Raw genomic sequence first — 71,686 nt, forward strand, 5'->3', positions numbered from 1 at the left:
GGGTGTGGGTGGAATCGCGAACAGAGGTGCGACCGCTCAGCTTTCGCAGTGAATATTGAACCGTTCCTAGGTGCACGGTGGAAACCGTAATCCCGAGAGCTAGGCTTTCTCTGTACTGACCATAAATTGACAAAGCAGTGAGGGAAAGGGAGACTCTGTCTCACAGGAGGCGCTGACTGATGAATGTAGGGCCCTGTTGCGGCTGCAAAAATCCACATACTGCAATCACCGCGGTCAATATTGCTTTATGCCAGAATATCGGTGTGCGTGTGTGAGCGCGAGTGTGTGTGTGTGTGTGTGTGTGTGTGTATGAGAAAGAGACAGAGACAGAATTTACCGAGAAGCAAGATATTTACATATTTGCATATTTGCGTAAAGCCTCTCCCTGCCTGTTGCATAGATTACTCATCATTTGCGAGGGAGGAAATAGAGACAGTGCTGGTAGACACCAGATCCCTCTTTTCCTAGAGACTAGAATCAGCATCACAGTGGAGGAGCAGCTGACACCGGGGCTCCAGATGGGACACCCCACGAAGGACGAAGCATTCCGTATGACGTATCTAGCCGCGGTGCAGAGCCCGACACTAGCAAAGAGGAAACGTGGAAGAAACCCAAGCAGAGGGACGCGCTGTACGATGACTTGGACCGCGTCCTACAAACGTCGTGAAAGACAAATTCTGAGAGCAATGAAGGGAAATTAAAGGAGTTTAGAGACGTGATTGCTAAGCGCCGTCCGCGATGCTGGACCAGACAAAGGGGGAAATGCCACAAGAAGCAGAGTTGGAGTGATGGACGGAAGCGGCACACGGACTACAGTTTAGAAAAAAGTATCAAAGCTACGTTTTCGGAGGTTGATAGCTTTCCTGCAGCTCTGTAAGGAAGCATCCAGGGGGCTGGGAAATTACTACTACTGTGTGGAGGTGTAAATGACCATAATGTCTGTAAGCCACTCTCCAGGGTTTGGGTCTGTGTTCACAGATGTACGTATGTAGTAGAACAAAGAAAAGGCAGAGAGGGTGGGAGGGGTGGGGCCAGGAGGACAGGAAGGGAAGGGGCAGGTGGTGATAGTCAACAAGGGAGTGCGTGTGTTTCCTAGGGCGGTTGTAACAAAGGACCACTAATTGGGTGGCTTGTACCCAAGTGAGTCTCTCACAACTCTGGAGGGCGCAAGTCCAAAATCAAGGTGTTGGCAAGCCCATGCTCCCTCTGAAGGCTCCAGGGGAGGATCTTTCCAGGCTCTTCCAGCTTCTGGTGCCTCCGTGGCTTGTGGTTGCTTCACTCCAGTTCTGCCTTTATCTGTTTATTTTATTTATTTACTTGAGAGAGAGACAGAGAGAGAGAGAACACAAGGAGAGGGAGAAGCAGGCTCCCCGCTGAGCAGGTGCCCAATGTGGGGCTCCATCCCAGGACCCTGAGATCATGACCTGAGCGAAGGCAGACACTTCACTGAGCCTCCCAGGTGTCCCTGCCTTTGTCTGTAGTGGCTTTCTTTCACTCTGTGTTTCTGCGTGCTTCAGATTTCTCTTTCCTCTTCCTATAGGGACACCAGTCATTGTACTCGGGGGCCCACCCTAAGTCCAGGATGATGTCATCTCAAGATTCTTAACTAATCACTTTCGCAAAGACCCTATTTCCAAATAGGGACATTTATTTGCATGTACAATTTGCATAGGAGCATGAATTTTGGGGCGTGCTCTTAAAGATCCGGTACAGGGTAGGTCAGTGTAGACCTCAATGAGAAAGTAAGATGGAAAAAAAGCTTAAAGAGGTGAGGGAGTGAGCCAGAAGCATTCAGGGTTAAATGCGTTGCAGGAAGAGGGGGCAGCTGGGACAAGGTCCCTGAGATAGGGCTGGCCTGGTGTCACTGAAGAGCAAAGTGGCTAGTCAATTCCTCTCTGCATCTGCCTACTTTCTGGTTTTTTTTTTTTTTTTTTTTTTTTTTTTTTCTTTCCCTTCTGTTGAGTGAGGATTGACTGCCTGTAAGTGGCGTCTGGAGAGGCTGGGGTCCGACCCCAACACCCACTGAGATGGGTATTAATAGCAGTTTTCCTCTGTGGGGTGGAGAACCAGCAGATCAGGACAAGGGGCCCCAGCTGAGAATGGCTTTGAAAGTGGCCCCACGCTGCTGCAGAATAAAGCCACAGGCCCAGCTTGCCCTCCTCTGCGGGCTGCTCTTTTTCTCCTGCTGGGAAAGTATGTGCATAGCTCAGTTGTGAAATTAAGTGCCATCCACTGAGTTATTTTAAAGCAGCAAAGGAGAAAAGCCTCCAGATCCTAGACACGGATTCCATTCCATGCTTCTGGGACTCAGAACGCCCTTCAGGCCAGTGCCCCTCAGCCCCACCCCCGCCACACGTTTCCGTGTTTTATTACACAGATGAACACAAATTTATTAAATTAGTGAAACAGAAAACGCAGTGTGTTTTGCAGGCAACACGGGGGTGAAGTCTGTGGTCCGGGATAACAGTTAGGCAACAACTGCCCTCAACATCCCTTTCTTTTAGTTTTACCTTTCATTTCCTTTTTTTTTTTCTTTTTTGACATTTTGAAATATATATATTTTTCTTATTTGGAAAGAAAAATAAACTTACCTAAAATTCAAAAATTACAAACTCAATCAGGAAAAAAATAAGGGTTAAAGTTGGGCAGACCAAGCCGAGGGGGCTGCCCCCCCCCCCCCCGCCTCATGCACGAGCTTCTCTCGGCTCATCTGGAACCCGAGAGCGGGGGAGTCCAGGTGGCGTCCCTCTGATTTTCCATGCTGGGCTTACTGTCTCGGGTCCTAGCTGCTTGGAAGGAGAGCAGAAAAGGGCTGAGACAGTAGCAGGCTTCCAGCTGATCATGGGACAAAGGAACGCGCTGGCCGGTCTGCACCATTCATACGGATCTCTCTGATGGCCTCAAGTCCAGAGCAGGTGGAAGCAAAGGAACAACATGGGGAGGCTCCTAGCTGGGTCCCGGAGTGTGGGTCTCTGTCTTCCTCGTGTGATTCCTACGTGGTGACCCCGTCCACACCCTGGGCACGGTGTCATCCCCAGCCTTGTCCTGATGCTAATTAGTTCACTGATTAGGTGACCCAGACTACGCTGGCCACCATGGGTTTGGCTAGCCTTGCTGAAGAGGTGGCCAGTGCTGGTTGGGACCCCAGGCTCTCCACCCCTATGACCAAAGCTCTGTAGGACCTGCTGGGGCGTTCTTGGAAAACGCCTGCATTCACAAGAAAAGGCGTGGGTCAAGTTGCGAACAACAGGGACAGCGTAGAGGCGGTCTCTAGGGAGGAGGTGACCGCTCCTGTCATCCTCCTCCACGGTCCCCAGAGGAAGCCTCTGCCAGAGTTTTCTTCTGCTTCCTGGAAGCAGAAGGCTGCTTGGCTCCTGGGAGGCAGAGGCCGAATTTCTCAGAGCAAACCCCCAGCTCCGTCACTGTCGCAGAAGCAGGGATGACATGCAGTTCATGGGCTCCAGCTGCACTGCACGTATCTCTCGGTCTTGAATTTGAAGACATACACGCTTGCAAGCAGGCGAGGAAGGAGGGTGGGCACGGGTGCTGCCTGTGCTGGCTTCGGGGGCACCTGCCTCTTCCCGATGGGGTGGCCTCAGGCAAGCTGCTTGGCTCTCCCCAGCCCCTGTCTTCTTGTTTGCAGAGAGGGGGTGACCGTGACGACTTGGGTAACTTCAGTAGTATAAAACCCGGCTCCTGGGAAGTGCTCAGTGACCCCTGATATTGACACATTTACAGTTCCCGACATGGGCACTAACCTCGCCTCTGCCACATCTCCCAACCATTCAGGTCACCCACTTATCTGCTCCGTGAACCTACCCTTGGTCCCCCCAAACCACAGTGATGTCTACCTCTTCCCTTGTCAGTTCTGCTCATCTCACTGCCTCCCGATGAGCTCCTGATGGGACCTGTTGCCTGGCCTCTGCGGGTGTCCTGTGCATGGATTCTGCCTCCTCAAGAGTGGGAGGGGGTGGAGGTAGTGTTCAGTGCGGGTTTCAGAGCACAGGCTGGGCAAGAGCACAGGCTGCAATCACACCCCCTGGGTTCCAGTCGCGGCCACTTATTATCACTGTGACTTTATTTCCTTGTCCGTAAAATGGGTCCAGCAACAGCTCCCTGTATGGTTGTTGAAAAGGATCACATGAGATCATACGCACGGACCTCTCGGGACTGTGCTTGACTTGTAAGCACTGGGCAAGGGTGCGTTACTGTTATCATTCCCACCTACAAAATTTTTGGTAAATTGTTATTCTGGACTCTCTGTTTCCCATCTGCAATGCAGTGGTCATGAAACCTGTCCTCCTCAGCTGCGGGGGTTACGTGTATTTGCTGGACTTGGTCCCGTAAGACTCAGTTATGGTAGCAGGGGCTGCTGTCCTCCTGGGGGCCAGAGCCCTGACCTGGACCCCTTCCTTGGAAAATGCTGGTGGAAGCTGGCCAAAGATTCAGCAAAAGAAAGAAGAAGACTACTAACTAAATCTGAGTTTCAGATCAATAGCAAATAGTTTCTTAGGATAAGCATGTCTCGAATATTGCATGAAATGTACTTTTGCTAAAATATGGTCCAGTGTTACCTGTACCCCTGGGGGCAAATAATACATTATATGTTAATAAAAATAATTTTAAAAATCTATTGGATTTGAAAAAAAAATAAGATCCAGGGTAGATCTGCAATTCAGATTTGATGGGGCGTTCTGCTTTTTATACCACAACCTCACAAACTGGTGTGAGACTCAGAAGGTAACTGTGGTCCCAGGCAGTGGGGGACAGAGCAGAGGTGCCCAGGAAATCCCAGCTTGCTCTCTCTTCTGCTTTCTACCCCTGTGGCCGCTGGCCCTGCCGACAGCTTCCCGCCCCTCGTGCCCTGAGCGCCCCTGGGCCATCCCGCCTTGGCTGCTGGGTGTGGTTGGCCTGGCCTCGCCCACGTTTCAGGTGTGCGGCTGACCTTGGCTCCCCTAGCCCCTCCCACAGCAGGTAAGGACCAGTCCTCACTATAATCCCACATTCCCATCACATCGCTACCGGTTCCGAGCCCTGCTGGGGCACCCACACACCCAGGGCCCTGATTGCGGCGGGTCCGCGGCGCCTGTCTGGTTATCAAACCACGGACCCCCTTCTCCCCCGCATCAGCATCCCTTTCCCGAGTGAAAAACAAAATCCGTCCCAGGTTCAGTTGGGAGCAGCACCGAGAACAGCCTTCCCTCTTCTCAGCACAAAAAGCAGCCCTATTGGAGGTCATTCCCTCGGGATCTTCCCTTCTTAGAACAGCTTTTTCGTGTATTTGCACAAAATCCCTGCAGAAGAGCATCTCCAGTTACAGTTCTGGTGGACACGGTGCTGGCCGGGAGCACCTCTGGAAGCAAACGGGCTTCAGTCTGCTCACCTGCAGGTCACTCCGTAGGACCTCGTGCACTGCAGTCTTAACCAGAGGTGACCTCTCCATCCCTTTGCTTTTCCCAATCTGCTCCTCTTGGGGTCTTCTAATCTCAGTACCTGGAAAATCCATGATTCCAGGTCCTTAGATCCAAACTCTTGAGTTCCAGACTCTCCCCTTTCTCTCCCCTTGGACCCGTCTGTCCAGAGTCAGGCCACGTCTCCTCCCTTCTGTCCTGGCAGGCAGCACTGTCTCTCCCTCCCTGATCCCAGCTTGCACCTTGATGTCCCCCATCTGTCCCCTACACAGTGGGCAGAGTGAACTTTTTAAAGATGTCACCCCTTTGCTCAAAACCCTATAGCATCTTCCTTTTCATGCAGCATAAAATCTGTAAGTCTGGATCTTGGTTTTCAAGGATGTAGGTGGCCCAGCCCCGACGTGTCCCCGACCTCTTTCCTGGCTCTCCTGCCCACTCTGTTTCAGACACTCTGGTCTCCTTGCTGTGCCTGCCCTATACCTGGGCTGCCCCCATATCTGGCTTCATACTTGCTGGTCCTCCTGGATGAGATGTGCTTTCTCCCTGGCACAGGGATAACTGCTCACTCCCTTTCTTCACGATGTCTTTGCTCAAACAAGCCCTCACCCAACAGGGCTCTTCTTTGTCTCATTTTTCCCTCTTGGCCTGCGTGGTCTCTTGACCTGCCATGTGCGTTTGTCCATTGATCGTCTCCCTTGGGGACTCTGTGCTGCCCACTGCCCCATCCCAATCATGCAGGAAGGCTTACTCGACATCGTGAGCACCGAGCAGGCGGAGGGTGCGGAGGGTGCGGAGGGTGCGGAGGGTGCGGAGGGTGCGGAGGGTGCGGAGGGTGCGGAATGAATGCGGCATGTGCCAGTGGAGAGGGTGGGGGCCCGTGTGCTCCAGGAATGAGTACATTCTCAGGGCAGCTCAGGCTGTGGCAGGGAAGTCACGTGATAGTGAACCAAACTTCTAGAAGTTTCTGTCCATGTTCCCCTTTGTGTGCTTGTTGAGCTCATTTTAATTCTGTGTGTTTTATTTATTTGTTTTTGTTTTTTTAAGGATTTTATTTATTTATTGGAGAGTGAGAGAGGGTGAGAGTGAGAGACAGAGAGAGAGCAGGAGCAGGGAGGAGGAGCAGAGGGGCAGGGAGAAGCAGACTCCCCACTGAGCAGGGAGCCTGATGTCGGACTTGATCCCAGCACCCTGGGATCCTGATCTGAGCCAAGAGAGATGCTTAACCGACTGAGCCACCCTGGCACCCCAATTCTGTGCTTCTTAGATCTGGTAATTCCTCCTTTTCCTTTTTTTAATTTTAATTTTTATTTTTTTTACTGCCCTGAATATCTGTAAGTCACAGGGCACTCTCAGGTGTTTGAAAAGACAGTGACAGAAACACGGCCTTGCCCTCCAACAATGGACCCAATGAAAGGCTTGGCTCGATGGCCCGGGCCATCAGGAGGTTCCTCTAGTCAGTCTGGCCCTTGCAAGCCCTCCAGCTACTCTCAGAGGTTGAAGGAACTCATGTTCTGTCCCCTTAGCAGTTAGAAAACTGAGGTTTGCAGAGCTAAATGCCGACCCTGATCTCAGAGCCCTTGAGTGTTAGAGATCACACAAACCAATCGTGTCTTCCTTGTTTTTCTCCCCTCTAAGATTGTATTTATTTATTTATTTATTGGCCAGAGAGAGAGAGAGAGCGCGAGCGAGCGCCAGCATGGGTGTGCACCCACCGGTGGGGGAGGGGTGTGCACCCACCGGTGGGGGAGGGGCAGAGGGAGAGCAGGAAGCAGGCTCCCCGCTGAGCAGGGAGCTCGACTCGGGGCTCCATCCCAAGACCCCGGGATCATGACCCGAGCCAGAGTCAGACGCTTAATGGATGGAGCCACCCAGGAGCCCCTCTCCCTTCTTTTTAATTTAAAGAACAAATCAAATAAAGAGAAGTTTAAGATAAAAACGAGGAGAGAAAAGCTGCCCGGGACCCCTCACCTCCGACGGGCGTTTTCATTCGCCCACCAGGCCGCATCACGCGCCATCGTGTCACAGGTGCGACTCCTCACTGCCGGAAGGGTTTCATCGCATCGCCACTTGGTCTCTCAATAATCATTTTTTTAAAAAGGTTTTATTTATTTATTTGAGAAAGGGAGTGAGAGCCCGCACAAGCAGAGGGAGGGGCAGAGGGAGAAACAGGCTCCCCGTTAAGCAGAGACCCCAAAGCGGGACCTGATCCCGGGACCCTAGAACCATGACCCGAGCTGAAGGCAGATGCTTCCCCGTCTGAGCCACCAGGCGCCCTCTCAATAATCATTTTTAATGGCTGTGCAGTAGCCCCCCAAATACGAATTCCTGATAACATGCCTTCAGGTCATTTCCATTCATTTTTAAGCTAAAACGTTGCAGTGAAAAATGTTGAGTTCTCTTGTTTCCTTTTCTTCTGAAGCCAGGTGTTAGAGCTCAGTGAGGGGTCGACGTGGCGTCCCACGTGGAAGTTGGAGTCCTAACCCTCAGTCTCTCCGGAGGGGACCTTATCTGGAAATAGGGTCTTTGCAGGTGTCATCCGGCCGAGACCAGGTCACGACGGCGGGTGCTGATCTGACGGGACTGGTGTTCGGGAGAGCAAGAGAGCGCAGCGCGGGGACAGAGACCCACGAGAGGAAGCCATGTGGGGACAGGCGTGGAGCTGGGCGGTGCTTCTGCCGGCCGGGACCGCCAGGGGATGCCAGCCATCTTGGGGAACTGGGGTAGGCACGAAATGGTCATTCCCTGCAGGCTTGGGACACCTCGGTTCCGGACTTCCGGCTCCAGGCTGGGAGACTATCCATTCTTACCCCTTTAGCAACTGCAGGGAATGGAGACATACCCCAGTTCTGGAATTCTGTCCAGTAGCCCACATACGCCCAGATCTGGCTCACAGGTCGTGCTGAACTTGGGTGACCGCCTGAGCTGGTACAGGTCCGGCCATCTTGGCGGTGGAGCCTCTGACGGGCTGCCCTGGCATTCCTCCAGCAACATCCCGTGGGAGGATGGAATCTGAAGACTTTGTCCCTCAAGGTCAGCCGTGCAGCGGGCCAGGGGACCGCGGGGGCCAGCTTCCCAGTCCTGGTCCGCGTTTGGCTCCCTGTCCTCAGCCTGCCCTGCCCACGCGTGGAGACACAGGTGCAGGCTCTGGGACGGCTCGCTTCTGCCCCCGTTACCACTGGGTGTCACTGTCCCTGACATCACAGCCCCAGCAGCCCCGCACGTGTGCCGCTGAGGGCTTAGTCGGGAGCGGGGGGTCTGCCCCTCTCGGCTGGACCTGCCTCTGCCCGGGCAGTACCGACATCATCATCTCAGTGTCCACTGGTAATGTGGGGCCTGAACGGATGTCAGTGGTAACAAATCATCTTCTCCCACTGGCTTGCAGTTTGCTGTGCTTGCAAATGTTCTCGGTGGCATGAAGAGGTGACCCTTCCCCCATTTGGTCAGTTGTTCTCCCTGCACTGAATTTTGAGCTGAGCTGAAGGTACCAGCTAGGCTTAGGCAGAGATGAACTCCGCTCTCAGCGCAGGTTACCAGAGAGGCAGGAATAAGGAGGCTGTGGTCAAGGATCTCACAGGAACCACGTCTGTGCCTCTTTCCAGAAAAGACATGGCCATGCCCTTGGTCCGGGATCACCGTCTCCTTTCAACCACCTGAAAAATGGCGTTTAGGAGCTTATGTCTCACTTGCATGATGTCGGACAGGAATGTAGGACAGGCATCCTGGGTATGCGTGGGGGGGGGGGGTGTCTCGGCTCTGGGGTGGGGGCGGGGAGAGGCTCATGATGGCGGGAGAGCGTGGGTGCTGGCGAGCAGTTCCCGAGAGCCAGCAGGCACCCTGTTGTCAACGCCAATTTCACAGCAGGAGGGAATGTCCCAGGAGTCTGTCCACAGCTTTGTAAATGAAGAAACCGAGGCAGAGTCGTATTATGCAAGGGTGAGAGCCAGAAGGGGCTGGGGACCCGAGTTTCCCAAATTCTGCACTTGGGGCTCTGTCCCTGCCCCATATATGAACCAAAAAAACCCCAAAAAACAAAAAACAAAAAAAGCCAAACCCCACCTGTCTATGGGAATGGTGACAGTAGATGTTATTACCGACACTGTCCCCAGTCACTGAGTGTACGAGTCCAGCGGCCCACAGTGACCCAATGGTGGGGTGGCCCTACGGTGGTTTCCCTGGAGTCCAATCATGTGGACGGTGACTGTCCTGGGGGCCGCCCAGTGTGGCTTCTTGAGGCCACGGTGGGAGCTTTCGCAGAGGCTCGGCCGCCACAGGCCTGTTGCCTGCAGGGTGGGAGGCAGGTTTGGGTAGAACCTGGGAAAAGGCCTTTGTGTTCAGGTGCTCCAGCTGGGAGAGAGGCGGCTCGCAGGGTGGAAGGAACAGAAGCTGAGATATGGGCCAGAGTGGACTCAGAGGAAGGGAGGGGCTCGAGGGGTCCCCCACACTGGGCCGCCAGTCCGGGGAACGGAGGGCTGAGCGCCATCATCCCACCGCATCCTCACGGTGGACAGGTTCCAACCATCCGGGCTCTGACCCTCTTGGTGCCAAGATTGTGTTTGCTCCTGTCTGCAGCTTCGCACAAAGGACGGTAAGAGCTGAGCCATGGGTTGGCAGGTACAAGAGAGTCCCGAGCCCCCACAGAGCCCCCCCCCCCCGCCTGCTCAGCCTCTGCGGGGAGGCCCAGCTGCTGTCTCCTTCCTCAGGCTCGGTGCTGCCTCACGGAACGCCCGCCGCAAACCTCCCTTTCGCACCCAGGCCTGTCTAGTGGGATGAAACGACCGTCTCTGCCCCCCCTAGATGGGTGGGGGAAGCTGTGCCCCTCCCAGCGTCTCTTCCGCCGGCCCCTCTCTGCCCACCCAGCCTTCGCTCAGGCCCACGCTTCCCGGCAGGTGCTGGGAGAGCTGTCTTTCCGACAGGGCTTAAGGAAGATAAGACTCCTGTGCACATTTCTTGCAGAAGCAGCCCAGCCCTGCAGAAAGGGTGGGGGGCACAGGGCCTGGGATTCGTGGACTCACAAGCCAGAGACACATTGAGGCTGTGGCTTCACCCACTGCACCCTGTGTCCCCGCTCTCCACGCGCAGCCAGAATCCTGGTGACGGGAAGAGGGCCAGCTTGTGCTTGGGGGTTCCCAGCAATGTCAGGATCGCCCAGCACGCCCTATCCCGAAACCTCTAGCAGCAGCCAGGTGGCCTGAGGGGCAGATCTGAAGGAGATTAAGGGCTTGTGGCTCTTTCCTTTTGGGGTGTGACAGGTGGATGTTTTTGGTGGACGTGAGCCCTTGCATATGGCCCCTCCCGGAGGGGTGTCAGATTTAGCCCATGATATTTGGGTACTGTTGTGTTTAGGGCAGGGCTGTTAGAGGGTCAGGGTGGTGTTTACAGGGGAGTGTGAACCTTTTACCCCTTCGCTGAAGGGCAAGAAGAGAGAGCAGGTGCGCCGCGGCAGGAAGCGACACCTCCGGGCTGGCCGGGGAGGGCTTTGCCAGGCCGTTGCTATGCCTTTGATGTCGGCTGCCTCCTCCTCTCTCCTGACCACCGGACAGCCGGCCGGCTTAGAGGGAGGTGCAGGCACGCATCCGGTTCCAGGAAAGCAGCGGCTGGCCAAAGTCACCCCATGGAATCTGAGCAGGGACCTGGGGGGCTCCCGAGACCCTTCCGAGGGACACTTGCTCTGAGACCTGGGATTCAGTCTGAGGTTTTGTCTCCAGACTTCAGTGGACCTTTCCAGGCTCCCTCGGCGAATTCCAGCCAAGGGGCAACTTAAGCGAGGGTCCCATGTTGGGACAGGTTTATTCATTCGCCACAAGCCAGAGTGACGACAACTGAGGACTGCATTTCTGTGGGAAGGGGAAATGTCAGATGCATTTGAAGAGTTAAGGAACCGGACTGAAAACGGGAAATACGAAAGTCTTTAGAAGTGTCTTAACTTTTTAAAAATTTAAAAGCATCTTTAAAATAGCATTCCGCTTTTTTTTCCCTATAAAGAGATTAAATGTTTATTTCAGAAAATCTAGAAGTGGCAGGAAAGTTTAAAGGTAGAGCTAAGAATCATCTTGAATCCCGCCAGGAACTGACAACCAAACCTTGCTAACTTTGGGACGTAGTCTTGACAAACAGACGCTCAGACACCGAGACAGACACTTATACCTTCACACACGCCTGAGACCACGCTACAAACACAACATACACCCTTTGTTTCCACTTAAAATGCCATCATCAGCATTCTTCCCAGTGTCTTCAAAAACAGGAAAATTTTAACAGCTATCTACCATTCTTTGGAAAAGCTAAGCCATTTACCTAACTCCTTATCGATAATGTCTAAATTTAATTTTAATTCATTAAATTGTGCAACTTTGCCTTTTGGAAATAGAGTAAGAAATGTGTGGGACCGCACCTCTGTTTTCCCCCCTCTCTAAAGTGGGCTAACGCTGGTCTTAGTTCAGGTGACTGGTGTGGCCTTTAACTAGTATTTAGGAAAGGTCCTGCAAATCACACATGAAGGATTGCTACTTAAGTCAAAGGTTTTGTGCAATTGTCCGTAATTATTATAATTTGCTCATTATGGGCAATTAGCACGTTGTAGGACAACAGAGAGGGATTTATTTGGAAGGCGATGTGCAGCTGTGTCTTGCGTGAGCTGATGATGGAGGTTCAGAGGCCCGTGATTTTCTTCCTGACTGGAGAGACAGGATCAGGCAGAAGACGTCTGTACTGAGGGCCTGCCGTGGCTACTGATGCGTGAGGTGTCCCAAGGGTGGGGTGCCACACAGGCGGGAGGGTGCCGTGGGCCTTTTACCCATGCGGAGTGCCAGCTTTTCATTTCTGTTCACTTTCCTGATTTTAATCTCCTACAATACGTAGATAATTCACAAGGATTTTCATCTCAAGTCTTGTAGAGGCCACAGGATGGCTCCTGTAGAATTTCCACAGATCTCCTAATGGCCCAGAAACCACGTCACCTGTCTTTGGACTCTTCAGAAGTTCTCAGATATCTTTATCCCCACAAAGTGGGAGGGAGAGGTAGCGTAAAGCATTTAGTGACCAATGAATCGAGCATACATTTGCCACAATCTGTAAAAATGTTTAAAATTCATCTTCAGAGGGATTATGACCATATGTTCTGACCCTCAAATCAGGATGTGTGGTCTGACCGAGGTCTGCTTTCCCGATCTGTGAGGACAGTCAAAAGACAAGGAGACGGAATGTTTGCAATGGGCTGTGACCTGGAAAGTCCAGGCTGTCTGGTCACCTTGCATAAGGGGGCAGTATCTGCAGTCTCTGGTGGAAATTCTCAGTGCCTTAGCCTGCTTTCCAGAATGGTTAGTCTCTTGCACATTACCCGATGGCAGTTTCAGAACTAAGACCCTTAAGGGCAGGAATGATGATTTGACATGCTTCATTCCTAACGCTGTTTCCCCTTTTCCCCTATGAGTCTGGCTTCAATGGCTTGACCTTAGGGTGTGTGTGTGTGTGTGTGTGTGTGTGTGTGAGAAAGAGAGAGAGAGAGAGGGAGGAAGGGAGAGGGAGTGATAGAGACAGAGACAGAGAGATGGAGAAAGACGGAGAGAGAGGCATGGGGTGGTGCATAAGGGCTGTTTAGACTAGTCTGAGTCAGTCTCTAGTTCTGAATTATCTGGGGAACAGATTTAAACCCGAGGTAACTGGGGGAGATCAGACCATTGACTGATCCAGATTTAGGCTGGGACACATGGCTACAGAAGATAAACAAGGATACACCCCACATAGACTATTTCTATGGGCATTTAGTCGTGGCCCCTTCCAAGGGCTAGGGTGACACCTTAGATTCATTGTCAAAGTTTGAAAGGAAACTGGGATGGTTTCATGCCCTTCAGAAAACAAAGAAGAAAGTGGTTGGAGGGCACAGCACATCGTTTTCCAATGGAGATAAAACAGTAGACCTATTGTCCCCACAGCACAAATTTGACTGATTCTTTTTTTTTTTTTAAAGATTTTATTTATTTATTTGACAGAGAGAGAGATCACAGTAGGAGAGAGGAAGGGAAGAGATCACAGAGAGAGAGGAAGGGAAGCAGGCCCCCTGCTGAGCAGAGAGCCCGATGTGGGACTCGATCCCAGGACCCTGAGATCATGACCTGAGCCGAAGGCAGCGGCTTAACCCACTGAGCCACCCAGGAGCCCCAACCCAAGTGCTTCTATAAATTTTGAGCTGAATGATTTTAGTGTGGCCCTACTCAGGTCATGAAATAATGATTTTTTTTTTTTTTTTTTGGTTTCTCATGTTTAAGCTTTGTGAATATAAGCCAGCATGTCTTCATTTCATAAAATAACTCAGATTGAGATGTTGAGTGTTCCATAGTTCCTTTATCTCTTGAAACAGTGGGTTAATAGAAAATGTAAATCTCGGGGTGCCTGGGTGGCTCAGTGGGTTAAGCCTCTGCCTTTACCTCTGGTCATGATCTCAGGGTCCTGGGATCAAGCCCCACATTAGGCTCTCTGCTCAGCAGGGAGCCTGCTTCCCCCTCACTTTCTGCCTGCCTCTCTGCCTACTTGTGATCTCTCTGTCAAATAAACAAATAAAATAAAATAAATTTCCTCTTAAAAAAAAAAAAGAAAATGTAAATCTCACAGGAAATTTCTCTTCTCATTTGCTAGGTCAGGTGTCTTCAAAGTGGGTGCACCCAGGACATTGTAAGATAACCCACTGGAGGAGTTCAGGAAGAAAATTCTAGAATGCCAATCACCTTATAGATTTTTTTGACCATGTTTTGTCACATACACAATACAATGTGCATGAACATCATTAAAGGTAAGCACAATGATTCTGTTACTGATAAAATGTTAGACCAGGGGTCTGCAAACTTGAACCCACAGATCAAAACCAGCCTATAGGGGTGTTTGGATGACCCATCGCTAACAATGCTTTTTACATTTTTAACTGATTGGGGAAAAAACAAAAAACCACTATTTTTGTGACTCATGAAAATCATATGAAATTTAAATGTTAGCATCCATAAACAGTTTTATTGGAACATATTTATGCCTATTCACTTACATATTATCTCTGGCTGCTTTTGCACACCCCAGTGGCAGAGCTGAGTTGCTGCAAAATGGCCCATAAAACCAAAAATACTTACTGTCTGGTCCTTGCAGAAAGAAGTTGACTAACCCCCGCCCTCAGAACATTGACTTCAGTTCCTGGGACAGTATTTTTGTATCAACTCACCTTTGTGGAAAGAGAGTATTTTTAAGCTGAACAAACATAACTTCCCTAAATAACTTTCAACATTTGTCTTGGATGATCTCTGCAGGGAATGTTGCCCGAGTCAGGTGGGAAGTGGTAAAGAAAGGACTGGGAAAAGCTGAGAAAGCTTTTCAAGAAAGTCTTGAACTCAGATTTTTGAGCGGTCCAAGAGCTACACAAAGAGTTGACTTGATGGGATAGGAACACGTTCAAGGGCAAGCCATCCTTGTCCCCTTCAACTTGTCATTATCTTTGTTTGGATGTTGGTGCTGGAGTCACCCAGTAGTTAGGAAGTCATCACCATCATTATATCAGTAATCATGCTGCCGGTACTATACTGACCAAGCAAGCTCCCTTCCCTTTGGAGCCCACAGCCCTCCATGTGTGTTTATTTCTGCCCATAACTTTCCTGCGGGTGTTTCTAGTGGATAAGATTTCTTATGATCATTTCACTTCCCTTTGGGCACATGAAAGAAAAACAGACAAATCTTCATCAATGTGGAAGAATCTTTCAGCAAAGCCCAGGTTGTTCACAGGTCTTTTTCAAATGATTGGGTCTAGTTGTTACACCTCAGCCTATCCCAAAGTTGAACTTTGCTTGTCTGACACTTGTTTGATCAACCACTCTGCTCTTTTTTGTTGGACAGGTTCCAGGAGCCACGGTTATTTCAAAGGTTTGCTGAGTATGACTGGCTTCTACCATGGGGTAAAAAGCTCATCTTAACAGGATTTTTTTTTTTTTTTTTTGTGGATGCCCAAAAGGGCCCCAGGACAGAAAGTGCATATGGGTTTAGAAAACTGGTAAGTCTACAAAAATGGGATCCAGGAATCTTGAGAGAGACCAGAGGTCCTGGGGAAGGAAGCAGCCACTGGGGAAGAAAATTTTTTCTATAGCATCTAAGATTCTTCTGGCTGATCTAAGAATTAATTTAACATGAGACAGATCGACAAGAGAAGATCAAATTTAGTTACATACGTATGGGGAATCCACACATACCTGAGAGACGACAAAGACAGTAAGGCAAAATGAGTTATGTCTCATTTTGGACTAAGATATTTCATTTTGGACTAAGGGGAAGGGGGCAGGAGCCTGGAGCTTCAGTGGGAAGGAAGGTAATTCACAGGAAGAATGGAAAAAGTAAATGTTTGGTAAACAAATATTTGCTGGACCACCCAGGAACAATGGGAACTAGAGAGGACTTTGATCAACCGGGACTTGCTCGGTTTCTTTCTGTCTACCACACCTCGTTCATATTATACAAAAGTTATCTATTGTGATAGGTCCCTTCCTGGAGCAAGTCCTCTATCTAAATTCTTTTAGGTGGTTTGGGAGGACCAAAAAAAAAAAAACCCCAAAACAAACAAAAAACCCCTCCAAAACCAACCTTGTGACTCTTCTCTTTCTTAAAAATAATCAACCTAAAATAATCCACATGCCAAAGAGACACATTTTGGGGTGGCAACTTTTCTTCTGATACCCAGCTTACTCCAAATGCTGGAAGGAAACAAAAGCCACAACTGGATTCTGAGTCCATGTCATTTACCGACAGATGCTCCCAGCAGATAGTTGAAAGCCTCCAACTGCTGAGTGAGAAAGGAAATGGCTTTGATTGGGCAACCCTAACCTACAGAGGGTGGAAAACTTTATTCCAGGAGAAAGAATGTCCTCAGTGACATTCGCTAAATTCCAGCAGCTCAGAAGCCCTCCGTAGCTCTGAGTGAATTGTGCTTACTAATATTACAGAGAGACGTAAGCACAAGGATGTACAAAGTAAACTTTCCAGAAAAGCAAAAACCACAACAGTGGGCAGGGGGCTCACTTCTCCTTTGTTTGCGTCTTGGTAACTGCTCATGAGATTTCTGTGGACACCGGTGTGGCCTTGTCCCGGTATCCAAGAAACACATATGTTAGTAATGAAGTTGGAAGTTTCAGTTTTCTTAGAAAACATTTGTGGTGACCCAGTGGGGTGATGGGAGGGCTAGACCCCTCTGTCCCTCCGTGCTGGCTCTCTCAGGATGACAAATGAGGGAGTAGCAGATGCACCGAATGGAGCGCCCTGGCTCCCAGCTGGGGAGACAGGACAGGGCACTGCGACCACTTCACAAGGCCAAAGAAAATGGGCTAATATTTCTCCTTTCAATAAGTATTTTAAAGGGTTAAGTGATAATATTAGAGGAATAAAATTGAAAACTCCAAAAATCCAGCACTCTAATACGACTATCTCAATTTTTTTTAAAATTTCTTTTCAGTGTAACAGTATTCATTGCTTTTGCACCACACCCAGTGCTCCATGCAATCCGTGCCCTCCTTAATACCCACTACCTGGTTCCCCCGACCTCCCCCCCCCCGCCCCTTCAAACCCCTCAGATTGTTTTTCAGAGTCCATAGTGTCTCATGGTTCACCTCCCCTTCCAATTTCCCTCAACTCCCTCCTCCTCTCCATCTCCCCTTGTCCTCCATGTTATGACTATCTCAATTTTTTGAACATTGACTTACACATATTCTAAAACACTCTCAGTAACGATGCACACACACTTCTTTGGGTCAACCTCAAATTAAGCGGGACACATGCCCCTTTCTGTAACTAGTGGCACAAAAGCCATGCTCTTTCCTATCCCCAGAATTTTCCTGCTGTGTATTTCTAGGGACAGGTTCGGGACAGAAGATGATGTGGACTCCCCTGTCTATAGACAGTACCAGTGCAGATGACAAAGGAGCCACGGCCACAGCCCCCAAACAGCAGCAGCTTCTTTCATCCAACGTGTTAACCCGAGGCACGAAGCTGCCCACCCGCTTCCTTGCTCTTTATCTTGCTTTTTCTTACGCCTGCCGGTGGTCTTCTGAGGGATCATCTAAATTGTCTCCTCATGGCTTTGCCCTCTGAGCCGCCTTCCATTCCCCTGTCTTCATCTCTGCCAGACACACTCTTAGGCTGAACAGAATGAGCTAGAAACAGAAGGTGCCTCTAGGAAGGATGGTGATGGATGTGTGAGTGTGGGATGCGTGTGCACAAGCATGTCAGTGAGTGTGTTTATGAGCGTGAGTGTATGTGTGTGAGTGCATGTATGACCCTGTGCACATATGAGTGTTCACGTGTGTGAGTGTGAGCCTGTGTGTCTGAGTCCGTGTATGAGTGTGTATGTGTGTGCAAGTGGGAGCTGCACGTGTGTATGAGCCGGTGTACATAGCGTGTGTGTGAGTGTGATCAGGAGCCTGGGTTATATGAAGTGTGTGTGTGTGTGCAAGTGAGTGTGTATGTGCTGTGGTTGCGGCAGGCGTGTCCCGTGAACCCTGGCCCATGAAGCATCACCGTGACCCACTTGGGGCTTCTCTGGTTAACAGCCCTGTGGTGGATGCCCATTCTCGTGGGTGAACAACTTTGCTGGCGGATTTGTTTTTCACTGTGTGTCATGTTGCCTCGCGAGACACACCTTATAAAGGGAATGGGTTTGCTTCGCCTGAAGCTGAATGGGGAAACGGGAGGTTTCAGGACCTGGACAGAGGGTTTCCAGGTGGGCCACACTGGGCTCTTGCATCCCTCCACCCAGCGGCCGAGGGAGTCTGTCTATCCCCAGGAAAAGCCCACTGAACTGTTGAGAGAAAATCTTATGGGGACACTTGCCTGAGTGGCTCAGTCGGTTGGGCGTCCGACTCTTGGTTTTGGATGAGGTCATGACCTCAGGGTCGTGGGATGGAGCCCCATGTTGAGCTTCCTGGTCAGCGGGGAGTCTGCTTCTTGGTCTCCTTCTGACCTTCCCCCAACACGCAGACTCTCCCTAAAATACATAAATAGAATCTTTATTTAAAAAAAGGGAAGATCTGTCATTCTCGTGGGGAGAGAATCCCCCTCATGCAGGCCGCCAGGCCGCGCACACCATCTTGCCCTCCGCTCCATCACGCCCTGTGGTGGCTGATCTAATGGGTCACTTGGCCGGTCCACGGGGTGCTTGAACATTGCTAACACGCTATCTGCGTGTGTCTGTGAGAGTGTTTCTGGGTGAGGTGAACATTTGAACGGGTAGATTTGCCGCGTAGGAGGGCCATGGCCAATCCGTTGAGGGCCGGAATGGAGCGAAACATGGAGGCGGGGGCCTTGCTCTCTCCCACTGCCCTGGGACATAGAGCTTCTCCTGCCTTCAGACTCAGGCTCATTCTGGAACTCCTGTTTGCCAGCTCCCGGCATGGAGACTTCTCAGCTCCCCAACGGTGAGAGGCAACTCCTGATAACAAGTTTATGTGCATCTCCTCTCGGTTGGGTTTCTCTGGAGAGCTCTAACATGCACTCTCTCTTCCTCTCCCACACCTTGAGTCTTTTTGCTCCTTTGGCTCTGCCTCCACTGTGTCCCCTACGACCAGGCCCTATGTCTCTCCCTGATGGCTGCAGAGGAGTCCCAGGTGACCAGCCCATGACCGTTCTCAGCTCTTTCCAGCCCATCCTCCAAGGGCTACCAGAGTGAAATGGAAATGCATCCGGCATTCTGATCAGAACATCTCTTCTCATTCCACAGCGTGCCCCCCGGCCTTCCCAGTGTCCTAGCCCACTGCTCTCCTGTTTGTAGGATGGCTTTCTTTTCCTTGGTGGTGCTTCTATCAGTGGTGGTTACATAGCCATGCCTGTGAGTGTTTAGTTTCTCTCGAAGTCCAGACTGTAAGCTCCATGAGATCGTAGTGTCTTGTCTTGTTGACCACTATGGCCCCCGGACCCCTCCAGCCTGCCCCAGGGAGAGCACCCTGAGAGGTACAGAGAGACTGATGAAATCTCCTGCATGCGAGTGGTAAGGGGGTTCCTGGACCGGGCAGGACCCCACACGAAGTGGCCTTGGGAAACCATGAGAGCTGGGGTTTGGGGGGACTGGGGAGGAAGGTGCTGGTGGCAGTGTAGAGGGGGCCAAAGCCTGGAGGGCCTTGTGCAGCATTCTCCGGAGGCTGGCTCCATCCTGGAAGGGAGGGGACAAGGGTTCAGACCAGGGGTGGGCTCTGGCTGGGGGCTGCCGAGCAGGAAGCCACGCGGTGATGTGGGTACTAACACAATGTGGGCCATGCCCTTAGCAGGAGGCCCTGGCTTCAAGGCCATGGAGCAGGACCAAGGTCAGCACCCGAGACAGGGTCAGGCTTTGTCAACTGCTGTCCAGGAAGAGGATGTGCGTCAGGAGTCGGGAATTGGAGCCAGCCCATGGCGGCGTCCTGTCCCAGCTCGGGCCTCGGGACCCCTGATGGGGAGCTGCTGGGTCTGGATACTCAGGAGGAGTATTTTTATTTTGGGGGTGTGGGGGTTAACCCCTCGGCGCCCTTCTCTCTTCTTGGCTTCCAGCTCTGTCTGTGGCGCTGGGTGAGGTTCCTGGCTCCAGGGGCTGCCTTTTCAATAGATTCATCTTGGCCGGCCAAGATGACCGAGCAAGGCCTGGAGGTGCTGGAGAATGGGGGACGGTTGTCACCTGTGTACCAAGAGGTCAAATTTGCCCAAGCAAGTTGCTCCCCATTTTCTGATCTCTAGATGCCAACAAGTGAATGTACAGGAGGTGGGGGCAGGGGAGGGACTGGGGGCCAAAGGCCAAGATCAGATCTACTTCTTCCTCTGCATCTTTCCTCAGGCTTCTCCCCTGCCAGGATCACTGTCTTTTTTTTTTTTTTTAATTTAGCTAATATATAATACATGATTAGTTTTCGATGTAGTGTTCTGTGATTCATTGGTTGCGTGTAACACCCAGTGCACATCACAGCATGCGCCCTCCTTAATGCCCATCACCCAGTTACCCCACCCCCACCTACCTGCCTTTCTGCAACCCTCAGTTGGTTTCCCCAGAGTCCAGAGTCTCTCATGGTTTGTCTTATATCCGCCCCCCTTCATTTTTCCTTCCTTCTCCTAATGTCCTCCACGTTATTCCTTATGCTCCACAAATAAGTGAAACCATATGATAATTGACTCTCTCTGCTGGACTTATTTCACTCAGCATCATCTCCTCTGGTTCCATTCATGTCTTTTCAAACTTTGGGTGTTCATCCTTTCTGATGGCTGAGTAATATTCCATCGTGTATATGAACCACATCTTCTTTATCCATTCGTCTATTGAAGGACATTTCAGCTCCTTCCACAGTTTGGCTATTGTGGACATTGTTGCTGTGAACACTGGGGAGTAGCTGCCCCTTCTTTCCACTACATCTGTATCTCTGGGGTAAATAAACAGTCGTGCGATTGCTGGGTCGGGCCCCGAGTCCTCCACATTTTGTTCCTAGCCTGATCCTGCCCACTCCTACTATGCCTTAGCCTCCAGGACATCTACTGCCCAGACCAGGGGCTCCCAGAGTCTTGGAAAGTAGGGCTCCCTGGTGATGTTAACACATCTTACAGATCCATAGGACTTTGGCATTTGTTGATTGGAAAAGGTTTGTCAAAAATATGTTGTTAGAGATTCCTAACCCTTCTAAGGAATTGGGGTTTTGCTATCTTAATGGTACCTGCACTGTAGTGAAGAATAAATAGTAAATCACACTTCCTCAACCTGGAGACAGTACTAGATTGATGCCTGGGTCCCTAGCTCCTTGTTCTAATTCTGTGGCTCACCCAGGACAGGGATTCTGTAAACTGCCCAGTGAGCACACTGCATTCCTAGTCTGGCGTTGGGGTAATGTATCTTCCCAGGGGGTTTGTAAATTCCCCTGGGGCGCAGGCGTGCTTCCCGGTGGCAGGTGCCGTGTAGGGAGCTTGTGAAATGTGGACACATGATTAAGATGACTCGGTAGCAGGACCAGAAGGGGCAGGTCCTAGAGGCCTAGTGTTTGGGAGAAACACATCTGTGATGAAAACCTACATTGTGGCCTCACGAAGAGACACAGTTGTTCAAGAAGCAGAAGTGAGGCATTAACAAGGCCCTCCGAAGGAATATTGTGTTGAGAAAACATAGGGCAGGGCATGAAAATGGCTAGAGCTCAAAATTTAGTCCTGGAACACAGGGATAGGGATGAGAACCAATGGTGATAGAACATTCCAGAATGAGAAAAATGGAGATTTACCTTTGTAAGCAGATGTGCAGAGACGGAGAGGGTTGGGGGCAGATGGCACCTGAAAACAGAAGTCACAGTGACGGGGGAAGGAAAAAGAAGAGGAAAGGAGGAGAGGAGGCTTTTATTGGAACAGCCCAACATCCCAGCTTGAGAGAAACCAGAAACAGGTTAAAATGACTTAAGTAAAAATTCTCTTTGATGTGATGTGTCGGGAAGAGTAATGACTTCCTTAGAAAAGGCTGAATTATTACAATCAGAGTTATTCTGCTTAAAATAGCCTTCTCTGAAGAAGAGAATTATTTGGTTCATTATTAATTGAAATATTCTTTTGTTCACATTAAGTCGGGTCTTGAGTTCTTGTATTTTGGGAATTGTGGAAGCTTTGGAAATTCAGCGGCATGCTCAGGGACCCCTGGCCTCAGAGCTGCTCCCTCCTCCACTGCCCTCCCAGCCTCTTGCTTTTCAAAGTGCAAAGTACAGGATTGTGCAGGGGAGAGACGTGCCAGGAAGTCTCCGACCTCGGGTTTGCCGTGGCTCTATATGGGGACCCTGCATGGCGTCCCCACCCCCAGCCTTTGGGATGGGTCTTGATTACCTCTGAAGTCCTTTGCCGTTTTGGCTTCTATTCTGTCCTAGAACGTATTTCTGAATGATTCTTTCCTGTAGAGCTGACAGCTAGCTTGTAGGTGTGGAGATCGGGCAATGTGGGCTCCAACCCTGCCACTGTCCCAATCAGCTTTGTGACCTTGGGCAAATTACATAACCTCTCTGGTCTTCATTTTTATCATCTGAAGAATGAAATTCATAATTTTTTTTTAGCTCCAAAGATTTTTGGGGGGTTAAGTGCTCAGCGAATTAGGCTGGCTTGTGAAGAGTTAGGCCAGCAGGTAGCTGCACCAGGGGCTGTGTGGAAGCTTCTCTGGAGGCATTCATTATATGATGGCTCACAAGGGACCTGGTCCAAAGCTGAAATAGGTAGCAGTGAGAATCTGTGCTGAAATGTTCCGGGTTCAATGACTTACAGACAGAAGTCCAGGTTCCTGTGTAAGAATTTGAATATTTATGAGATCACGTTGTTAGCCAGAGTCAGAATCCCCTGGAGGGATTGCTGCAACACTGGTTGGGGTTTCTGATTTCAGGTCTGGGGTGAAGCCCGACAGTTCACATTTCTAGCAATTCCCAGGTGACCCTGCTGCTGCTGCTGATCAGAGAAGCACCCCGGGGACCCCTGGGTTATAGACTCTAACACTCGCTTTCCCTCCAAATATGCATGACGCCTAGACCCCAAGTAGAGGGAGACAAATCCTGGGTTCTCCTTCATTTGTGAGATGCTGCGTTAGTCTTATTCGGTTTAACTACCTTTCAATGTTGCATTTGTGAAAGTGGAATAATTTTGTACATTTATGGGATCACTGAAGTGAAAATACAAAATGGAAACATTTTCATGGCGAGATGCAGCTCATGGAATCTAATCTAAGAAACATTATCCTAACACGGATTCTCGCCATACTCTTAAAGGTAATGAGGGAGTAAGAGTGGGAAAGATTGGGAGGGTCTGGGTTTGAGTCTTGAGTCCTGCCTTGCTGAGTGGCCGTGGGCTGTACATGCCCTCCAACCCCACACCCTCCATCCTCAGGTGTGATCACCGAGCAGGGTGTGCGACCCCTGTTGGCAGCACAGAACCGTCCATGGGCCAGGCGGGCAGGGTTCTCGGCTGAGGAAGCCAGACTAGGAGGCTTGGGAGGACAGTGCTCTGGGCTGAGTTCTAGGCTGTTGACTAGCTCCCAGATTTAGTTTAGGTCATGATTACTTTCTTTTTTTTTCTTTTAAAGTAGGCTCCAAGTCCAGCGTGGGGCTCAAATCATGGCTCAGCCTGTCGAGAGTCCAGCTCTTGGTTTCAGCTCAGGTCATGATTTTGGGGTCTTGGGATCGAGCCCCACATTGGGCTCCATGCTCAGCCGGGAGTTTACTTGGGATTCTCTCTCTTTCTCCCTCTGCTCCTTCTAACTCTCTCTCTTGCCAAAATAAAGAAATAAGTCTCCAAAGAAAAAAAGAAAAAGAAATATTTCAAATACCAAATAAATTGTCAGTCTCCACGTTGTTTGGGCTCTCAGTATTCTTTGTTTTCATCAATTGTCATCCACCTGAAGGGTGTTGGTTCCTTGAAAACTGGGGGGTGGCTGGAGAGAGGAAACAGCGCGTGGGACCCATGATATCACTCCATGGAACAGGGGCTGCGGGGGAGGATCCAGCCTGCTGGACTAAACCAAATGAAGAACCCGGAGCAGCCTGCATACTTCAAACAGCCCTTCAGATCTACATCTGGCTCCTCCCTTCTGGGGGACTTCCCTTGGTGAAGAGCCGAGCAGCAGAGGGCTGATGTTATCCACTGCAAGCACTTTCCTTTCTGACCCCAGGTGCACATCTCAAGCATCCCAACTGTCATGTGATACACTCTTTTTTTTTTTTTTCCCCCATGCCTAGAGTAGAGCCCAACATGGTCCTTGGACTGATGACTCTGTGGGTACAGGGCACTGACAAGCTGGTGTGGGTTGCATAGTGTTTCCTCTCCAACTCATTTCCACCCACTGCCTCAATATTGCAACCTTATTTTGGGTCACCTTCAATAGGGTCTTTGCAGATATAATTAGCGAAGTCAGGATGAGGTCATGCTGATTAGGGTGGGCCTTAAATTGGATGAGAGTGAGAATGGTCACAGAGACCCACAAGGAAGAAGGAATGTGAGGATAGAGGCATAAACTGGAGTAATGCAGCCACAGCTAAGGAAGGCCAAGGATGGCTGGCCACCACTAGAAGCTGTCAGCTCTGGGAGAGGCAAGAAGGGTCCTCTGCTGGAGCCTTGGGAGGAAGCAGGGGTCATGCCACCATGATTCTAGACTCCTGGCCTCCCAGCTAGTGGTGCCTTGTTACAGCAGCCCTAGAACGAAATACAGTGGGGAAGGCTTTTTCCCAGGGACATATATCTGAAAGCATAGGAGAAACTACATTCCATGGGAGAAGATCTTTGCAAATGTTTTAGCAGATAAAAGGCTGGTATCCAAAATCTATAAAGAACTTATAAAAATCAACACCCAGACCCCAAATAATCCAATCAAGAAATGGGCAGAAGACATGAACAGACATTTCTCCAAAGAAGACATCCAAATGGACAACAGACACATGAAAAAATGCTCAACATCACTTGGCATCAGGGAAATACAAATCAGAACCACGATGAGATACCACCTCACAGCAGTCAGAATGGCTAAAATTAACAAGTCGGGAAACAACAGATGTTGGTGAGGATGCAGAAAAAGGGGAACCCTCCTACACTGTTGGTGGGAATGCAAGCAGAGCAGCCACTCTGGAAAACAGTATGGAGGGGCCTCAAAAAGTTGAAAATAGAATTACCCTATAAACCAGCAAGTGCACTACTGGGTATTTACCCCAAAGACACAAATGGAGTGGTCTGAAGGGGCACGTGCACCCGAATGTTTATAGCAGCAATGTCCACAATAGCCCAACTATGGAAAGAACCTAGATGTCCATCAACAGATGAATGGATCAAGAAGATGTGGTGTATAAACACAATGGGATATTACTCAGCCATCAAAAGAATGAAATGTTGCCATGTGCAATGATGTGGATGGAACTAGAGGGGATTATGTGAGCGAGCGAAATAAGTCAGTCAGAGAAAGACAATTCCCATATGATCTCGCTCATGTGGAATTTAAGAAACAAAACAGAAGAATGAATGGGAAGGGAAGGAAAAATAAAATAAGACGAGATCAGAGAGGGAGACAAACCATAAGAGACTCTTAACTCTAGGAAACAAACCGAGGTGGCTGGCGGGGGTGGGGGGATGGGGTAACCCGGGGATGGACATCACGGAGGGCATGTGACCGAGTGAGCCCTGGGTGTTGTAAGCTACTGATGAGTCACTGAGTTCTACCTCTGAAACTGATAATACAGAATATGTTAATTAACACTGCATCCTAATACAGTTCAGAATCAGCAGAGCCCCTGCCCTCCCCTATCTCCCTTGTGGTGGGTTTCCGCCTGGTGAGGCCCCTGTGCCGCAGGAGGGGCCTCCCGAGGAGGCTCTGAGCTGGGCATAGATCTTGTGTTGTGGTGTTTCTTTTCCTTTGTGTGCTCCGGAGATAAGGGAGAGGGAGGAAGTGGGAGCCTGGCTTCCGTGCAAAGTGACAGACTCACGCATAGAGGCACGGGGCCCGGCAGTGCTGGGGGGGTGGGGTGGGGCAGTGCCTTCCCAGACCTCTGCGGAGACCTGCATGGTCACAGCTCTGTCTCTCGTGTGACCTCGAGCACAGTTGCTCTGCGCCACTGTCTGCTCGGCTGAGAAATGGGCCCATGACACACAACCACGTGTCCTGAGCAGATCTGCTGGGGACGTGCGAGTCAGTGCCCATGAGGACACTGTCGCGTCTGCCAAGCGCCGTCACACGGTGGCTATCAGTGTCTTGTAGTGACGTGTTGGTTTCCTTGGTAACGGATGTTGCTGTTTGGAAAATTCCCACGGCCATGTGCCCAGCTGTGACACTTTGCCCGGGGGACCCTGGCTGGGTTCTCCTCTTTCCAGGGGGTAGTTCTCAGGCTGGGCGAATTTGCGCCCCAGGCAGGAGGGGCTCACACACGCACCCCTGCATCACGCCGTCACACCCCGCGCTGCGGTGGTGAGAACAGGGAGACGAGGGCCTGGGACGGCTGCCAACTGCGTGAATCAGGCCGACCTTTCACCCCTACTTCTAAGAAGGCTTCAAGTGTTCCTGCAGCTTTTAGACATTGACTCTGTGCTCGATTAGAGATTATCTCCTGACAAGAAGCTTCTGAGTGACGCAGCAGAGTGAGAGGACATTTTCACAGAACATTCGAGAAACCAAAGGCCAACGTCCAGCCAGAAATTCGGATTCCACGCACGAGACACGGCGGCGTGCAGAAGTAGTATCTTCCCTTGGGGAATCCCTTTCTCGGGTGCCGGACACTCAGAATCGACTCCTGAAGGAAGGGAACTTTGATGTTGGATTGCAAAGACAGTAAGTCCCTCAAGGTCACAGAGAAGAGCTACCACGCACCGAGTGCACGGTGCGAGCTGTTACCGTGCGCACCGATGCCAGGACTCCTCACTACGGCCTGCAATGGAGGCACTATCCCCATTTTACAGATGAGGAAGGTGAGGCAGGGAAAGGAAGCATCAGGAGGAGCCAGGCAGTGTGGCAGCCCCAGCTCCGACACAGCACTCTTTTGCCCCCGAACACGGACTCAGGGTCTGGCAGGGGGACAGGGAAGAAAAGCTGCACGTGTTGCTGTTACACAGTCTGGCAACTCACCCGCTGAAGGACCCAGGCTAAAATATGTGCCCCACCGGGATCGGTCGGGGTCGGTTGCTCACGTCGGAGACTCAGTGTTTCTTTGGTGAAATGGGCATCTGTCGATCCCTCCGACGCCTCATCTGCTGCTGTGAGGATTAATTGGGGGCTGTAAAGTGCCCGTTAGGTTTTATTCCCAAGAACCCGTTTTCCTCCCCGCAGCCTGGAAATGTCCCCTCTGTGTCCTGGCTTCCTGGTGCGGTGTCTGCTCAGATGGAGGTGGTCTTTGGCAACACTTCGTGTCTGTAAGGAAACTCCCCCACCTCCTACCTCCTTGCCTTCATCGGCAGAAGAGCTTTTCTCTGCACTTGCTGATGTGGCGTTTCTCTGATTTCGGTCCGCTGTGGGGATCGGGAGAGCCGCTCTGTCCTCGTGCTCCTGTCCTGGCCCGTTTGGGCTGGGACACCAGGTGCTGAGACTGCGACCGGGTGTGAATCTCAGCAGAAAATCCTGCTGTCCTGGCCACTGGGTCCGGACCAGGGGTTCCCCCGAGGAGTCTCCATCGTGGGGACACCCTCCTGCCCTTCCCCGGCCATGCCCACGCCCCCGTCTTCAGCAGCCGGGCAGCCGGCACCTAGCCTGGCCTTTCCAGTCGCTCTGGCCAGACTCAGCCTTCGGACGTGCTGCAGCTGCTCAGCCCCCACGTCCCCACGAGCACCCGGGGGCGGGGTCAGTAGGAGGTGAGGCCCTTGAACAGGACTCATCAGCTCTAGGCTCCCCCCGCGGCAAGCGACTTGGGTTTCAGGTCGTTATCAAATGGAGTAATTACAGGCCAGAGAGGCAATCCCTCGTGGTCTGACTTGGGCCATGTCTCCTCTCAAAAAGCCTCTTCCACCCGCTCACCCCAGTCCGCAAAGGCCCTTTACCGTGTGTGGCAGCACATCTCCGGTTCCCGGGGCATGGCACGTGGGCATAATTGGGGGGCCATTATTCTGTCTACCACACTTAGATGCTCAAGTAAATAATTACAATATGATATAAATTTGCTTTTGTATCTGTATAAGCAGCAACTGGAATATACTATGGGTTAGTGGTTCTGAGTTGCTCCCCACGCTCTCCTGGGGGAGGGAGATGCTCTGCATCTGGGTGAAGAGGTAGGGGCGGGGCGGGGCACGGGAATGGGAAATGGGGAGAGATTAGTTTGGAAAAGCACACATGCAAGTAACAACGAAGGGTGACGTCTATCTCCATACTATCCTCTCTCTTTCTCTCTCATCTGCCCACCTAGCATCTAGCAGCTGGAATCAGGCGGGCTGACGGGTGGGGGCAGGGCAGACTGACCCTACAGCGGGCATCACAATGGGGGTGGGTGGCACAGAGCTGCTCCTTAGGCAGTGGAGCGGTGAGTTTGCTGGGAGTAGCTAGCTAGTTCCCCCCTGGAAACGCCCTGGGTTCCTGAGGACCAGCTTTGAGTAGATGACTTCTTGGATCAGCACTCCTGATTTCCTCCAAGAAGTATCGGGTTCTTGGAGTTCACTGGATGAACCTGATGAAATAATTTTTAGGGTTCCCTGTTCCCATGCTATAGCCGAATGGGAAATGTGCGCTATCACCACGAGGGGCTGAGGCCACATCCCAGAGAGTGCAGCAGCCCCCTGTCACGTGGGCTGGGGGCATGGGGTCCGCTGCTGGGAGAGAAGCCTGTGATACTGGGATTGGTTTGGGTTTGCTAAGGGTCTGTTTCCCAGCTCGGCGACCCCAGATTAGTATAGGAAACTGGATTGCCGAGGTCGGGTTCCATGACGCCTTGGGGTGCTCGTTCCCTGGAAAACCATGCTTGGCACCCTGTGCATTGGAGCAGTCAGGGAGGCTGTGTCCCCCTCTTCCTGGCTGTTGGCATGTCTCCTAAGAGGAACGTCCCTGCCCCATCTCAAAGGTCAGCAGCGCCTCAGAGGCCCTGGATATGCAGATTCTCTGGCCCCACCCAGGCTTCCGGAGTCAGAAATGCTGAAGTGGAGCCCACATGTCTGGGCTCTCCGAGCCCTCCCAGGGAGCTTGATGCCACTCCATTTGGAGAACCACTGTCCGGTCGTGATCTTTCCCCATTCATCTTTTGCAGATTCAGGAGCTGTTTGGAAATGATCATTTCCTCTGTTTTTGTTTTTTTGTTTTTTGCCATTTCCTCCCTTTGTTCAGAAAGCTCCGTGTTTTCCTCGTCGACTTCCCCAGTTCTGCTCTTTCTGGTTTGCATAGCTCCCCATGACAGGGCCCTTCGGTGCAGTCAAGGACATGCTGGCAATGCCGTATTTTTTCTCCTCTCTGAAAAGCCGTCTCGATTTCTCATCTCCAGCGGACCAGATTGTGCTATTTACTCAGCTTCTCATCGTCTGCCCAGACTGCAGACTGGTGTCTTCCCAGAGCAGGGGCCAGACTGACTCTGGCCCTGCCCTGCAGCCATCCTGAACTTCTTCCTGCTGCTGGAACTGCCTTTGCTTACCTCTGGGCTGTTGCATGTTCTGTTCCTTCTGACAAAACACTCTTCCCTGCCTTGCCTGTCCATATCCTATTTTTCCAGCAGGTTCCAGCTTCCCTGGAATACCCCTGAGTGTGGTCATTCTTGGCCATCACAAATGCATTAGGCACCCGACCCCATGCTCCCACATGCCTCAAAATTTCCTAGGAAGGCACAGGCAGGACCACAGGGGTCAGCCTCTGGGCTCAGCCACCTCATTTCCTGCCACGTCAGCTCTGCAAGGACTGGGCTTATGCTCTCTCCCCCACGGCCTGCTCATTGTAGTCAGTTGGTAACTATGGGATAAAAGAACCCCATGCACCCAGTACCAGGCACGGAGCTGGGCACAAGGACACAGGGCATAACAAAAGACACAGGATTAGGGTCTTCTGGGGCTGGCTGAGGGAACCAGGGAATTACCATACAGTGTCCAAAGTGGTGTATACATGGGACTCCAGGGTTCTTTGAAAGGCTGGAGGAGGAGAACAGGACACCCATCTCAGAGGAGGGGGCAGCAATCAGGAAATGCTGCCTGGTGGAGGTGACATCTCTGGTGAGCATTCTCCTCACTGCCCAGCACTGCCTACTCGGCTCTTGGAATCATGGAGTTGTAGCCCTGAGCTGGTGTTGGAGAACTAGGGGGTAGGGCAGGGCGCACAGGACCCCAAGTGGGGGTGTGGTGCCCAGGGTGTTTGAGCTGATGGGAGCCCTGTGGCCTCTGGGCCTCTGAACGTCGCTGTACTAGTCTTCTAGGGCTGCCATGCCAAAACGCTACAAAGAAGGCGGCTTGAAGAACAGAGTTATTTTCTCATAGTCCTGGAGATTCAAGATCAATGTACTGACAGGTTTCTTCCTCCTGAGGCCTCTCTCCATGGCCGGCAGATGGCCGCTGTCTCCCAGTGTCCTTCCTCGGCCGCCCCCCGCACGCAAGCACTCCTGGCGTCTGTCTCTGCGTCCCAATTTCCTCTTATAAGGACACGGCCAGGTTGGATTAGGGTCACCCTAATGGCCTCATTTAAAGACACTGTCTCTGCACACAGTCACACTCTGAGGTGCTGGGGGACCTCGCCGCACGGACCTGGGGGAGACAGTTCAGCTCGCAGCAGTAGCTAAGGGGTCGGTTAGCTGCAGCCCCCGTGTGACGTTTACACACTTCCGCAGAGCGCGCGAACTGCACCGGAAACCCTCCAAGAGCAGGTGTGATGGTCATTACCCTACCGTTCACCTGTTCTCAGTTTTTCTCCTGGTTTCCCATCAGGGTTTTCCGAAGCCCCCCCCGCCCCTCCCCCCCCACAGCCCAGCCGGAGGCCAGCGGCCAGGAGTGAGGCGGTCCCAGGAAGTCAGTCACTTCTAGCTCGCAGGGACCCTCGGGCCACAGTCAGGCCGTGCTCTTTACGAGTTGCCCAAACTGGGCCTTTGTGTGAAATCCTGTTAGTTTTTAGGTCCCTGAGAGGATTTCAAGGCCTGCTGGACCCCTTTCACTGTCAACGGGTGCAAGGTGTGTTCCCACAAGAAGCGCCCGGACTTTGTGGGAAGCTCTGGGGTCCTCAGTTAGGGTTCCTTGAAAGCCTGTGGTTACTGGGCCACCTTGGGACATGTTCTCTCTCAAGCAGACTGGGAGAGAGCCATCAAGCTGCACTTGATGGTGGAGGAAAGTGTTTGTCACCTCGGTCTGCTCAAGGGACTCTGAGTTCCCTGGGGAAGGGAGTCACTGCATATCCCCACTTTCAGGGACTGCTGTTGGCTCCTCCCCTTGGCATCTCCGCTTCCCACGCAACAATGATTTCTGTAGAACCCATCAACCCACAGTCTCCCTTTTTGGCCTAAAAGAAGAGCACTGGGCTAGCTAGCTCCTCTTGGCCCCAGCAATGGAGTCACTTGAATGCCATCAGGAGGCCTGTCGTGAAAGCCGAGGGCCCTCGTGCTGCATTTTGTATGCAAGTCTTCTGTGCTCTGTGTAATGTCCTCAGAGAAATCTCATAGCAAGTCCACGTTTCTATGCCCCATTAACCTTCAAGGCAGTTGCCTGACTTTGGTCAGTTCCAGTGATGCTGTCATTCAGGTAATAAGAAGCCTTTCTGGTCTCCTAGCCTTTTGGCTTCTACTTCCGTGTTTTTGTAGATGGAAGGGGAAACAAGCAGAGGACATGCTGGGTATGCCCCTGCCTTGAGCTGGTTTGGGTTTGGGCGGATGGCATTCCACACTTCTGGTTCCGTGTTCTGAGCCGTCAATGCCTCCCCATGAAGGGTGCTCGTTCTGCAGTGGAGATCTTTGGAGCCGCGCTTAATTCTCAAAGCCTTTGACAGAGTCCGAGCAGGTTGCTTTTCCTTAAACATGCACACACGTGCCCACACACGTTTGGGCACACACGCACACCCAGACTCTTACGTGGGCGTACACCCTCTAACTGGCAGAGGAGTTTCTGTGTGGGTTGTCGCGGATGGGGCGAATTCTCTGAAAGCATCCCGGTGATGGGGTAGTTTCTGGCCACTGGGTTAACGGGCTATGTGCTCCCAAATGAACATGAGCGAAGGAAGTGCTGGGGTAGCTCTGCTCCCCAGAAAGCCCGACTGTACACAGAGCCAGGCTGGGGTGAACCAGCCCTGTGCCACCGATTTCCAGAGCGCCGTTCCCACCGGCATTTCTGGGAGTTCACTGCCTCTCCTTGCCGGGGCCCTGGGAGGTACGTGGGCGCATTCCTCCTCCGCGGGAGTGTGGGCAGCAGCTCTGCACGGAGCCGCTGTCCAGCGCCTGATCGCGACTCGTCACTCGCAGGGCTCCTGCCACGGGGGTGTCTCCCAGATGGATGGCGTCGGTCAAAGGGTCAATCGACTCAGTTGTCCATGGGCCTGGCCTGCCCAGGCTATGGGACAGAAGCTGATACAGATTTCCCAGCTGAGGAAGAGCCTTTCACTCGTTCTTATCATTTTATTCACTTTTTCTTTTTTTAACAGGGGGACCATTTATCCTGAGAGGGGAATCTAGGCTAGAGCAGGTGTCAAGGGCCATAGCAAGGGGCTCAGATCAGGTCCCCCATTCTGCTGGGGGTGGAGACCCCGATGCTGCTTCCAGCTTAGCATAGCTCAGGTGACCAACCAGAAGGACACTGTTTTCCCGTCCTCAAGGATGGGACCTGTGACCAGGGCAGGTAAGGCAGAGGCATCAGATCCCGAATTGTTAGTGATGATCGGGGTGCACAAGGCAGCCGCTGCCGGTCCGGTGGGGAGTGGGGTGGCACCTTCACAGGATGGACGCTGGAGCAGCGCATGGGCGTGGCCTGCAGAACGGACAGATGGACAGGAAGGTCAGGAGTAGATGCAAAACTATCCTGGAATTTAGCCCTGAGATTTTAGGTCTGCAGTTCTAGAAAATTACATGCTTTGTCGTTGTTGAAAGAGCCTTGTTTTAAGGGGCCACTTCTATTCTGATTTTTAGGATGGAGCAAAATTTCCATTTCAAGGAAGGCGGAGCTGTGTGTGCGGAGGAGTAGAAATCTCCGAAGCCTGACGTGGTCCCAGCTGGATCCTAGGGCCTCCGGACCGCTGCTCAGGTCAGTTGATGTCGGCTCACCAGTGTGTCCTCGGGGGTGGAGAGGGCAGGGAGCAGGGGCCGAGGAGGAGAGCTGGTTCTCTGTGGGCCAAGGGCAAAGGAAGGCGGGGCCGGCTACTGGTGGAGGCGGTCACGGCCCACCACGAAGCCATTCCCAGCTGCATTCACTGGACAGGGCAGACTCAGAGGGAAGACCCCAGACGGAGGACATCGTTTCCATCAGGTCTGGATGAGAAGGAGGGTTCCCTTGGCGAGTCTGTGGAGAGAGTTATTAGAGCCATGTGGAATGGAAGATGGGGTTGGGGATGACCCCACAGGCCTTGAGATCAGTGGTTTTCCCATCGCGTGGGGTAGGGTTGCCACAGAAAACGCAGGACACCCGATATTCAGACTTATATTGAGAAATTGTTCATTGTTTGTCTGAAATTGAAATTGAAATGTAGCAACACTTCCGGGGGAAGACTCTTTCACACAGACGCCACCTAGACGTCATTCTCTTCCCGCCAAAGCCCTGCTGTCTCTCTGTGGGTGCGTCTAAAACACAGGTGCAGTCTGTTGTCACAGGTGCGTCGTGTGAGGAGGCAACGTCCGGTGACAAACAGCCTTGGCAGAGAGGCGGTCTCCTTGATTCTCAGCCTCGGACCGAGCAGCGCATCCATGAGAAACCACAGAAGGTAGGTGTGTCTATGCGGCCGGTGAGGACCGTCTGCTCTGGGTCATGTTATGTTGCCCAACGTGACACATTGATATGCCTGAAGTCCTAACCCTTGGTAGCCAGCATGCGTCCTTATTTGGAAATGGGGTCTTTGCAGGTGTAATTAGTTAAGATGATGTCATGCTGTGTCTGAGGGTCAATCCAATCCAGAATGATAGGTGCCCTTCTAAGAAGAGAAGAGACGCAGACACAGGGAGATGGCCACGTGTTGGCAGAGACAGAGACGGGAGTGAAGTGTCTACAAGCCAAGGAGCACCAGGGACTGTTGGTGACAACAGAGGCTCACAGAGAGGCAGGGAACAGACTCCCCCTTCATAGCCCTTCGAAGGAACCAACTTTGCCCACACCTTGATTTTGGACTTCTGGTCTCCAGAACTGTGAGACTGTAAATTTCTGGTGGTTAAGCCATGGCATCCATGGTGTTTGGTCACAGAACCTTGGGAAACTATAGTGCGACCTTCACTTGACTGCAGACAAGAAGCGTCCTTCCAGTTTAACCTAAATCCTGAATTCAAGGAAGAGACTAGTCCAACACAGTGGGGAGTGGAGTAGCAGGGTGCATAGAGCAGGTCTACCAGGATTAGGGAATCCGGACACAAAAATAAGGCGGGGCTGGCCAGATCTAGGGCGGACTGTTTCTTATGCGCCCACAGGCTTGGCAACACCAGAAGTACATCGTCAGATTGTCCTAACTTAGGTGTGTGTGTTTGTGTGTGGACGAACCAACGTTACATTATCTATTCACTGCGCTCTGTAGGATGCCTTCCCCGCTGGCATCAGACTCAAGTCATCTTTGATCGTCATTGTGAGGTCTCAAATTAAAATAATTGCTTGAGATATTGTCAGGAAGGTGACTAGATTAGGGGGCTCATGATGGTAATGTTGTCTCCTATCTAGGTATGAGGACTCCTCCCCGTCTTAGGAAATGTGGCCTTCATGGACGCACCTCCCGCTCCAAGGAGCAGGGGAGGGGTGGTATGTGTCGCATTTCACGCTCCAACGACACCAGTTGGGTATGTTCTGAAAACACAAAGGAATCTGAATGTGATTTCATATGCAGACAAATTAAAAACTCCAGTTTTGGGGGCGCCTGGATGGCTCAGTTGGCTAAGCAACTGCCTTCGGCTCAGGTCATGATCCTGGGGTCCTGGGATCGAGCCCCGTGTTGGGATCCTTGCTCGGTGGGAAGCCCGCTTCTCCTCTGCCTGGTGCTCCACCAGCTTGCACGCGCTCTCTCTCTCTTTCTCTCTGTTAAATAAATAAATAAAATAAAATAAAATAAAAACCTAACTTAAAAAAAAAAAAAAGAAAATGTGTTAACTTAAAAAACAAAAACAAAAACAAAACCCCTCCAGTATCATGACCTTCTGCTTAGGACAGTGCACCGGCCCTGCCACAGATACTACGTGGGCTGTTTTGCTCACCGCACCCACAAGCAGTAGAGGTGGAGCGCAGGCGTCGACGTTGCTAGCTTAGACCGCACCCGTGTCACCCTTGCCTCTTCCGTGCGGTCGCAGGTGTTATGAGACTCGCGTGTTCCCGGCGTGTCAACATCTGTGCCTTCCGTGTCTCAGGGACTCTGGGTGACAGGAATGGAATGCTCGGCTGCTCTGACCCGGGTTGCACAAGTGTTGGGTGTCTGTCGTGAGCCTGGGGTCGGACATCCTCTACCCTCTCCACCCCTGCCCTCAGGTGGGCCCTCTGAAGGAGACCCTTCCCTCGAGTCGGCTTCCTCGTCTTGAAGTTCCAACCATGTCGTCTGGGTTCTTCTTGCCCCTTTGATTTTGCTCCTACTTTTTCCTTGGCTTTCATGCCTTTTCTTTTTTTGATATCTAAATGTCAAAATATACCAAAATATGCACGTCATCTCTTTTAAGAGCTCACCTCTTCCAGGAAGCCTTCCTGGAATCATTCCTCCGCCTCCCCCTCACCGTTTCCACCATCCCTCTGAGGACACGCTCATCGGGTGCTTGCCGGTCCACTGCTCTCCATCGTGTGTCTGATTGTGTGTGTTTCCCGAATCCTCAGTCTCACTGCACATGCGAGGCCTGCTCCTCCGTCCTCCCTCCCGCACACACACACAGGCACGCAGCACGTTTTTGTCGGGTTGCAGATGACACGAGCCTGCCCATGCTCTTTAAATAACCTGTTTGACTTTCACGTGATCTATGGAGCAAATTAACGGAGGAAAAACGACAGAGCAGCCTGGGGCAGAGGCCCTGCTTATCACACGGGGCTCTACCCCATTTCCCCTGTAATTAGATTACTTGTGATGCTGGCCATTAATAGCCCGCCCCGCCCCCCAGGGAACCCCAGCACCCTCTGTGAACACACACACCTCCCACCGCAGGACAGATGCCGGGTGTGGCTGGCTTCCCACACAAACATCTGCTCTGCTGTTCCCAGCCAGTCACGAGAGCCAGTTGGCTCAGACTAGTAGGGGACAGATTCCTGGGTGAGGCGCTGGGTGACGCCAACTTTCTGAGGCCCTGGCCAGAGCCTTTCCGTTGGATTGCACGGTCTTCCGTGATGGGCAGTGTCCGCTGAGACATTTGCAGACAAACACACAGAGCTGTGTTCACTTGTCTTGGTGGCCTTGGGCGAAGCCGAATGTCTCTTGAGGCGGGTGTGAACATGATGTATAATTTTTATTTGGGGCAACCACGGCTTTGTTTCTTCTTTCCTCAATCAGATGAACCAATGATGGTGAGAACTGGGACCTGTGAACCACAAGCCTTTAAGAGTTTACTAGGAGGCCTTGGGTCCTGACCCCTCTGCCTCCAGGTCCCACAACTTGCTCTGTTGAGGGCCACGCCCAGCCAGGCACGGCGGGTGCTGCTTGTGATGGTGGTTGCGTTTTTTATTTTTTTAAAGTGCATAATAATTTGCAGATGTTGGCAGTAGCCAGCAAAGCCAGAGCAAAGATCCAAATGCCAAACCACAAAAATATATCATTTTTATCGCCTGATTCCTGGAAGTAAGACAGCGTCATAGTAAAGCAATTTACAGAGACGAATATGCCTGTTCCCTTTAGGCAGTGGACCAGGGCCAATTTGGTGGAGATTATTGGCTATTTATCAATTGCTTTGTTCTACAAAGATGGAGACAGATCTTGCTTCTGGGTAATGCCTAAGGATGGTCACCTGTCTTCTTAATGTGACAGTGCATCTTTAAAACAATTGGAGCTGCACAACGCTTGTCTTGAAAGCGACACAACAATACTTGTGTAGGTTTCTAATGTCAAAATCAGGAGTTCTTAAGCTGCATTGTGTCTGAGATCCCTTTGACAGCCTTGTAAAGCCTACAGATCCCTCCTTTGAATACGGACTTAAAATGCAAGAAACGAATTACACAGGAGAGCAAAGAAAACCATTATACTGAAACACAGGTAACAAAACATTATAAAAAATCAGAATCGTGACACGGTTCCCCATGTGCTTCTGTCCTAACGCATTAAAAATAAGATTGAGGGACGCCTGGGTGGCTCAGTTGGTTGAGTGTGCGACTCTTCGTTTCGTTTTGGGTCGTGATCTCAGGGTTGCGAGATTGAGTCCCGTGTTGGGCTCCACGCTCAGCACGGAGTCTGCTTGAGAGTCTCTCTCTCCCTCTGCCCCCACCCCAACTCACACATGCCCTCTCTTTCTCAAATAAATAAATCTTTAAAAAAAACAAAAACGCGTGGTCTGTTTAGTAACTCCATAATTTCAAAATTGAGATGAGCATGGATAGCGTTCTAGATGTTTGCAGGAACTGAGAAGCGATATGCGACCCTGTGACTTGGACAATCACAGGCATGGCCGGCACTCTGTGCATTGTTGCCAGTGCTCCTCATGAAAAGAAAGTGTTCTCTTAGGGGCCAGTGACAATGAAAATAGAATTCTCTCCTCCAAGTTCACAGGCTGCCAAACTTCTAACTCAGGGGTACTTCCATGTTCTGTGCCCTGGCGGTGGCAGCTCTGGGCACATGTTGATGCTGCCTTGCCCCAGCCATCCTGTGGACACATCTGTGCTTGCCCTGGGGGCTCCATGACCCTTGGCCACCTGCTATTTCTGAGCCCTGTCTTGTCTTCCCTAAGCCATCCTTGCTAAACAGGATCCTCATCATGAGGCTGGAGATTGAGCCCCTTTCAAGGCGTCAAGCCAGTCTGTGTCAGTTCCTTTCATAGAGGCCTGAACCCATCTGATGGGTCCACACCATCCTATGGAGTTTTGCCAGAGAAGCAAGACAGGATGAATAATGACACCTGAAAGATGTGTCTCAGGGTGGCCATAAGGAAGCACCACAGGGATGCCTGGGTGGCCCAGTCAGTTAAGCATCTGACTCTTGGTTTTGGCACAGGTTCTGATCTCAGAATCATAAGATCGAGCCCCGAGTTGCGGGGGGGGGGTGTCAGTGCTCAGTGGGGAGTCAGAGATTCTCTCTCCCTGTGCTTCTCCCACTTGTCCTCTCTCTCTCTCTCTCTAAAATAAATAAATAAATCTTGATTTCTTTTTTTAAAGATTTTATTTATTTATTTGACACAGAAAGAGGGAGACAGTGAGTGCAAGTGATAGAAGGGGTGGGGAGGAAAGATAATCTCGAACAGATTCCCCACTGAGTGTGCAGCCTGAATCAGGGCTCGATCTCACAACCTTGAGATCATGATCTGAGCCAAAACCAAGACTCAGATGTTTTACTGGCTGAGTCACCCAGGTGCTCCAACATGTGTCTATTTAAACGTAGAATAACTAGGAATTGACTAAAACTTAAAATCCTGTTCCTCCATTGGAGTAGCGGTGAGTGGCTACCATATTGGACAACACAGACATGGAAACTTTCCACCAATATGGAAAGTTTTTTGGGCAGTATCCCTCTAGACTGATGTTTATATTTATTTTATAATAATATCTGTATTAATGGCATAACACCTAGGATCCTCAGCTAAGTGGACATTTTCCCAACAAATAATGTGGAGAAAGAAGCAAATGAGAGGCAGACAAGTGGGAGAGAGATTTCAAAATTCCACTGCATTCCAGGAGATGTCGGAGTGTGGTTGCACACTGGGTCCTATGGGACAGCCATGGAACCACAACCTCAGGGTGTAGACCTCCTCGCTCAGGAACACATGAGTAAATTCCCTAAGGCAAGAGGTAGACTGCGTTTACTCACGAAGGTCCAGAGATGGCAATGGTGTCCTTGACCTAGACATAAAAAATCCTTAAACTCCTCATGTTTTGGGTGCATTCCACTCCATTGACCTTCACTGTGTTTATAGATTGGAGAAAGGGGGATCCACTGGCTATGGGAGCACCCAATTCGTGTTCTTGCAGTTGGGGGAATCGGGCACTGATCTGTTTTCATTTTTTGTTTTTGATGGCCCTAGTGAAAATGAATTAAGAAACAAAGGCAGACAGTTCATGCTCCAACCATGACAGCTTGAACAGGGCCTGTTGATGGGGAGGAGGCAGCCAGTTCTGGGGTGACGGGGCAAAGGGAGCCTGCAGTGGGAACAGGTGGCCTGGGTTTACAGCGGCTGGCCAGGTGGGAGGAGATCCTGCTTTGGGCCCTGCCACGGGGAGCTGCGGAACTCAGCATTTTCAATGGGGTGGGGTTTTCAAGGCCTTTGTCCTTTGTAAGTGGGGCAGGTTCCAGCTCTAGGTGAGGCCATGATAATCACCTCTGTGCGTCTTGGGTCAAGATAAGAATCAGAAACCACTGGGGAAACTGTGGAAACATGTGGTCAAAGCATAGAACTGGCCCAAGGGCGAGCACGTGAGTTCCGGAACTGAAGGACTATGGATGCCCAACCTGGAGCTGCTGCCTTGGGGGTGGAGAGGAGCGTGTGTGCCAGAATTGCAAGGCTGTCCTGGGCTGGGGCCTGCTGGGAGCTCTCCATTGTGCTCTTCGTGCTGGGTTTCCTTTGGAGCCCTGTATGGCTTTCTCACTGAGATCCTCCTGCTTTTGAGTTTACAGTGCAGTCTGAGCCAAACTGCGAAGGTGAGTGGCCATCTCTTAGGGGACCCAGTGGGTTCCCACCGGACCTGTGAAAGGCTGGAACTTGGGGCATCTGAGGACATCTTCGCTCCCACTTTCCTGACTCATTTACGAAAGGGCAGCTTGAATACCTCTTGGTCAAGTTGCATTGTCTTCCTGAAAATATGTAGGTGTGTCTGGATGTCTGCACTCCGCACATCTGTTCCTCTGAGCTGGGCATGGCAGATGTGTCGGAGGCCTGGGTCTCTCAGATTCCTTTTTGTGAACATCCCTTCCTAGCCCAAGGAGCCCTGGGAAGGAAGATTCCAGGGAATAGGAGTTAGTAATGAATCAAACTGGGATGTGTTGAATGTCAACAAGTGCCCTTTGAGATACAGACTAGTAACACAGAAGCCCTGAACCTAAGCAAGTTCCCCATTGGTCAGCTGGTTCTCTAGGGTTACCTGGCCAAATCCAGAACCAGAATCCACTTGGTTGGGGAAGAAGAAGGTTCTTTCTGCAGCCTCATGGGGGCCAAATGTACGCAGCAGTGTCCTCCAGGGACGGGGCACATTCTGTCACCCAGACACCAGAAAACAGGCAGAAGTGCCCCTCGGTACTCTTGGACAAAGCCTCTGTTTCTTTCCCATCCATGTCCTGCCCTTGGCATGGCTCCCTGTGCTGGGTCCAGAGCTGGTCCTGGGATCCACTCATCTAATCCAGCAGGAAGAGATAGGAGAATGTGCCTGTGCATTTGCAGAGAAGTTCTGCTTAGCCAGTCAGGAACCAGGGGGGCCGACTTTGGTCTCTGATTCTAGATTCTTCTTTAATTGTCATCTATCTTTCCTGCATGACTTCAGTAGTTTAGGGATCTGCAAATGTTTGTTCAGGTTGTGAGGAAGGTAGAACAATGGTGGGAGGTTGGAGGGATGATTTCCTCTGTGGCTTAAGAAGTCTTCTTTGAGGAGATGAAACATTTATTTTTGTGATGGCTAATGGCCAAGGTTCCAGACACACGACCACAATTAGCTGGAGAAATGTGCTACATGGGGACCCACGGGATAGAAGAAAGAGCTGGTTGCAAAAGTTGGGGAGGGATTATCTGAGGCCACTGAACGCTGCCCCACAGGTGGGTGGTTGCTGCCATGGGGATGGTCTTTATGAACGTCAACCTCCGGGCTACGAGATACAGCTTTGGAAAGATGATTACATCATAGCACTGCTCAGATTTATTTATAGAGCTTATAAACCTGCTCACTCATGTGGCAGAGGCTGTGGGGGTGAGCTCTGCTCACTGTAGTCATCGATGAGAGGTATTTGCAGTTTTTTCTTTTTGCAATAAAATTTGTCATCAGTTCCATTCATGGTCTTGTCTGTGTCCTTTTTTCCTGGTTTACTTGTTTTGGGGGCAGTGGATTTGTTCATAGCTGGGAGCTTTCCATCACTAAAAGAGCTCAATGGAGTGGCAGGGTTGTCCTGGGAAAGGGGTCTGTGCCTTGGGTACCTACCATGTTCCCCCTGAGGACCCCCACTGGGTGAATGAGGACACTGCTTGACGAACTCAAAGTGCCTTCTCAAATGTTAGTGTCTGCTAGGTTCATCTGAGTAGCCTGGAAAAATGCAGATTCCTGGCCCAAGGCCAGGGAGTTTGGTCATTGGGACTAGGAAATTGCTTTCTCAAGAGTTCCCTAGGTGAACCCCAGATTCACCAGAATGTTTGTGGGTCCAGAGGGCGAATTTTCTCCACTTAGAACAAGCTGAGGGAGGACACATGGCTCTCCTGTCTTTGGACCCATAGTATCAATATTATGATTTATTTTTTTTTTTTATTTGACAGACAGAGATCACAAGTAGGCAGAGAGAGAGAGAGAAGCAGGGTCCCCGCTCAGCAGAGAGCCCGACGCAGGACTCGATCCTAGGACCCTGATATCATGACCTTAGCTGAAGGCAGAGGCTTAACCCACTGAGCCACCCAGGCAGCCCCTTTAAAAACAAGATTCATTCTGATAAAAGTTCTCCCTGGAGCTAAATCAAGGGCAAGAAGAAACACCAAGGCTAAGTATGAAACCAGACCATGAAGTTTGCTACCAGTAACTGTTTCAGACTGTTGTAAAATTTGCCTTCATGTCGACCTAGAGCTGTACCCTTCATCTCCTCCATTAAACCACTAGTTCTTGAGCCGCTTTGAGTGCCAGGCCCAAATGACTGAGAGAGAGAGAGACCAGGCCCCAGGCCTGCCTTTGTGGAGCTGCGTTCCGTACGACGGGGTCATGCCTTGTTACTTACTTTGCTTTCTTTCCTATACCTTCTGCCCCGCTCTCGGCTGAGGCATCCATCATCTTGCAGAGAAAGGACCACTCCACATTTAACATGACTCCTGAATTTCATGGCCTTGGGATACAAAGCTTCTGATTGCAAGAATGCATTCAATGCCTAAGCAACTTGGGAACTCAGCACTAGGACCGGCCCAGTGGACTAGGTTCAAGGTTGCATAATCCGGGCTCCTGGAGGAGGAAAACTTACCGATATCACCTCCCACCCCTCAATACCTTGTCTTGAGCGCTAAACCAAAGTGAAATGTGTTTCAAAAGGAGTTGGGGAGGCTGTGTACCAACACCACTTTGGCCAATCCAAATATTATCCCAGTGCCAATCATTAGAAAGACCATGGCAGGATGTCACTTAGACCTCATGGTGGCTTCTCCCCTGGGCCAGTGCAGTCCAGCACCTCAAGCAGCTTCTAGCGTTCAGGTACCCTCCAGTCTAACTAGATAACTCTTGGTGTAAACGCTCAGGAAGAATCACATGGTCAGGACTGATGGTAGTTTAACTGTAAAGCCCAAACCTGGCCCTCAGGGAAATCCCGGGCTCCATATGTAAGCAGTATACATATGGACCAGAAGAAGAAAGGACAGAGCCCGAGGTGCTCTTGTCCCTCTAAGCCCATTTTGCAAAGGATTCTCTTAGAGATGACTCCGGTGTGGGTCACCCTGCTGGTTTAGGGCAGTCCCTTCTTGAGGAATGAAAAATCTTTCAGAGATTGGGGGGTAGGGCCCCACTCCAGCTCTCTCCAGCCCCCTCCGCAGGGAGGCAGAGCGGGTGCACTGGGCTGGCCTCGTGCCACCCTCTCCTCTCTTCCCGAGTGTGGCTACACCACCAACCAGGCTGGGCACTCGTGACTGCTCAAATTCCCGGCCACTGGGACCTCCCTCTGAGCTCTGGTCCACTCTGTTCCCTCTGCCCAGAGAGCTTTCCCAGCCGTCCCCATGTGCCCAGATCTCACCTGGTCATCACAGTCTGGTTGAGACGCGCCCCCCGCCCCCCGCCTTCCCAGCCACACTTGGTATATGTGCTGCCGAAGCGAGCACCCCAGCCACACTTGGGAACCTCCACTGTGGCCTCGAACTCCCTCATCTCCCCCTGCGACCCTGGGTCTGAACTCGACTGGGGAAAACACTCCACAGAAGAACTACTCTGTGCTCCTACAATCGCCTTCAATCCAGGGCAGGGGGACGCCGGCTCAGACTGCGCAGCCGGGTGCAACGTACGAGGCAGAAGACGGTCGGCTGCGTTGGCTCAAACTGGGGGCTCAGGTGGTAGATTCAGCCAGAGAAGTTCAGTCCTGTACTTCACGGTGTGCATTTTCCAGGTGACTAAATTACACAACGATAACAAAACACTCTTTCTAAAAGCTATTTTTTAAAAGATTTTATTTATTTATTTGACAGAGAGAGAACGAGAGAGGGAACACGAGCCAGGGGAGGGGGAGAGGGAGGAGGAGGGAGAAGCAGGCTTCCTGCTGGGCGGGGAGCCCGATGTGGGGCTCGATCCCAGCACCCTGGGGTCATGACCTGAGCAGAAGACAGACACTTAACGACTAGGCTGCCCTGGAGCCCAAAGCTTTGGTTTTTGAATGCTCCCAGTGCTACGGTGATTGATAGACAGTGTATCCTTTGATGCTCATAGAAACTCCCCAGCACCATCACCATCATCATCATCATCATCAACACCTTAAAGTTGGGAGAACCAAGGTTTGGGAAGACAGGGAGACTGGCCTGAGGTCCCCCTGCTCCGGAGGGTCAGGGCCAGCGTCTCAGCCTCGGACCTTCTGCTCCTCAAATCCAGCCCTCACCCTCCTACTTTAAAACTGCTTCGTGAAAGTGCTTGATAAAAATAATAATTATGTAATTTACTTTTTACTTTGTTGACTGGTTTTTCCCTCGTTGTCTCATTTGAAATCAAAGGGAGATTTTGACATTGTTGCAAGGCTGATGGAGTCCTTGAAATTCCTGGCTCCCACCAGGCTGTCCGCTGGAATTGTCTGGAAGTCTGGTTACAACCAGATTCTGATTCCTAGCTCTGGGGGCCTGAGGCAGGGGGTGATTCGGCCTCAAAAACCAAGAGAGCCAGGCTGCCCCTTCCTTCTCAGAGCTGTGTCCTCCAGGGTCGGTGGGCACCTACGATCTTTCTCATCCCTCGCAGTTCGGGGGGTGGGCATGCTGTCCCAGAACCACCTCTCACAGGCAGGATTCTGGGAATTCGCCTGGTGGCCTGACTCTGGGAAGGTGCTGCTTCCACCCACCACCATCTTTCTCTTTCTTAGACAAGTGTTTTGGTCTCGTATGTTATCAGTCAATGCATCCTGCTCTCCTTTCATGGGTGGCGGAAATGCCTGTGGGGAATGGGGCCTAGAGCAGAAGTAGGATCACCCCGAAAAAGCCGACTCTGGATGCTTCCTTTTGTCTTCCTGCACCTGTCCCACCTGACTCACAGGGTCACTTAGCACCAGAGAGCCACAAAAGTCCTTTGAACACTATGAGTCCTAATGCAACAGACAGTGCCACTGGGGCAACGTGGCTGGGCAGCACTGGTATGGCTTGAAGCCACAGGTGGGGCGACCCGACCCCCGGGTTTGCGTGGAACAGTCGTGGTTCACACCAGCTAGCTTCAGCCCTCAGAACTGACAAAAGATGGGGTTAGCCTGCCATTAGCTGGAGCCTTGGGATCGTGGGTGAATCGCAGATTCACCTGCACCATCATCACCGTCCTCACTTGCCGCTCTATAAAATGCGCATCACAAAACACATATTTAGATACCCATTGTGATCCTCAAAAGAGATTCCAATGGAGGGCCCTTTATAAACCAGAAAAAACATCAGACAAATATTGTGGAGTCCAGGTGGTGTGAAACTGAGAGGCACCATTTCGTGTAAGCTCCGGAGTCTGCTTCTCGGCCAAGGGCTGCCCCTCCCTCCCCAGACTGCTTGCTCCCCTGGCCTTTTGCTTCCCTTCTGCAGGCCTCGTACCTTCCCTGAGAACCCAGGGGGAGTCTGGCTTCCTGAGCCGCCACCGAGGGCTGACCTTCTGTGATTTCATGACTCTAGGGAATGTTCGGTCTGCTGGTAGTGGTTGGCTGTTTTCTTCAGAACAAAGAAGACCAGGAGATGGAAACATGAAATACGACCCCCGCAGGGAATTACAGGGACTTTGAGGAAAGTGGTGAGCAGGATGGTTATGTCTGCTAGGAGCCCGCCAGCCCGGCCAGGGCCCGGTCCTGGGACTCAGATGTCTGAACCCGATACACACCTGGAGCTGCAGTTACGGTTTTCACCCACCAAGTGCTGTTGCGGAAGCTGCTTGGAAGCATGCAAGGATTTTCGCTCACAGCCGTGTGCTCCCCGAATCTCTGTTTCCCCAAGCACGATTATCCATGTCCCCTCGCAACGCACCTCATCCTCTTGGCCTCTTGCAGAGGGAGTGTTTTTGGTTTGGATTTATTTTTTGTTTGGGGACTTTCCGTGCGATCGCCGGGCAAGTCTCCCGGCAATTAGCTTATGTTGTATTCTGTGTCCAGAGGCTGCTTGGGGTTTCTCCCTTGTGTTGGATAACGGGGTTCCTGGAGGGTCTCCGTGGAGGGTCTTCTCAGAACCAGGCTCCAGATGGAAATGAGAGAGAGGAGGGGAGAGAGGGAGAGAGAGACTTCACCTCCAGGCCAACCATCCTAGGTCAGTGCCCACTCCTGAGTCAACCCTGAGCCCAGGCTCTGCCCCCTCAAGCAGGAGGCAGGACGGGTCACCCTGGTCCACTGACCGGACCTGCCCGACGAGCCCAGTGGCTCCAAGTATCTATTCCTCACCTGCATGGGCGCCTCTCTCACAGCTGGTCAACTGTGGCTGCACATCCCTCCTGGGTGCTTCCATTTGGGGCGGAGGAAGTCATTGTTGCATCTGCTTTGCAAAATGCAACAGAACAAAGCAAACTGAGAGAGGTCTATGCCACAAGCGGTGTTGCCTTCATGCTCTCTCTGTGGTCGCTGTGCCCCTGCATCATAGCAGTGCCCACAACAGCAGACCCTCCTGCAGCGTGGTGGTCAGGCCTGGCTAGGGCGTCCAGGTTGCAGACGTCAGCTGCAGTAACAGCCCCTTCCACTCCAGGCTGCGTTCCCCCGCTCTGTGGCCCATGGCAAGCCCGAGTCCTCTGAATTCCTGCTTCAGCTGCTTTGGTTCCCTTTCGAGACCTTCTACCATCCCCATCTCTCACAGTGTCCAAGCAGACCAGGTTCCAGATCGTTCTGTTAGAAATTCACTCACACAAAGCGTGTGTAATTTGGCCAGCGGCGTGGGGAGTGGGTGCACTCATGCCACAGCAACGTCAGCGACTCTGGGAAGAACTGTTTCTGTGCCTGCAACAGTGCCCGTGGGCCGCCAGCTCAGCGCCCACTCACAGTTTGCTTTGTGGTTTTCAGCCCCTCCCCTCCCCTCCCCTGCCCTGCTACACGTGTCTGCCACTTACCAGCTGAGTGAACTTGAGGGAGTCACATATATTTTCTGAGTCTCAGGTTCCTCATCTGTGATAAGAGGCCCCAGAATACCCACATCCCGGGTTATTGTGAAGGTACACGGTAATAGCCCGTTTCTGAAGATTCCCTTGGCCAGCACTGGCCGAGACTTTCACACCTGGTGACCCATTTAATACCCAGGCCTCCTCTAGAAGCAGGCCTGGTTTTTATCCCTCCTTGACAGAAGTAGAAAAGGCACATTGCAGCCGAGGAGCTTGCCAAGATCACACGGTCCTAAGTGGCGGAGCCGGGATTCAATCCTGCGATCCCGTTCGGAATGGATACGCGCACCTCTCCGCCACGTCCCCCGTGTGAGCTGAGTGCCCCCTGACGTGTGTCCCAGGTGAGCAGAGCCTGTACCCAGCCGACGTCCGTCCATTTTCTCAGTATACGCAGACACCTCCATGGCCCAGGCCCTGCACAAAAGCAGGTTCTCTAAAAGATGGTTAACGGCAGCCCCATGAGATGTACCCACTGTGTGGGCATCACAGAGTGGGGTTCGGGTGGGGGTCACAGGTGAGAAAGTACGAGGCACTTTCCAGAGAGCAGCTTCTGGCTTCCATGTCCCAGGAATGGGCATGGGCGCCATTAGTACCGTTTACATGGTAAGCAAGGACACCGGTGGGCCAAGACAGAAACTCCAGCATTGAGCATGGTTTCTTCGTTTCTGTTTGAAAGCAGCCTTGGGCTGACCCAGGTTTTGTTTTATAGGACCCAAGAAGGCTATGGTAAAACCATGGAGAGGAATGAATTAGGAACTGGGAGAAGAAATGACCCCAAAATCCAAGATCAAAACTCTGGTCCCATTTCCTGCTCAGAGAAGAGAGACTCCGAAGGACATTAATACACACAATTTTAGAGAAAAACAAGTCTGAAATTGACATAGCCTCTTTTGTTCAATGAAGCTTGGTGTCCCATTTATTACTGAGTGGCCCTGGTCTGGTACACATGGCCTGTTCGGTACAGGCAGTTCAAAGGCTCTGTCCTGCCATTCTCATCTACAAGAGTCGAGGTGAGCCCGAACCCTCAGGAAGACCTTTCTCTGCTAAGTTGGAATGAGAACCTCTCACGGCCTCCCAGGAAAAGAAAGCATTTGAAACAGATGAGTAGGTGCTATGGTCTTTCCTCCTTGGTTTCAAAATAGATTTGGGGCTGACTGAAGGTCAGGGGGAGGCAGACCTTGGATGCCCAGGATGGCTTCTGTTAGCTGTGCAACCTCCCATGGGTCATTGGACCTCCCTAAACCTCAGTCTATGCATCAACCCAAGGGGACAAAACTGTGGATAATAACATAGTGATAGGTCAGTGTGCTTTTAGTGGAGTAAAATAATGCTGGGCTTACACTTTTGGTAGATGGTTGGGAAGATTTAAATCATCAGCTCAGCTTCACTTGTTTTGTCCCTAATGTGATGTCAGGCATATGGGTGGCCTTGGAGATTGTGTTCTCTGTAAGACAAAGGGTAAATATAGGCCTGGGCCCAAGTGCCCTTGCCCAGCGTTCCCTGTGGCAGTGGCCTCATCGGGCTGCAGTGAGGCCTTCCCTCCTCTGCTGCTCAGGCTGAGGTCTGAGTCTGTTAAACCACAACAATTAGAGGGCTAGTTTTATGGGGAGGCTCAGATTGCTAAGTCACTTTGCCTGAGTAATTACAGCAGGGTGGAAACTGGCTGTTGGCTCTCATAAGAGCTCAGAATTCCAGAACCAACTGTGGCTCTTATTTCTTTATTAAATACACAAAGCTCATCCAGGGGTTTTCAACCTTGGTACTGCTGACATTTTGGACCCGACCATTCTTTGTCCTGAGGGCTGTTGTGCACGTTCTGGGATCTTGAGCAATGACCCTGGACTGCACCCAGTAGGGCTAGCCAGTAGCTACCCCTCTTCCAGTTGTGACAGCTGAGAGTGCCTCCAGGCCAGGGCCAGAAAGGCGGGTGAGTAAGGTGGCCAGCATTTGCAGGATCTGAGAGAGAGGACCTTCTGCCTTTCTTCCTTGTTCTTCACTTGCTTCTCCTAATTCCAGATGTGGCCAAATACCTTTGGGGGCAGAATTACTCTGACTGAAAGCCTGGGGTTTTTCTCCCTGTGGGCTGGCAAGAAAGAGATGGCTGTGGATCTTCTGAGGGACCACAGGTCTCCCAGGCAACTCAGAACCTCTCGCTGTTCCCTGCTCTATACTGGAACCATTTTCACGTGGCCCCAGGATTTGGGGCCACCTAAGACTCAGGTATATATTTTGATAGTCACAAAACACAAGCTGGAGTGCTGGGAACTGTGGTCTCCACAGTGATCATATCCAAGCTACATTGCTTTAAGGTATCATAAGAATCATCCCTTGATTCTTGGTGGGGTTATCTGGGGGTGGGGAGATACAGCCATTCTGGTTCATAAACAAAGATGTCTCAGTGCATAATAGTCAAATTGTGGAAGAAGCCAAGATGTCCTTCAACAGATGAATAAAGAAGATGTGGCTTCTATATACAATGGAATATTCCTCAGCCACCAGAAAGGACGAATACCTACCATTTGCAATAATGTGGATGAAACTGGAGGGTATTGTGTTAACTGAAATAAGTCAAGAAGAAAAAGACAATTATCATAGGGCTTCATTCATACGTAGAATAGAAGGGATAGTTTAGAGGATCATAGGGGAAGGGAGGGAAAACTGAATGGGAAGAAATCAGAGAGGGAGCCAAATCACGAGAGACTCTTGACTCCAGGGAATCAAACTGAGGGTTGCGGAAAGGGAGGTGGGTGAGGAGATGGGGTAACTGGGTGACGGGCATCAAGGAGGGCGTGTGACGTGATGAGCACATCACAGCGTGTTACACACAACTGATGAATCGTTGAACACTACATCAAAAACTAATGGTGTACTGTATGCTGATTAATTGAATTAAAAAAAAAAAGAAAGAAAAGAAAAGATGTCTCAGCTGCCTTTATCACTTCTCCCCAAAGTCACGATTTTCTGTAGAGGACTTGATCAGGTAATGGCATCTCTGGTTATTTAAAAAAGTCATGAAACCTGCCCCCCAAATCTCAAATAACACCAAAATTGCTGAAATGTGAAAAACACGTACGTACCAAAAGAAAGATGGTTGTCAGGAAGGCAACTGCCAGAGAAGAGATTTCTACCCCGGAAATTAAGGCTGGCACCGGATTTCTTGTTAACAGAGGGATGAACTCCTGAGCCCTGCCCCAATGCCTGGGCCATGGGCGTATCACAGGTGGGCTGGACAGCAGTTTGGGCTCCAGAATTTCTCCAAAGGAGATATAACCCGGATGGAAGAAAAGTTTGGGTTTGCATAATAAGTTGGCAAATACTTAGATGCCAAGTTTCAGTTAATAAAATGAGCAAGATGTTTTTATCCACATTTTCATAAGATTAAGAAAAACAACTCCAAATCAAATAATATTATTTTCATTATCTCGAGAGGGTGGCATTGACGTTGCTGATAGAAAGTAAGGCAGGGACTTGCATGTGTGTCCCCAGGCCTCCTTGGCTGACAGTCAGAAATAACCATTCATTTTCCTCCTGTGACCAGTGACATCCTTACCCCAGACAGCTGCCTTTGTGTCTCTCATCATGTTCTCTTTGCAAGGACACAATGTGAATGAGTGTCTCTTACATCCTGTATTTTCTGTCTTCCCTCTGAAAGCCTACAAAAGGAGCCTGTTTTAGATCCAGTGCTATTGTTGATAGCTGTGTGTGACCTTGAATAAGTCGCTTACCTCCTCTGGACCTCAGAGTCCTCATCCATAAAATGGGGATCAGAATGGTCTCTACCTTGTAGGGTATTGTTCAGATTAAGCAAGATAATCCTGGGAAAGCAGTTACCACAGTGTCTGGCATATTTAAAATATTCTCGCTGCACAGTTGTTGTTAGTAGGAGGGGTGGTGGTATCAGTAGTAGTAAGAGTGGCAGTGGGCGTCCATATGTGGGCTCTTACCAGCCAGGTGGCATGCTGTGGAGACCAGGGTCATGGAGTCTTCAACATACTTAGAGGTACTAATGAGTTGCCATCTTTGCTGGAAAAAAAGCCTGTTCATCTCAGTTGTGTTTTTTCCTCTGGATAAATTCACAAATGCCCATCTGAGATTTTGCACACGTGCACCCTTTTATTCTTTGAGAAACACAAAGTAATTCTTTCCCCCCAGAAGACTGTTGTAGTTGTCAGGATGAGCTAAGTTTATGCCGCTGTGACAAAGAGTCCTAAACTCTTAGTGGCATAGTATGTGAAAGTTTCATTCTTGCTCATTGCACACCCACCTACTGTCAGCAGTGGTGGGGGTTCTGTTCTCTATTATCACTCAGGGTCCCCACCAAGACAGGGAGGGAGGGAGCTGAGAATTGCACAGGGGCTTGGCTTTGCTGCTTTGGCCTGGAAGGGACACATATCACTTTTGCTTGTGTTTCATGGGTCAGAATGGGTCACATGGAGCTGGTAAGTGTGGGTTCCTTTGTGCCAGAAAGGAGAGGGGAAAGGGCTGCCAGTGAGCACAGTTGATCTCCACCATACCCATAGAGTCTGTAGGCAGGACTGGAGACCATTTGGCCACTGAGCATTATTGAGAGCAGGAGTTGACAAACATTTGCTACAGGGCCAGGTAGTGAATATTTTAGGCTTTGTGGCCAGAAGGTCTCACACCCACCTGCTCAGCTCTGGAAACCAGCCATAGACAATGTGTAAACAAATGAACTGACCGTGTTCCAATAAAACTTTATTAACAAACAGGTGGGCCTGAGTTTGCTGACTCTGGTTTAGAGCGGCCCAGGGCATCCTTTAGAAAGCCAAAATCCGAGAGAGAGAGAGAGAAACCATGAGAGACTCAGGACTCTGGGAAACAAACTGAGGTTACAGAAGGGAGGGACTTGGGGCAACTGGGGGTGATGGGCATTAAGGAGGGCACATGTTGTGATGAGCACTGGGTGTTACATGCAACTAATGAATCATTGAACGCTACCCCCAAAACTATGATGTACTACATGTTGGCTAATTGAACATAATTTTAAAAAAAAAAGCCAGAATTGTATTTTTAACAAGACATAGGGTTCCAAGTGAAGCCAAGTGGAGAGGGCCACTATGAGGTAGGGGGAAGGAGTGAGGGAGTGTGGGTGTGCCAGAAATGGCCATGGTCAGGAATTTGGTAAATTAGGTGACTTAAAGAAGCCCTTGAAGCCCTCTGTTATTCCTATGACTTATTTTTTTAAGACTTTATTTATTTATTGGAGAGAGTGAGCATGAGTAAAGGGGAGAGGCAGAGAAAGAGGGAGAAGCAGACTCCCTGCTGAGCATGGAGCCTGACCTGGGGCTCAACCCCACAGCTCCAACCAGGGCTCAATGTCAGGACCCTGAAATCATGACCTGAGCTGAAGTCAAACGCTTAACCATCTGAGCCACCCAGGTGCCCTTCCTGTGACTTTCTAAAGATAAGCAAGCTATTTTACCATTTTGGAGCTGTTACTTTCTTATCTGAGATGGTAAAACATATTTAAAAGCAGAGGAGAGAAGCCAGCAGCCATACACTCTCTTCTTCAGCATAATTCACTTAACATTTACCTTATGCAGGTCTTATTTTAAAATATTTTAAGTGTTCTAACAATGCCTTTGGAAGCTTCGTGAAGGGGAAGCTAAACTTAGCAATTTCTTCTTTCTCTCCTGTAGAGAAAAATAATGTTCCCTCCACCCTTTTGGGTTCTTGGCTGAGACCTGCTGTCATAAAAAAGAGATTAACAAGATGGAGAGGAGAAGTGTATTAGCGTGTATAACTCAAGGATAATAGGGTAGACCAGAGAAAATGAACACACACCCCAAGAGGGTCCAAGCCACCACTTAAATCCCACCTTCTGCTGCAGACAAAAGGAAGTCGTTGGTGGGAGAAGGAGGCGGTTATGGGAGGTGAGCAGGAAAAGCACACCTAACAACGCTAAGGCTATTATGCAAACTGAAGTCTAGCTTTCTTCACTGATTAGGGTTCTGCGATTTTCAGACACCCCGTGTTCTGGTGCAGGGAGGGAGTCACCCTCAGCCGCGGAGACGGCCGTGTGAGTGGCCTTATCAACTCTACCTTCAGCTCTGCTTTCAGAGCTTCTCCTGTGTCTGCAGTTTCTCAAAAATAACCAGCTTCAAATAATCATTCTGCCAAAGAGGCCTGTGCTGGGGTGGCATCTTCTGTTACCCTCACGTTTTTCCTCTCGAGACCCCCGAGGAGCCCTGGTGGTGAGCTGAGCCCCAGGCTGGACAAGGGAGATGTGGGCGAGCAAGACAAGAGTGGTGTCTCCACGGAGGTCACCGTCAGACAGTAAATACCCACCACAGTTCATTCAGATGCCAGTGAGGGCATCAAAATGGAAACTCAACAAGAGTGAAGAAGAGAGGACAGTGCCTTTGAGGAGAGCAGTGTTTCTCTCTGTCCCTCGGCATCCAGTTGTAGAAGGGTAGCCAGTCTGAACAAGATTCCAGGTGGGCAACCGAGTGCTTTAGAAGTCTTCCAAGACCTGGGCCACTGAACTGGCCTGCCAGGAACGGTGCCCACAGCTGCTATCAGACAAGCATGGAACCAGCAGTCAGCAATGGGAGCCCTGGCTCCGCAACCCATTGGAGGCTGGAACCTGGGATCTGGAAGCTCCTGGAAATGCCTCTGGATGCCCACAAAGCTTAGTTTGGCTCCTGCTGCCCCTGTAATGGCCTTGGGACCCAGGGAAGCCTTGGGTTGTTGCCTCAGGAACAACCACCCTCCCGCCCCGCTATCACTGTGCCCCCAGGGCAGGGGCTCATCTCCCTCCAAATCTCATGCAGGTATTGAGCTTGTGGGACCTTCTCCTGGAGGTCCAGCCCTGGGCGTCCTAAAATGCCAGTGTTGGCTTGCCCAGCATATCACTACAAACGTGGTGGTTCGAACAATAGACACATATTGTCTCTCAGTTCTGGAGGCTAAAGTCTGAGATCAAGGAGTCAGCAGGGTTGGTTCCTCCTGAGAGCTCTGAATAAGCTTAGCCCAGGCCTTCTCCAACTTCTGGAGGTTTGCAGGCATTTTTGGTGTTCCATGGCTCATTGAAGCATCACTCCAGGCTCTGCTGGTATCTTTTCATGGTATTCTTTGTGTGTGCTTACTTGTGTGCCCAAATTTCCTCTCATTATAATGACACCAGTCACATTGGATCGGGGCCCCCCTAATGACCTCATCTTAACTAATTACATGAGCAAGAACCACACTCCCACACAAGTTCACATCCTATGGCACCGGTCGTTAGGACATCAACGTAGGCATTTGGAGCACATGGTTCTACCCAGAGCAACCGGCCTCTGCAGTAGGGAGGTACCTGGAGGGAGGGTGGAACGGACGGTCCCGGGAGTCTACCCACTGTTTGCCACAGGTCAGAAGGGGCCGGCTGCGGGAGGCAGAATTGACTCAGAGGAAACAGTTGAGGACAAAAGTCTACTGCCAGAATGAGTTTCACTTGATGGACAGAAGGAAAATCTTGAAGCCACAAGGTTGAGTGAAAGGGGAAGGTGTGAGATGGGGTTGGTGAGGGAGTGAAGGCCATGTCCCAGGGGTTTTGAGTCCCTTTGAACCTGTTAAATTTCACTCTGTGTGTGATGAGAAGCTGCTACAATGTTCTCAGCGGGGGTGGGAGACAGGATGAACGTGCATTCTGGGGAAACACACTGGCAGTGGAGCACAGGGCCATGTAGGACAGCGGGAGAAGGTTCAAGTTGTCCTGGGGAGAGCCTGGAAGACTGGGTCAGGGGAGCAGTGGGCAGGGAGGGAGGATGCGTATGGGTTTGGGGCAGGGTCTTATGGAGCTGCCCAGACATGTAAAGGATTAGCATACAGCCCACATGGATGTAGGATCATGAATGCTGCTGGACCTGGTGAAGATCATCTGATGCCCTGAGCTTTTTAGTGGGGGTTTGTATCCTGGGGTGACATCCACAGAAATGGATGGGTGAGTTCCCATTTGGTTTCCGGTGGCCATATTTTCCAAATGTCAGATCAGTACACTGGGCTGGCCAGAGAAAGGGATTTATAGGGTAGGGAGGGGTCCTTTTCTGGAGAACTGGGCCATAAGTACCGTCACCATGAAAGGCTAGACCAAGAGACCGCAGGTGCTCTGTCCCTCTTCCTGCCACCTCATGTGCATGGCCACATGTGGCACAGCTGGGGCCCCAATGGGAACTGAGGCTGTGGCTTCCCCAGGGGACTTTGCAGATGGGTTTAGGTATAGGATGTTGAGATGAGCAGACAGTCTCAGATCTGTATGGGCCTAGTGTGGTCATGAGGGTCTTTAGGGGAAGAAGACAGACATGTAAGAATGAAAGGGGGAGCGGCGCTGGAAGCAGAGAGAGAGAGGTGGGCGGAAGCTCTGGTGTTCCAGCTAGCTCTAAAGATGGGAGGCCACAGCCAACGGGTGCACGCAGTGCTTCTAGAAGCCAGAAAAGGTCAAGAAGAAGGAACCGGCTCTGCCAACAGTCTGATGGAAGCCCTGTGAGACTAAGGTTTTGAGCTTCTGACCTCCAGAACCATCAGATCGTAAATTTGTGTTGTTTCAAGCCACTAAAATTGCATAATCTGTTACAGCAGTAGGAAATTATTCGAGAGGAAGGGAAGGAAGATCAAAGAACTAGATCCCACCAAGAAACACCAAATGGACCCAAGGGGATTTGGGGGCACCCATCTCACAAGAGTCTGTTCCTTCGCCCCATGGCAGGGGCAGGGAGAGGCACATTGGAACCTCTGTCCTGAGTGACATGGAGGTCCCCAGGCAGAGGGACTCAGGGAGAAGCCCCTTGGCTGCTGGATTTGCTCTGATTTCTTTTTCCCCGACACACACAGACTCCAGACTCCCCGAGAACACCACTCCAGAAACGGTAGCCTGTGTTCGACCAGCCTCTGCCAATCACACACAAGCTAAATTTCCTTTGGCTTCAGAATCTCTGCTCGTCCTTCACAAGCTCACTGTGTGTGTCCGATAGGTGAGTCCCTGCAAGGCCTCTGGGTCTCAGGTGTGCTTCTCCCCAAACCCCACCTGCAGCTTTGGCGTGGACGGGGAGCTGGACGGGGCAGGTGTGTGTGAGAAGGGGGGTCAGAGACACAATGGGAAAGCTGCGGGACCTGACCCCTGTCTTGGACCTGTTCCTGGGGGCAGCAGAACCCTGATCAGATTTGTGCTGAATCCTCACCAGGAACGCCTTGTTCTATGTGGCCAGAAAGATGTTAATGAAGATTTTGTAAATCGGTGTTCTGATCTGTTTAGTTTTTGATCAAGATGTGACTCATATTTCGCAGTTAAAAACGACATCACCAACGGGTTTAGAATATTGTCAAGACCTCGCTGATGGTGGGTGCTGGGGCCGCATCCCCCAGGGACCACGCCCCTTACCACAGTGGATGGAGGTTGTGTGCGGAGCCTTTCAGAGCCCATTGAGGCATGACGCAAATGCTGGGGACTCCGTGTGATTCTCGGCACAGGAAGTGCACACAGCTCTAGCCACTTACCCAAGATATTCTGAGAGCTGCCACTTTGCTTAATGTCACTGGCGTCTGAATAACGTGTTGGAGCAAAGAGTTGGGCAGAATTAAATCTCATTTGGAGAGAAACTGGAGAAAGATGAAACCCCTTGGGGGATTTTTTGCTGATGTTGTTGAGAAATTTTAAAGCTGGCATCATGCCTTACACTCTGCTGAAAAAATCTCCAAGGAGACAGAATCCCACAGAAAAGGGCCATTTACCCTCAGCTGACTTGGTTTCACTCCGTATTTATTGGGTGATGTAAGGGGGTGTCGGTCATGGGGCTGCCTGACTGTCATCATACACACATAAAATGCCGTGGCCTGAGGACTTTCAACTTCTGGGCCACTGAGAGCATTTGCAGCAGCCACTGAGGACGCCGTCTTGCTCCAGACCTTCAGGTTCTCTATTTTCTATTTTCAGGACACTCGATGGCTTCTCTGGCTCTGGGATTGTGACTATGAGTGAAACTGAGGATGTCAGTTCTGTGTTTGATGCCCTCAGGTGCTTGAGACCTTCATCATGGACTTTCTCCATGACCCACAGCTTCTCTGCCAGCCTGAAGCCACTCATTCCAAGAGGACTTCCTCGACTGTGTGGCGAGACCAACGCCCCTGGGGGCCACTCCCATACCATCCCCACCGTGCTAGTGTCCTGTTGCTGATGTAAGGAAGCATCATGATTTCTCAGCTCACAGTTCTGCAGGAGGAAGTGGAGGCACCATGGGTTTGGCTGGTTTTCTGCTCAAGGGCTCACAAGTTTGAAATCAAGGACTATGTCCCCTTCCTTTGCTGGGGCTGCTGCAACAGAGCACTCTGAACCAGGTCGCCCCAAACAACAGGAATTCGTACTTTCACAGCTCTGGAGGCCAGAAGTCAGAGATCAAAGCATCAGTAGAATAATGTCCCCTCAGTAGGCTCCAGGGCAGCGCCAACCCTGTCTCCTCCAGCTTCTGATGGCTCCAGTCTTCACCTCTGTCTTCACGTGGCCCCTCTCTGTGTCTGTCTCTTCCTTTCCATCTCTTATAACGATTTAGGCCCCATCCCACATCTAGGATGACCTCATCTTGAGATCCTTAATCACACGTGCAAAAATCCTTTCCCCAAACAGGTCGCGTGCTCAGGGTCTGAGAGTTAGGACCGGGACATATCTTTTGGGAAGCCACCCTTCAACCCACTCCAGCTGCCTTTATTGGGGTAGCTGTGGTTAAAACCTTCCCACTCGAAGCCTCCTCTGGGTTTCATTAGGGAAACTTCTTATACTCATTTCAATGGGAGTGGAAGACCTTCAGTGCAAAAGAGCGGCAACTTCTGAAACATGACATAGAATTGTCCTACTGCCTGGAAAAGGGGTGAAGGTATAGATGCGAAGCCCAGATAATCATCACCCAGGTTAGCTCACGTGACACCTGCTAGGATGTTTGCTTTGGAATAAGCAACAAGCAAACAAGAAGTTTAATTGCTTCTTCACCTCAGGGGATCAATACGTTGCCTGTTGACGGGAAATAGAGGCATGCCTTCAAGTTTCTGGATGACGAAGGAAACCTTTCCTCCACGTTTTACTTTTTATTTCATTCTGATAAACCCAGAACGATAAATGGCTGAAGACCTTGAAACTTATGGTTTACTTGCTCCCAACCATGATATAAGACAGACTGTCTTCGGAGCAAACAAGGATCAGGTTACAAAGTGTGACTCTATTCCTTAGTTCCGTGGAAGCAAGGAGAAGCAGCCTTCCCACTGGGCCAGCAGGCTCAGAACGGGTGTGTGTGTGCAGGACAGCCACACGGAGAAGAGGCCAACATGTGACCCATGGCTGCCATTTCTGTCATTTCCAGCTATTTGAGTCCTCCATCCAAATTCTTTTCTGTTGGGAAACAGAGATCATGAACCTAATCCTGGAGCTGTGGGGAATGACATTGCACAGCTCCGGGAGCCTGTGAATCCTCGCCATAGACGCAGGTGAAGACCTCTGTCAGCCACAAGCTGCCGCCAGGCTGGGAGGCTTCCTGGTGAGACTCCCCGAATCAGTCTGTCCATGGGGAGTGCAATCCCAAGGAATGTAATCACATCCCCATCAACACACAGACAGATCGTGTTCCCCACCGCACGCCCTGGTCCACCATCCCGCACCCTGACTACCACAGCGTACTCCTCCCGGGGCCCGGCTTCCTGCTCCCCTTCAGCCTCGCTGCACACAGCAGTGGGAGTGAACTTGGGACAAAGCAAGTCCTATCCCATGTTCCCTTTGCACGGAGCAATGGCTCCCTTGTGGCTCAGAGTAGAAGCCACGATGCCTATGGAAGACCTGCCTCCCCTCGCACCCTGCTCGCCCGCTGGCCAGCTCCCGCCATGCTGTCCCGTCCTCACGGCCTGCAGGGACCCCTCTCCCCCAAGACCACCTCTTAGCTCCTGCAACACCTTCTTTCGCTCGGTCACTCTAATACCACATTTCCCCCGAGGCTTTCCGCATTTGACGTGGAGGCAGCCCTTGCTCCAGCCTCTCCCGGCTTTCCTGCCCCAGCCCCCCAGCTTGTCACCACGTGATACGGTTTCCTCGCCTCTCCGTCCACCATGAATGGAAGCTCTAAGAGAAGAGCCGTGCTGTGGGTTTGCTCTCTGCATGGCAGAGACATCCTTAGCGCCCACACCGGATCCCGGTGCTCGGTGAGCACTCAGAAATATTTGTTGAATGAATGCACGCACGCCGGCAGGACTGAATGAAGAGAAAGCTGGCTCGGTGTCCTGTCAACCCATCTGTTCAAAAACGGCTGTGTCATTTCTTCTGAAGTGACTCATCTGCTTCGGGGCCTCACGAGTCTTCCTTCTTTCTCGCCCACAGACTTTTTTTTTTTTTTTTAAATGATGAAAGCCTGGATCGTTTGAAATCACTGTGGGATGTGTGCCTTTCTAGCCCAGACTGGCACTGACCATGTATTTTTCCATGCGCTAGTTGAAGGAGGCAGTAGTTTTCCACCAAGAGGGAAGAAGAAGCTGGTGGCAAAGTACAGAGTGGTATTTTATCGCGGAGAGGCAGAGACGGCTGGTGTGCCAAGCCGTCTGCAGCCTGGGTGCTAAGACCGGAGCCACCCAGCCTCCAGCTGCACAACCTTCGTTTAGAAGCTCTGGAACACAGTGTTCATCGCCTCTTACCTGAGATTACATATTTTCCGGTTTACCTCACCCTGAAATTTATTCCTGAGAAAAGCAGCATTATCTTTAGTGTGGCTTAATGGCCTTGCTCAATTTCATTATCTGGAGTGCACCTGTCCACGCTCGCTTTTTTTTTTTAAGTTCCTTCTAACAGACTGGTCCCCCTACTTGTTTAGCAGGTGGTTGGATCGAGGGAAGGAGGCAAGTGCCCACAATGCGTTGTCTTCACAGAGCTTTCGTGTCCTGTGTTCTTTCTCCTCGCCTTTCTCCTTAGGAGCACTGTTCACCGAGTACAGGGAATTACAGAATGGGGAGTGATCTAGATTAATCTGTGGGTTCACTGACCTCCGACGGTGCTTACGGACTAGCTGAGATCGTGCCAGATCACATGCTGCCTTACGAAATCCATAGCATTTGACCACATGGCGCTGCAGGGGTTCAACCAAAGAGTATATCATCACAAGTGACTGACGTACAGATTTCAAAGCCAAAGACCTAAGTTCACACTTGATCGCCTGCTGACTGGCTACATAACCTTGGGGGCCCTGTGGTCAAAATCATTAATTTCAAGACTACAGAGCATGAAGCCAAGAGTGGGGCCCTTCTGGAGGCAGGCCCGTGCCACTGCACAGGTTACCCTTGCCTGTGCTGCCAGGCCTCAGTGTAGGCAGTGCCTGTTTCTTGAGTTGAATTAAAAAAAAAATCAGTGCCATGCGCACCATTGCCCGCGCACCCCCGATGCGTCTTGCTGCCTTCAGCGGGACGATACACAAGCATTGGACCTAAAGCTGCTGAGCTGAGAGGCGCTCTCATCTAGGGGCGATGCATGGCCCATGCACGCAGTAGGACTTCTAGGGAAGTCTGCCGCTCAAGCCCCAGCACCGGTGATTCTGATTTGGTGTGTCTGGATGGGCATTGGTCGGTGGTGGTTTTAGTCCTGCCTCACTGCCTCCGGGCGGGTTCTAACGTGCAGCCAAGATGGAGGACGATGCATGCAGTGAGTGGAGCTCCATGAGGCAGGGTGGCTTTCCTTTGTCCTCAGCAACAAATACAGAGTTAGGGCAAACATGCTATGATCATCATCATCGTCGTCACTGTTGTTATTTTAACAGTTGCGATAAAATGCATAAACCCATCGTAACCAATTCCGAGTGTACAAGTCCACTCAGAATTTTCGCTCAGCCATCCTCATAGACATCTCCAGAACTCCCGCGGAAGGGAAACCTGTCCCCGTGAAACACTAACCCCTCATTCCCTGCTCCACTCTTGGTCTGCAGACCCGACTCCTGTAGGGACCTCATCCATGTGGACAGTACCTGCCCTTCTGTCATGACTGGCTGGTTTCAACATTGCGAGTGTGTCTCCATGCTGGAGCAGGTGTCAGAACGTCCTTCCTCTCTGAGATGGGATACGAGTGCACTGTTTGTAGAGAGCACATTTTGTTTATCTGTTCACCTGTCAAGGGACATTTGGATTACATTCACCTTTTTGGCCGTTGTGGACAAACATTATTTTCATATGAGTATGGTTTGATTGTTAGCTCCATTCATAGACAGGAATACTGAGGCTAAGAGGGAGTAACTTGTCCACACAAGGGGGCAAGCGGGTTCCCCAGCTGCAATGGTCTGCCTCCGGCCTCTGATCTCTCTCCCATCCACAGTTCTTTTTCTTTTTCCCACAGAGGGGGTTATTCTAGTGTGAAGACAAACAGAGACTATTTACCTGACAAGGAGCTCAGCAGCTTTCCTCCCCTTCATGCCTTGAGGGTGAGCTGGTGTTGGTGAGAAATTGGATACACACAGGTGTCCTCTATTAGAGTCTTGTGTACATAGCACCTGTTGGCACCTGGTCATTTGGATGATGGGGTTGGTCAGCAGGTGAAGAGGTCGAGGGGACTTGTGCCTCCCTGGGGCCCAGCCAACGTGAGGAACATGGAGATGGTGGGCATAGACAAAGTGCCACCGGAGCACTAGGAGCCACTGTGCAGAAACTTTTGCAAATTTCCATTGCTTTCTTGCAGGTGAGGGGAAAGCAGGGACTTGGGGCTTCTCACCCGGTCCCCTTGTCCTTGTCTTGGGAGGTTGCCCCAAGCTTTGGTTTCCTCGCTTTTAAACAGAGGTAGTGAGGACCCAATTGGAGAATGGACATCTCTGGGATGGAATTTTTTTTTTAATTGTGTTTTTTATCGACCTTTTCCCAGAAACCCTAGAATACTTCTTTAACCATCTCTATAAAAGATCAAGTGCCCAAACTGACAAAACAGGTCCAGATCCTCCAGCGGATGAGCTCATCAAGTTGGTTAGTCAACGGGACCTCCACAGACCTCTCTGCATTCAAGGCTGGACAGAGGACTGTCCAGTCCCCTCCCGGCTGCATTCAGGTAATGGAAGGAAGTGGGCAGGATGAGGCTGACACAGTTTGCATGTCTTTGCACATTCATGGTGACTTCACAGCACGGCCATCCCCAGCAGGTGGTGTAATGTGCTGAATAGAGAGTTCCAGAACCCAGAGAGGCTGCCCCTCAGTGTTGCAGCTCACGAGGTGGGTGGTCACCAGCGACACACCTGCAGCAACCATGACCTCAGCCTGAGTGGACACCCACAGATGGGATGTTGCCAGCCTGGCGGCACAGGCTTCTGTCAAGAAGACTCCATCAGCTCCTGTCCTCCAAGGTCTTACAGCCAAGGTGGGTCAGCAAGATACCACGAGACAAAGGGCTTTGTGGGATTACATAGTGTGCATGTGGGATTCCGTGGAGATTATTATAAAGCTGTGGATGCTAGAGGAAGGATGGCAGGTGGGACCGTGGTTTGGTGAGGGAGGGCTCATGAGGAAGTATTGGGGCAGGTCATCAAAAAGATATGACCTCCAACTGACCCGTGAGCAGGACCCAGGCACTTGGAGGCTCCTCCCTTCTCTTCATCCTTGGAAGGTGAGTTCCGCTGGCCTTTGCCACTCCCAGAGCTGCTCCAAGGATACGGCCTGGAAATGGTGATATGGAGTTGAGATACCTGTGGGGTACATGTGACTGAATCTTAAGGTGTCTTTATAGACTTTCAAGATTGGGTCTTAGGGCTGGGACAGGGATTCATTCTTCTTGCTGCCACCCAACAAAAGCCTCATGTGTAGGTTCCCTTTGCTTATTAAAACTGTCACCTACTGAGCTGTGGTGGCCATTTCTCTCTTCAAGAACTCCCTGCCTTCTGCATGTGGGGGCCAGTTTCAGTTCCTGAGAGGGTTGTGAACCAACAGGAAGGTGGGTTAAGAGCTGAGATTTGAAGGTGGAAAGATCTGGAAAGGAAGGGAAACAAGGCAATTTCCCTCAGCCAGAGAACCAGCATGGAGTTGACTGGTCGGGGGGATGACAGATTGGGGTCGCTCCCTGGAGCTGGGTTGGCCCCTCGGGCTCCTGGCATCTAGTTCCTGGCCAGTCACTCAGCCTCTCGCGGCCTGCTCTTCACCTGCAGAACTCGTGCACTGAGGAATATGCTCCCAAAGACTTGGCAGTGGGGACTCAAATCCCTGCACACAGTCTCGTAGCAGCGTTATTCGTAATCCCCCAGAAGGTGGAAACAATGCAATCCCTGGACGGGTGAATAAACAAAGTGTGGCCTACCACACGATGGGCCATCGCTCACTATAAAAAGCAATGGAGTTCTAACGCATGCTGCTATGTGGATGAGGCTTAGAAGCCTTATGCGAAGTGGGAGAAGACCACATGTCCGTAGGACTCTAGACTAAGTGAAGGCTTAGAAACAGAAAACCTGGGGGGTGTGACTACTAAGTGGTTGTGGGGCTTCAAGGGGGCATGAAAATGTGTTGGAGCTCAACAGACAGAGGAACAGCATTGTAAAGATACTGAATGGCACTGAATTTTTTTACTGTAAAATGGTTAATTTTATGTTATGTGAACTTCCCCTCCGTGATCAAAAGGAAAGGGGGGATGGTATATCGTACTCATTCTGAGCATTTCTGACTTTCCTGTGGAACCTGAAGAATTCCACTGGGGAGGCCTCAGGTGGCCTCACAGAGTGGGATTGAGGTAACCTGGCCTGCCCTCTCCCCTGCCACCATCATAGTTCTGCTATGTCCATGGACATGTTCATGTGAAGCAAAGCCTAATTAACAGATTTATTTAAATGATGAAAAGTGAGCTCATCCCTCATGTGTCTTTTCCAGAGCCCCAATTCTGGAATTTCTATGGGAATTGGCCATGTGTCATTCTTCAGTGTCATCTAGATTTCTTCGGGCTGTGATGAGAACACGGAGCCTGCCGACCTTCTAAATGAAGCCTTGATATCCTCCCTTGCCAATGAAAATTGCAAGTGTCCCTGCTTTGGGGTCTTCAGAGAAATTTTGGCCATAGGAGTTTCTAGGCACTCTGGAGCTCACTTTCCAATGGGAAATCTGATGACAGGGTGGCTGTGGCCAACTCCTTGTTAGCTGGACAGATGGGACTTTTGCCTCCAGCTGTGTTGGGGCATTGACACATCAGAGTCATGGGGAGCTTGTTGGGAATCTGAATGCTCAGCCCCACCCCCAATCCGATCAGAATCTGCATTGTCACATGGCCTGAGGTGATTGTCATGTTGCTAGCAAGGACTGTTCAAAGACTCAAGGTCAGCCACCTGACTCCATTCCCAGGCAAAGGCCCCAGAGCTGCTCTGTCTTGATGATAAAAAGAAGACAGAAGAAAAAAAAAATCCCACCTTGTAGAATCTTACGGAATTCAGCAATCGATGCTAGACCTGACTTAGCCCCAGGCACATAGGAATCGCTTTATGGAAATCTGTTTATGTCAGTCTAACATCTGGGACTCTTAGGGATTAATAGGATTCCTGGAGGTTGCCCTGGGTTTAAGTTTCAATCCAGATGAAAGTTTCCCACTTCACCCCACATTCAGAGTTGAGATCCAACATTTGGACTGAAAGATACTTGGTTGGGTTTTTCTTAAACAAACGCGACCCAGGAAATGGAAAAATATGTGCACAGACTTACACATAGAGCTATTTAATGAGTTGATGTTTCTGGATCCTCTTTAAAGGGCCCTTTACAGCCATGTGCAGATAACACTTACCAGCTATGCACTCTAACTGTCCCATAAACCAGGAAGGCAGGGCACATTGCGCAATAAGTCACCGTCCCCGAGCATTCATAAAATGACTACTTCGGTGATGAATGTGCCCTAGTCCTTTCATATGTTATTTGAGTAAATGACAAAAGCAGCAATTAAATTTTAATAGGATATGTTTACAAAAGCTTTTTTTTTTTTTTTAAACCAATGCCAATATATACAACGAACAGTCTGTATATCTATTACCTCCAAGATGGAAAGTAGGTTACTTTTATGGTAAACATAGGACAAGTCACTCAACTTGGAAGATTGTTTTTCCTCCTAATGAAGTTTTTTGTTAACCAAGGCTTTTATTTTGGTTGGTCCATTCTTGCTGTTACCTGAACCAGAAATGATAGTTTTCTCTCCACAAAATATCTCAAGTACAAACAGAAAATCTAAACACTGGGGGCTATCTCTGAGATTGTACTCGTGTGTTTAAAGAAAAAAACAAAAAACAAAGGTAAAACGAAGTGTTTCTGAGATCCTAAGCATAATATTAATCTTCTGAATCACACTGTGTTTCTGGGACACAATTTGCTGATTAAAAACCGCTGATATTATTTATATTACAAATTAAAACTTGCTTTTCAATGATCTCTAAGCGTTTGGTTGTTTGTACTTTGTGAATTTCCTTTGCTGTAACTTGAATTGTTCCTTATTCAGCAAATTTTCGTAGTAAATATGATACTATTCTGCGGCTTAAATGATTCTATGGCGTGTGAGACTAAGGACCGTGTCTTTTTCTTGGAAGGTTTTCAGTGAATAACCCTAATGAATAATAGGTCGTTAAAATCAAAGACCAATCTCAGGTATCTGGTTCCTATCACCTATGTTCTTTCAACCGTAAATACTACTTATTGAGTGTGATCTCTAGTCCGGCCTCAAGTCAAATCTAGCAAAGGAGTTGAAAACACAAAAGGCACCACAAGCTTCATGACTCTTACAATCTAGATGCTTTCTCCGAAGCAAAGAACGTTAGGGGAGTAATACACTCTGTGCTGGACCAGTGGTGTGGACCAGGCCTACCCTGGGAGCTCCAAGCAAGCACAGGCCACTTAGGCTCACACAAAGATGCCCCCTAAGCCCATTCTCCATGCTCAAATCAATAAGGCTTTTTACTCTTCTTTTTTTCTATAAGGCAAACTATCCGGATTCTAGTTAGAAATAAAGTCTGCGTTTGGGTTTGTTTTTTACTTTCTTGCTGAGGAAATGCAAATCCTATATCAGAAAGCGTCTCACTCAATTAACAGAAATTAAATAATATTAAGACCAATTAGGTCCGGAGATGCTGATGCTTCACAGAGCTGACTAATGCTATCTAGACCTAAACACTAAAACTACCTACCTCAGGACTCCTTCGGGTATTAGTGACAGAAATCAAGTTCAGACTGGCTTAAGTAAAAGAAAAGGAAGAGAAGAAACGAGGAAAGGAGAGGAGATAAGGGGAGGAGGGAGGGGAAAGGAACGGAATAAAAGGATGGGGTTTCAGGCCCAGCTGAATCCAGGGTCTCAGATGATGTCAGCAGGCCAATCTCTCTCCCATCTCTCACCGCTACCTGCTTCTGCTTAACTCCAGCCTCAGGCAGATATTTCCATGTGGTTGCAGGATGACCCCCTAATAGCTCCTGGACCTACAGACAAAATGATTTCTTACCCTAAGCTCTATTTCAATTTCCCCAAAGAACTCTGGACCACCTCTAGCCTTAGGTTTTCAGATGAGCTCATCTCTAGTGACATTCCCTTGTCTCATTCTGCCTCTCTCTTTCCCCAGTTTCCCATCTTTTCATTTGAAACCCTGTACCCCATCTTCAAAAATCACCTCCTCTCCTTGCACATGAAGGAGGCTCCATCGCAGCCCCCCTATCTGGGTCTTACAGACATGGAAGCTTCAGCGGGGGGTGGAGAAGGAGTTGGTACTGGACTCAGGGTGGTAGTCTTAATAGGGGAGGCGTGTGTGTGATTTTGTTTCCAGGGGATAAAACAACATTATGCTATGTCTGGAGATGTTTTTTGGTTATCACAACTGGGGGGTTGCTAAGTCTCCTACAGGGCATAGGACAGCCCAACAACAGAGATGTATGTAGCCCACAGTGTTGATGGGAAACTCTGCTTCGGGGGAGAGGACCAGTAGGGAGTTTGTTGAGTTGAGGGACTGTGATGGTGGCCCATAGGACTTGCGTTGTGGTGATTGCAAAAGAAAGACCCCTTTGCCTGAGCCCAGTTGTAGGCATCTAGTGGGTCCCTGCAGAAAGCATATGGCTGCCCGGCACTGTCTTAGCCTCACTGACATTTAGGGAGAAACACTGGCCACTGGGAGAGGGGTTTTCTGGACATGGCACCAGCTCTACACCCTCACCCGGACCTGCACTTGTGCTGTTCTCGTCTTCTTACTGTCTTGTCTGGACATGATGTGAGAAGGGGCTCACAGAAACTGTATGTGGGGGGATTTTTGTTTTCTGGGACTAGAACCATTTGTCCATACTATTACATGTGAGGTAAGAGTTTGATGTTTCCCTTAAACGTCTTCCAAGGAATAAAAATTTTAGCTGGGTATGTGCCACCTAGAAGAATTTCCCAACGTCCTGCCACAAAGTGAAGACATGTGACTGGATCTGGCCAATGAAACAAGAGCAACAGAATAGTCCCACAGAGCCTGGAGCCTTCCCGCTGCTTGGAATGCCGATGTGGTGCCTGGGGTTCCATTGTGGACCATGAGACAAGGACCCCAATGATAGGGGTGGCCAACTGGAAGGACAGATGGAGTTGGGCCTTAGGGTCTGGTAGAGTGGACCTGGATCACTTCTGTCAGACTTTATAAGAGAAGGAAGTCCCCATTCATGTGTTTAAACCACGGATATTTGGCATCTCTGTTATCAACCTTATTCTGATGGGGTATGTCAATCCTTCCCTTTCTGACTTTTAACACTTACACCTTTTTCTGACTAAAATGGAGGGCTTTCAGAATAGTGATGCAGACTGATGGTCCACCCACTAGATGCCCAGGTGCAGACATCTAGAGAGGATGGCAGCCTTGCCTAGATTGATGCCCTTGGTAGTATGCTTGTTCCTGCAGCTTTCTCAATCTTGTGTTACAATCCAGAAAGGGAAATCTTCTGGATCATTCACGAGAGCATCATTAATGTTAGGGATGTTCTCTCATGTGTGGTCACTGCCTAAGGACATCCCAGAGATGTAGTAGGGGTGCACCAATGTCCAGACCCTTCAATAAGAAGGGACAACAGAACAGTGGCCACAAACCTAGCCCCCAGAGATGCAGGAGGTCTTCCAAGTATCTCAACCCAAGTTAGAAGAGCAAGAAACAAACAAATTGTGTAGGACAGCATCCGGGAGGATCCCATGACACCCTCTTCCTAGCAGGGTCGAGCACTTAATGAACTCGGTCCCTTGTTGGTCCTGCAAGCTGGTCCAGATGCGCGTGCCCCTCCATCACAGCCCTGGCTGGCTGGTGTCCTCCTCCCAGGGGCAGCCAAGCTGGGACAAAAGACACAAAGAAGCACAGAACCAAGACAGGGCATATGTCCCCACTCCTCAGTGTCTCTGTTTCTGAAAGTCCTGGGAGAAGAAGAGAAAGGAGAAGGGATTACTTTTTCAACCTAAAGAGACTCTGAGCTCTCCCTAATTCCTGACACTGTCCCCCTGCAACCTTCTCCACCACTCTTTGGCTCTTCTGTCCCACTGGTGGACATAGTCCAAGCCTGCCATCCAAGCCTGGCATCTGAGCATCTCCAGGCCAGGTGCTGACTCTCCCTGGTGGTCCAGGCATTACTGTTCATCACTTCTCCCTCAGAGCAGCTGCTCTTCAACTCTCCTGAGAGATGGTCCCCTCCCTGCCATTGAGATAGAGCTGTCTCTGTGGTCCAGGAAGGGTGAGGATGTGTCTACACAGTCATCAGGTTGAAGAATGAACTAGGACTCAAACTCCAAACTTCTGATTCCCACAGTGGTCCTCTCTTCCTCTCTCCCTTACTATCTTTTTCTCTGTCTCTCTCCTGCTATCTTTTTCTCTCTCTGTCTCCATATACCACAATACCTTTGCTATAAAAAATTTGGATAATATAGAAATATAGAAGGTTAACTGCCAACCGTTAAGATGCTTAATTAATTAATTTTTTTAGTGGAGAATAAAGTCTAGGGTGGGTTTTTTTTTTTTTTTCCCGGTAATGACACTATAGCAAAATGCCATGATTAAGAGCTGAGTCATAGTTTTTAAAATAAGTCCCTTTAGCAGAGCCAATTAGTGATGCTAAAATTACCTGCAGTGTTCTCCTTGAATGACCAAGAGGTTGGAAACACGAAATTCCCGAGAGGTCCACAATAAAGCATTCTTTCAGAGGAAAAATCCATTCTCAAGACGGTCCATCCAACAAGTGGGAAAGGAGTATCTTCAGTGCTGCTGGGGTGGGGGGTGCTAGGGGGTTGCTGGGGGTTACCTAAGCAAAGGAGTGCTCTGCCAGCTAAGAGATGCGTTACCTTGCTCTCTGGGAATAATGACCATTACCCATTTAATCCTGGGCACATGGCGCTGATAATGTACCAATTAATGACTAATTAGGAAGATTTTTCCAGAACATTAGGTTCTGGGAGAAAGTCTTATTTGAGAGCCATGGCTTGAATCTCTTCTCTTTCTTCCTGTGGTTTTCAGCTCAGCGGGCTGCCAGCAGGTCTGGCTTTGTTTACAGGGACTCCATGGCTCCTCCATTCACTTACTTTGTTCAAGCAGCTTGAGTAAATCAGGATGCCCTGACCCTGGTCATCCCAAAGCCCAGGGAACAAAATGTTAGTGCTGGTCTCCCACTGTGAGGTGGACTGACGTTTGATTCCTCTCATTCCTGAATTCTTGAATGCTCTTGAGAGCTAGGAGGGAAAGGAAACAGAGGGTTGTTTTTAGAAGGGAGAGGAAGGGCCTGCCTCGGTTTCTTTGCTCCCTTTCTTCCTTCAGGACCATGGGATCCTACCATCTTCCATAGATTGCTGGTTGGGAGGACCGAAGTGGGCAGAGGAGGACGGAGAGGGTAGGAGGCCCATGCCCAGTGATGAGGGTCCCTGTGGACTCTGGAGAGAAAGGAGGAAGAAGAATGTCATAATGGTTCCTGGTTTTCCGACTTTGGGAAAGGAAGAGGTGATGGTTGGATGACCGTGGACCCATCGGTGATGGATGGGCAAACACTTCTGAGTCCTAGAGTACAATCTTCTATATTCTCTTCTGTCAGCATCTCCATGGAGTTCCTACTGTGTGCCAGCCTCTGTTCTAGACACTGGGACACAGTGCTGACAAGAAGTTTGTCCTCATGGACTTTGAGTTTAAGACGGAGTCTCTCAACCTTAGCCCTGTTGACATTTTGGGCAGGACCATTCTTCGCTGCAGGGGGCTGTCCTGGGCATCATGGGGTGTCTGGCAACATCCTTGGCTTGTACCTGCCTGATACCAGTAGCCCAGTAGCATCTCCAGTTGTCCCCGACAATCAGAAATGTCTCCAGACAGTGCCATCTGTCCTCGTGGGGGTGGCTGTAGGGCTGGGGCAGACATCACACCCTTCTGACAATTGGTGTAATAGAAAACCAAACAAGAAATAAATCACATAAAGAAATCTACATGCAAATTACACAGGGATAAAGCCGAGGTCAGGGAGTGGGCCACGGTGGGTCTCACTGAGAAGTACCATTTGAACAAAGAGCCCGAGGAGAGGGAAGAAGGGATGGTGGACAAGAGCATTCTGGGTGAAGGAGCCTGGGCGAGGGACACACATGGCAGGTGCCAGCAAAGTTGAGAGGCCATCAGCTGGATAAGGGCAGCTGGACTGTGGAGGACACACAGAGGCCAGGGGCTCAGGCAATCTGCAGATGGGACTTGCCCTCCCTGAGGTCAGCACAGGCAGGCCTGGGCCTTACACCATGCACCATCTCACAGATCTGAGGGTCAGGGAGCCAGGTGGGCTCGCTGGTTTCTCGGCTTCGGGTCTCATGAAATCCAGGCATGGGCCAGCTGGGTTCCTGCATGAGGCTCAGGGAAAATCTGCTTCCAAGCTCTTCCCATGTGGTTAGCGGAGCCCTGTTCCCTGTGCTTATAGGGCTGAGGTCCCATTTCCCTGTGGCTGGCAGCTGGGGTCCAGCTCTGGTCTCTGATCTCTGGTCCTGCATCTCGGAGCCAGGAAAGGCACGACAAACCCATCTCCTTCTTGGAGTCTCTCTGATTCTCCACCTGCTGCCTTGTTCCTCTGCTTCCTGCTAGAGAAATTTCTCTGCTCTCAAGGGTCATGAGAGTAGATTGGGCCTCACCTAGATAACCCAGGATATTTTTCTCTCTTTTAAAGTGTGAACTGTAATTATATCTGAAAAGTCCCTTTGGAAACACAACATATCCATGGTTCCCGGGGTTTAGGATAGGGACATCTTTGGGGACAGTCATGGTTCTGAAAGAGAAGTATGGTTTCATTATCCAAGTATGAAGCTTTTATAAAGTGAGGGATGCGGGGGCGCCTGGCTGGCTCAGTGGGTTAAAGCCTTTGCCTTTAGCTCAGGTCATGATCCCAGGATTCTGGGATTGAGTCCCGCATCGGGCTCTCTGCTCAGCAGGGAGTCTGCTTCCCCTTCTCTCTCTGCCTGCCTCTGCCTACTTGTGATCTCTGTCAAATAAATAAATAAAATCTTAAAAAAAAAAAAAGTGAGTTGGCTGTGGGTTTGGCGACAGCTGTGGGTTTGGCTACAGCCTGGTACCCTCTGTGACCAAAGCAAGGTGTATATGAACAATGGTGAATGCTTACTGGGTGCTCGTGCTACATGCAAGTCCTGGTGGTGAGTGCTGCCCTTACCACGCTCAGCACAGGTGTTTCATGTGGAAACAGGCTCCGGCACGTGGGCCGCTCTTGTCTGACAGTGGCAGGGGCTGCTCGGGCCCGAAATCCTGTTCTTTGGTGAGACTCTTCTCTCGCAGAGCGGCCCCCACTCGTCACCCATAGCTTTGCCTTCCCGTTCACCAAAAGGGAAACAGGAAGAACAACCTACTTGTGCTTCTCTGGTGAAAAGGGGCTTTAGGGAGAGTCCCATGAGGCCCCCTCCTCCCCAGGCCGATTCAGGAAAGAGCAGATGTTGGCCTATCTAAAAAGTTCATCGTTATTGAAATGCATTGGTTCTGCCTGTGAGTCAAGGGAAAACACAGAATTAAAACAATGAGGAACCTTCCGGGTCGGGTGGGGGAGTCGGTGATGGAAATGGTCCAGCCTAAGAGAGAGGCTGGAAGTGAGAGACTGGGGATTCAAAAGGGAGGGGCTTGGGAAGCTGGAAAGCCCTGGAAGGGGTTTGAGCTGAGAAAGGGGCCATGAAGCGGAGGTGACGAGAGCCACCCTGGGGACTCAAGGTGACG

Source organism: Mustela nivalis (genome assembly GCF_964662115.1).
Source record: "Mustela nivalis genome assembly, chromosome: 1".
Lineage (NCBI taxonomy): Eukaryota > Metazoa > Chordata > Mammalia > Carnivora > Mustelidae > Mustela > Mustela nivalis.